The sequence below is a fragment of the Arachis hypogaea genome, chromosome 13 (assembly GCF_003086295.3).
Source record: "Arachis hypogaea cultivar Tifrunner chromosome 13, arahy.Tifrunner.gnm2.J5K5, whole genome shotgun sequence".
Classification (NCBI taxonomy): domain Eukaryota; kingdom Viridiplantae; phylum Streptophyta; class Magnoliopsida; order Fabales; family Fabaceae; genus Arachis; species Arachis hypogaea.
The window spans coordinates 54,233,272-54,305,360 of NC_092048.1; the positions used below are offsets into that span (position 1 = coordinate 54,233,272).

At 34.9% G+C, this 72,089-nt stretch overlaps 3 protein-coding genes and 1 non-coding gene across 8 annotated transcripts; 2 read left to right on the forward strand and 2 right to left on the reverse strand.

Moving 5' to 3' along the window:
• Positions 1-4,366: 4,366 nt before the first annotated feature.
• LOC112738378 (pectinesterase inhibitor 3) lies at positions 4,367-27,814 on the reverse strand. Of its 5 annotated transcripts, XR_011869733.1 has the most exons (3): positions 26,749-27,814; positions 8,884-8,933; positions 5,300-5,571 (listed from the first exon to the last, which is right to left on the reverse strand). XR_011869733.1 is itself a non-coding variant. In XM_072211975.1 (2 exons), exon 1 carries the CDS (start codon positions 27,518-27,520, stop codon positions 26,765-26,767), a length of 756 nt encoding a protein of 251 aa, XP_072068076.1. In that variant the 5' UTR covers positions 27,521-27,814; the 3' UTR covers positions 4,367-4,981; positions 26,749-26,764. The 5 variants fall into 5 exon arrangements, 4 of the variants coding, with proteins under 4 accessions (XP_072068076.1, XP_025644593.1, XP_072068077.1 ...); XM_072211975.1 differs by lacking the exons at positions 5,300-5,571; positions 8,884-8,933 and adding an exon at positions 4,367-4,981; XM_025788808.3 differs by lacking the exon at positions 8,884-8,933.
• A 996-nt stretch (positions 27,815-28,810) lies between these two features.
• On the forward strand, positions 28,811-31,434 carry LOC140177609 (uncharacterized). The gene is made up of 5 exons (XM_072210742.1): positions 28,811-29,135; positions 29,517-29,598; positions 29,704-29,928; positions 30,136-30,509; positions 30,611-31,434. The coding sequence occupies exons 1-5, from the start codon at positions 28,811-28,813 to the stop codon at positions 31,432-31,434; spliced, it is 1,830 nt and encodes a 609-aa protein (XP_072066843.1).
• Positions 31,435-32,316: 882 nt separating this feature from the next.
• LOC112735924 (serine/threonine-protein phosphatase 7 long form homolog) lies at positions 32,317-35,052 on the reverse strand. Its single transcript, XM_025785349.3, has 5 exons — positions 34,975-35,052; positions 33,141-33,856; positions 32,966-33,056; positions 32,693-32,846; positions 32,317-32,474 (listed from the first exon to the last, which is right to left on the reverse strand). Exons 1-5 carry the CDS (start codon positions 35,050-35,052, stop codon positions 32,317-32,319), a joined length of 1,197 nt encoding a protein of 398 aa, XP_025641134.2.
• A 10,677-nt stretch (positions 35,053-45,729) lies between these two features.
• Positions 45,730-45,838, forward strand: LOC112738688 (small nucleolar RNA R71). The gene has a single exon (XR_003169634.1). It is a non-coding gene; the product is annotated as a small nucleolar RNA R71 (small nucleolar RNA).
• The last annotated feature ends 26,251 nt before the right edge of the window (positions 45,839-72,089 follow it).

Genomic DNA, 72,089 nt, shown 5'->3' on the forward strand with positions numbered 1-72,089 from the left:
GGGATATCCTCACCCCTCACCCTTATCTGGTGATAACCGGATCGCAAATCAATCTTAGAGAAAACCCCAGCTCCTTGTAACTGATCCATGAGATCATCAATCCTCGGCAATGGGTACTTATTCTTTATGGTGACCTTGTTCAGCTGCCTGTAATCCACACAGAGTCGCATACTTCCATCTTTCTTCTTTACCAGTAACACTGGAGCTCCCCACGGGGAAACACTTGGTCGGATAAAGTTCTTACCCAACAATTTCCTCTAACTGAGACTTTAGCTCGGCCATCTCTAACGGTGACATCCTATAAGGAGCACTTGAGATTGGTCCCGCCCCAGGCACCAATTCAATAGCAAACTCGACTCTCGGTTAGGTGGAAATTCCTCAATATCATCGGGAAACACTTCCGGAAACTCACACACTACCGGAATCTGATCCAACCTTTGATCATCACCCGAAACACCCGCGGTTAACAACAGGATACCCTGACATTCGGTTCCAGAACAGTTCACCATCATTGAATTCAAGTAATAATTATTCACCACAACCGGCCCTTCTGTATCCTCTGGCATAAAGTACACCAACTTGGTAGAACAATCAAGCAGGACATGGTTTTCGGATAACCAGTCCAATCCCAAGATAAGATCAAGACCGATCATCGGTAAGCAGATTAGATTATGGACAAAATCACGCTGCTTGAACCTAAACGAAACTTTCGGGCATCCTAGTCTAGTTACCATAGCTTCATGGGTAGCATTATACACTTTTAAGTCGTAACCTATAACCTAAGGTTACGATCTTCAACCCTAACTCATGGGCTTTCTCAAACGCAACGAATGAATGCGATGCTCCCGAATCAAATAAAGCATTTAAAGTTTGACCAGCCATTTCACAGTTACCTCGAATGAGTGTCTCGGATCCCTCTGCACCCACAGCTGAGGTGGTGAACACCCGACCCGTCTGTTGTGCTTTCCCAGCACCTTGCTTTTGCTTCTCTGGACAACTTGCGGCTTTATGCCCCGCCTTTCCGCAATTGTAGCACAAACCCCATCCGGCCTTGCATGGTACTCCCGGATGGTGACTCCCACACCTAGTACAAGCTTGTTCATTCTGAGGTTGCTTCCCAAACTTCTTCCCTTGGAAATTGTTGTTGTTGTTGGGCCTCCTGAAAGAGCTCCCCCTCTTGAAAGACGGACCTCTAGGTGCAAAGCCCTTCCCTCGGTTCTGTGGAAATGAACCTTTGTGACTCCCTTTCTCAGCGGTTGCCCTTTTCACACACTCCTCAGCAACCCTACACTTGTTCACTAATTCGGAGAAAGTCTTAATCTCCATTGGTCCTACTGAACTGAAGATATCACTCCGGAGTCCTCCTTCATACTTAACACACTTCCATTCCTCATATTCCACCGGAGTCCCTTGGCACATACGAGAGAACCTGAACAGCTCCTCAAACTTGTCAGTATACTCTGATATGGACATAGTACCCTGCTTCAGCTGTAACAATTCAAGTTCCTTAGCCGTCCTAGCAGAAGTCGGAAAGTACTTCTTATAGAACTCTTCTTGAAAGACATTCCAGGTGATATAGTCATCACCCTGCTGCAGAAGACGTCGGATGCCTTGCCACCAATGCGACGCCTCACCGGTGATAGAATAAAGCATATTTCTCCCAAATTCTTCTTCACTCATGATCTTCAAAATCAAGGGATAATTGATACCCAACAGATCCGCTCAAGTGATAATCTGGCATATTTATTTACAAAGTCACTCCCAAAATCCTTCTTTGAAAGATTGGTACATGAGATTGGGATGCGCCGATTTCGGGACATTAAATGATGTCGGCAAGAGGGGGAGACTGTACTCTTTTTTCCTTGGTCAGGTTTTTTCCCATTGGATTTTTCTTGATAAGGTTTTTAATGAGGCAGTCCCTATTACTAAAGGATGTTGTACTCTTTTTCCTTCACTAAAGTTTTTTCCCACTGGGTTTTTCTTTAGTAAGATTTTAACGAGGCAATAATTCTAAATGGTCATCCAAGGAGGAGTGTTGTGATAAGATAGCCTGAGGTGGATGCCCATTTTCCACAAGGCTCATGTTTCCAAAGAGAATCTTATTTAATGTAGTTTGAAAAACTACTATCATATATGCCTATAAATAGAGGCTTATGTCTCTGATGATAACACACAATCAATAAAACAATTCTCTCTCTCTTTTACGTTGCAATACTTCTCTCACTCTCTTTATACTTCTTTATATTATATTTGTTACATCTTTTTTATTTATTTATTTAATTATTTTATAACAGTTTACAATTTACAAAGCCAACTTAGCACTCATTCATCTAATCCAATAGACATGAATTGCAAATATAAGAAATTTCGGAACAAATTCTCTTATAAAAAATTTTACCATACGGATGTAAAGAGGGCCACTAATTTCGAATATTCTCATGGGTGTTTAAAGAACCAGGATTAGGTTTCCTCGCCATATGCGAAGTGCGAACCATCTATTTCGTACATAAGAAAATTTGTGATCCACTCATTTAGACGTATCTTTTTTCCCTAATAATTGTGGCCTCTAACTCACTAAGTAGGACCATGGTCCACTGAGATTATACGGTTGGTTTTGTCTGCGGCCACCAGATGCGGACGTCTTGCGTTGCCCATGCTAAAACTATGTCAAGGGTTAAACCCCTTTTTCATAGTTATTCTATTTATTTATTTGTTTTTTTTTTTTATAATTTTTTAAGATTTAAATTTTCTTTTTAGTAATATTTTAAATCAGTTTTCAAATTTGTATTAGACCTTTTTAGTCTCTAATAAATTTTAACTACCAAATTAATTTTTAACATTTTATTTTATTTTATTACGCAAATCAGTCATACATCAAATTCTGTTAAAAATTTAGGTAAGTTAATATCCACCTATTTAATAAAATAGTCTTTATATATTTTTATATAAAATAGTTTATGTACACTAAAAATAAGTCACCAAATTATTTATTAGATATTATTGTATATTTATACATATTAATTTATATATTTTTATAATTAAATTATTAATTCCAGAATAATCTAATCTGTTATAGTAGAATATCAAACTTGCAATATACGAATAATCAAACTTGTTTACAATAGCATAATAAAAAATTTATGAGATGCCAAATATGTACTTATATACGCATCGGTTAATTAGTAATGGTTTTTTATATATATTTAACATGGTTGATTTTTGAAATTTTCAAATTAATCATTCCAAGTAAATGAACAAATTGTTGTAAAGATTGATTTCTCTATGAAATAAAATTTGAAGGGCCATTTTGGTAAATAAAATTTGTTAAAAATTAAAGTGTTGTCTACAAAAATGTTGTCGGAGACAAATTTAAAGTAAGGTAAATTATTATTTTAGTCTCCTAATATTTAGGTAACTCCTAATTTTAAGCTTTATATATTTCAGATTGAATTTTGGGAATTAGCAATGAGAAATATAATTTAAATTTTTCATTAGTTTTTATCTAATAATTTGCTCAAGTGTTTTAAATTACTAGGGAACCTTTTTTTTCTAAGTTATAAAGCCAAATTGATTAAATTAAGACTTAAGAAGTACTGTATTATATATTTAGTCATAATCTCAGAACGAGCTTTTGAAATGTCAATCTACCTCAAAAATGGAAGACGCATAGATGAAATGAATCTCAAAATGGTGCTATATGCAAAACGGATAGTTTTGGCTCTAAATATTTATGAGTAGTGTAATCAATAAATCAACTATTTGAAATATTTCCCTCCCCACTATATACACAATGTAGTGAAGATAAAGGGATTTTCAACGCTAACATGACTCTCTCATGTTATATATATATATGAGTAAAAGAAACCTTAAAAGAGATAATGAAGTTATGTTAAATTAGATTTTAGATTTTCATTCTTTCACTTTATAATTCTCTTATATTAGAAGAGTACTCTTAGTTATTTGTAATATAGGTTAATACTTGTATATCATACAATAGATTATCAAACACTCTTTGAGAAGTTCAATTCTTGCATTTGGTAATATCTTAAAACTAGATCTCTAATCTTTGTATGTGTATCTTATACACAAACCTCAATGCTTATTGTACCTTCATCCAGTAGTAATCAAACTTAGTCTGAGAAACGTTGAGATAAGAATATTTTAAATTTTAGATTCAATAGTAATTTGGTCATTGCTTAGCCTGAAAAAAAAAAAAAAACTTAGGAAAAAAGTATTTACGGTTCTTATATTCATGGAATCTGTGTCAAGATTTAGCCTAAGAAGATTTGACGAAATCATTTTTTGTTATTATAAGACTATTTTATATCGAAATTGCAACTATGGTTAAAAATTGAATTTAGGCAAGTAACATCTAAACCAGTATATATAATTGAGTATTATATCTTTTCAAGAGTAAATATCCATAGTCGTCTCTGAGATTTGCGTAAATACTCAATGTAATCTTTAAGATCCCGATTTCTCCATTTTAGTCCTCCAGATAGAGCTCCGAGTACTCAAAGTGGTTCCTAGGCATATTTCTGGTGATGAGTCATCACTGGAGCGCTGATGTGGCCTTTGTTTGCCACGCTGGAGGGGTCCAACAGCTATCTGAGCTGGCCAATTTTCAATTTGTACCCACATTGGTCCCTCCTTTTATATTTAACCCTAAATCCCCAAATTTTTGTAAACTTCACCTCTTCTTCTTGTTCATCACACTCTCCTCATTCTTCTATCGGGGGCTATTACTCATGTCGATGATGGGTGGGAGTAGCACTGCAGGTGAAAGCTCTGTTCGTTTCCCTAAGATCAAGAGCCTCAAAAGTACCAATTTGCTCAAGTTTCTTGTCAATTGTAACGTCCACTTTACTAATGTAGAAAGCAGCAGAACTTTAAACCTTGAGAGATCAGTCATCTCAGAAGCTTCAAGACCATCCAAGTAAGCATCGATTACTGTTTCGTCTTGAGCGAGACAAAATATAAGCTGTTAAAAAATACACAAAAATAATGAGCATATTATTGCTTCTGTAAGCCGCAAGGATAAAATTTTGGTGATGTAACACCCTACCATACAGAGTCTTATGCTTAAGTCATAATTCAGAGATGGCAAGGTATTACGACCTCTAAAACAAAAATTTAGTACGTATAGTAGTATGAATAATTGATTATAACTAGGAGCCTTTGTAGAAAAAGGGGTAAACAAAAACCGTAACTCGAACGCGCAACACTCCGATCGATAACGTAACGAGCAAAGGATAAGCTAACGCAAGGTCATATATATAAAGAGTGTCAAAAACGGGAATATCAAGACTCAAAATCCGGCTGCGAAGATAACCGGTCCGAGCATAATAATATATACATATAATAAAATAAGGAAACCCCAAAGGGACACAAATACATACAACCTATTCTCCAAAATCCCCTCTAGAAGGAGTCATCACAGTTTGTATTATTTAATGGAGATAAAAGTATCTAAACAAGATATATAAACCAAAACAGAGTCCCAAGAACAAAGGATCTTCGCTAATCCAGAAGTCTCCAGCATGCCTCAACGAGAAGCCTCGCGTCCTGCATCTGAAAACCACAAAATCCGCATGGGTGAGAACCAGAGGTCCCCAGCACGGTAACAGCTTCCACATATATAATACATAATAATAGAGGAAAGCCAAAGGCAATCCTAGAACTTCCTCCAGATAATATCAAAGCTTATAAACAAGCTAAACCATATAAGGGTATATGACTAAAGATTCTTCAGTCTAACTAATACTTCCCTTTCCAATTCCTTCAAACCTCCCAACCACCAGCAGGAGTATATTATAGCAAACACAGTTATATCAGACAAAGAATATACAAATAGGAGCAGTTAAGACATTTAGACAATTAGCAAGTAATATGCAGTCAAATAGGCAATCTCAAACAATTCACATAGTATGCATATGATGAATGCCTGTCCCTAGTGGCTGATGATATCATCTGTTGGTTATAGAGCCAACCCGACAAGTCCTGGTAGCTAACCATTGGACTGTCCCTCTGTCGCGCATCCCCAACTCGAGTTATACTCGTTATAAACTTGATCATAAACATGATCCATATCCATCACCCTCACTGGTGAATATTTCGGGGGCGAGCTCATCCGGGTCTTTCACAGTGCCCGGCCACACTTACGACATAGGGTCAACAGAGTCTCGAGCCTCCACCTGGAGCACGTGGTGGCTAGCCACTGCTTCCTCCCAGGGATCTCGTGCCTCTGATAGTGGAAGTGCAAATCTCAGTTATCAATAATTCAGCATAAACATGCATGAATTCTCATCCATGGATCAACATCCATATCAGCCATCCGGCTCACGGTTCAGTCCAGAACTAGCCAATATTCATATTATACACAGCCTTTCCGGCTCACGGTTAAATCCATAACCAGCCGTTTCATTAACAATTATAGCCTTTCGGCCCATGGCTTAACAAGCACTTCCACCACCATCCTCCGCATCTCACATAATCATCTTGATCCTCATTGATCATTCATTTTTCCCTTGCTTCACTCGCAAGTTACCTCATTCACTAGCCCCTTTTTAATAGCTAGGCATGTCATAATGATTTAAGACATAAATGGTGAGATCGGAGGCTTAGAAGTATGAGATTTGGCTTTTAAAACTCAAAAATCAACTTTGGGATGAAAACAGGGCCACGCGTACGCGCACTCCACGCGCACGCGTGGATGGCCTCAAAAACTCATCGACGCGCAAGCGTCATGCACGCTAACGCGTGGATTAAAGATTTGCCAATCGACGCGCACGCGCCAACCACGCGTACGCGTGGGTGTTCTCGTGCCCTAGGCACAACACTGGCACAGTTCTGGCATAACTCTCTGGAAAATGGCTGGGCATTGGGTGCAGCACAATCGGCACGCCCGCGCACATCACGCGCACGCGTGGATGGCGCTTTCTGGAAGATCGGCGCGTACGCGCCAGGTGCGCCCACGCGCAAGGGGTCATTCTGCTAAAAATTTTCTAAGTTAAAAGCTGCAGAATTCACAGATTTAAACCCCAATCTTCCAACGGACATAACTTCCTCATTTTAAATCGTTTTTCACCCGTTCTTTGAACGGCATGGACATCCCGGATCCAATTTCATTTCTAAACAGATTTGGTACAAAACGGAGATCTGTAGTCCAAGTTATGTCCCGCCAAAGTGTGCCCAAAAACCATTTTTTCATACAAAACCACAAAGTGCCAATTTCAAAACAAGCCATTTCCAACTCTTTTCAAAACCAATCAAAACATGCCAAGTTCATCCCTTTTCTTTGAAATCAATCAAAATATATCAAATTCAACATCAAGCCTCCTCAACTCACACATTGACACACATTACCACAAATTACCAAAATCACTATCTCATCATTTTACCCCACTTCACCCAAGTGGCTCAAACTCAAACACATTGACATATCATATACTATTCCTCATGCCAATTCTCAACAACACCAATTCCAATAAATTATTATTGTACACAATCAACATCATACTCACCATCAACATGGTTCAACCCACAATTCAACCATAACCAATCATCAAGTATATATCACAACATGCATATTTCTCATACATCATACCACTAAGGCCTTAATAATCATCATCACATATATGACCACATCATATATCTCAATCATTCAACAACATCAACAATTCAATGCCTATCTTAGGGCCTCTAGCCTAAGTATTTCCTACCACATTACATATTAGATACGGGAAACCGAAAACCATACCTTAGCCGATTTTCCCAAGCTCCCCCGGAGCACTTCCAAACCACTTATCCACAAGCTCTCAAGGCCTCAACACCTCCAAGAACAGATTTTTCACCACCAAACCCTTTCCAAGCTTTTCAAAGTCACCAATCAAGCTCCAATATTCACATATACACAACCTAAGCCACAACCATCATACCCATACACAACATCTCAAAACCCAAACATCATAGAACAACAAAATCACACTAGGGTTGAGAATCTTACCACACCCAAGGTCCAAGGAGACAAGATTAACCTTCTCCTTCAAGAGAGTTGGGTCCTATAACATCAAAGAACCCAAAATCTCAACATTTTACCCATGAAACTCGAAAATAAGGGCTGGAATTTCGAACAGAAACACGTGGCTTACCTCAAGATTAGTTGTATGGGTTTTGTAGAGCTCTCCGCGGTGAATGCATGGCCGCAAACGGAGCGGCAATCGGAGCTCTAGATCAAAAGTTATGGTGGTTTGAAGATCAAGTGAGAGAAAGAACTTGAGAGAGTGTTCTTCCTCCCCTCTCTTCAATTTCAGCGTGTTTGAGTGTGTTGTGAGGAGAGAGAGTGCTGAAAACTAGGGTTTTGGTTTAGTTATGTTGGGCCAAGGGCCCACTTTGGGTCCGGTTGGCCCGGTTTGGCCCGTTCGGTCCAATCTTGGTCCGAATTCTATAAAATTGGTACCGAAATTCTCGTCTCAATTTCCTCTATCATATTAAGCCATAAAAATATCATTTTTGGCTTTCTAGAATAAATTCTCATATATGGGTTAATTAGCCGTTAATTAACCGGGTCTTACAGGTGACATCATAATGCGCATAACAACTTGTAGTAACATTTAAACTTATTACACTTTGAATTACGTTTCTAACAGTCAACGAATTTCTGTATCACAAGTCTGAATCTTTTTTCTCAATATAGAAGATCAAAATAATGAGTTCAACAATTTGATTCAATAGAATTTACCCAAAATTTTTTTATCTAGAGTTTATACCTTTGGCTTAATCACAAGAGATAAAGTAGATAAAAAAGTATATCACAACCTACTTCAAATCTATATTCTATGCAAAACATTATGTATTGAAAATCAAGTACATAAGAAAACTTACCTCAACTGTTCACTGTAAGCATTTGATAAAGTTATGGCTCTTTCAAAATTCTGCCAAGTAAGAAGATTGTAAAGGAATTAAATGCAATACACAAAAGAAGTTTGCTGTTAAGATGAAGATGAAGATAAATCATAAAGTACCGCAGGGTTGCTAGTAACACCCCTGATTCCAGCAGCAACGAATGGAGGAAGCAAATCAGAAATTTTGATACAGGGTAAGCAATTTTCTTAACAAAATTAAATTTGATAGCTAAATTAAATTCAAAGCATCTGAAATTTTGTAGTGATCTAGTTGGAACCGGACGAGAATGCCAACCAAGAGCAGAAGATCAGGGCCGCCAGAATAGTGCGGTTGTGAAGGCAATGAAGGTGTCTGAAATTGTTCATAGAAGAAGTTGTATTGTTGGGTCGATGGATAGTCTGTATGAGAAGGTACAAGTGTTAAGCAAAGAATGACGGGGATGTGGGAGATTATGGGCCAAAGCTGTGATCCTTCATTTTACATCGTTTGCCCAGAAAAGGACTTCCCCAGATGTTGAGTTGTATTAGAGAGGCAGGCAGTTTTTTTCCTTCCATATTCTTCAACTTGGGACAATCAGCAATGGCTAAATGTTGGAGGGAGGTGAGGTGAGGTGAGGAGAGTGCGATGAACAAGAAGAAGAGATGAAGTTTACGAGAATTTAGGGATATATGGTTAGATATAAAGGGAGGGACCAATGTGGGTACAAATTGAAAATTGGACCCTCCAGCGTGGCAAACAGAGGCCACGTCAGTGCTCCGGTGATGACTCATCACCAGAAATATGCCCAGGGACCACTTTGAGTACTCAGAACTCTATCTGGAGGACTAAAATGGAAAAATCGGGTTCTTGAGTATTACATTGAGTATTTACACGAATCTCAGGGACGATTATGAGTATTTACTCATCTTTTCAATCATATCTATTTTACCTTTTTTCATTCAAGTTGTTTCAACGCCTTAGAAATTGTTATTCCCAAAGCTAAGTGGACTGACAATCACAAGGCTAAGGTCTAATTGAATTCTAAAGCAAAATACATTATATGATCCACATACTATCAATAAATTTTAGCATGACAAGATCATATCTTATGGTTTTGCACAAGAAATTTGGGACAAATTTAAGATGCTTCATCATAAAGGTACTAAAGAACTCAAAAAAACTAAAATCAATTTCTTGGTTAGCATATATGAATACTTTAAGATGAAAGAAGGAGAAAGCAGATGTGACATGTTAACAAGATTTACGAGTATTATTAACTCAGCGAAAATTAGTAGAGTATTCAATTTGAGTCTTGCTTAAAAAGATTAGTAAAATATTTAAGGTTCTTAGATTGAGTTGTGATTCAATCTGAATTATTTTGTAGTTATAAAAAAATTTATAAAAATAATATCATTTGTACTCTTATTCTAACGGTAAAAAGTCTTGAGTATTTTTGAAAATTAAATGTAGGCATTTGAACCAAATCAGTATATATACGTTAGTGTATATTTCTTCTTAACATTTGACTCTTTATATTTCTTACTTGAAACTTGTTTTAAGTTAATAAGTGTTCAATTATGTTTTATTAGTAAATTCTACAAAATTAGCGAATAATTACTTAATAAATTAAATTTTAATAAAATAAATTAGAAACGTAAATTTTATAGCAAAATGGGATAGAACAAATTAAAATAATAATTTTGACACTAATTTCAAAAAATTTGATCCAAAATTAGGTCGAATGGGCCGAACTGATCGAACTGGGCTCATATTGGGCCCATGGCCCAACCCAATGGCCATTAAAATGAAAAGAGCTGAAGCTCTTATCCCTTCCTCAAAGGAAAGCACGCTGGACTTGGCAAAAAAGGGGGGAGAGTTACGGTGAGAAGAGGAGGAGGAAAACCTAATCACCTCCAATCTTCAATTGCTTATATCTTTCAATCCGAAAGTCTGATTGATGAGCCGTCAGCGGCCACGCATTCGTCTTAGAGTTTTTTAATAACCCATATAACCAAGTTACTGGTAAGCCTCACCTTCATTCCGAGCTGTTCATTCTTTAATTTCGAAATTCTTGGACTTTGGTGTTGAAATTTTGTGTAATTTTAGTGTTTAGGATCAAATTAACTTGGTGGACTTGCCGAGTCTTGTCCCAACTTCCCATTGGTAAGGTGAGAATCTTAGAACTCTAGTTAATTTTCTAATTTTGTGTATTGGGTATTGAATTTGGGTGTATATATGTTCTATATATATATATATTAGGTGTGTATATATATATGTTGGAGCTTGAATTGTAAGCTTTGGAACTTGGTGGAGGTTGAGTGCTTTTGTTGGGTGACTTTGGACCTTTTTGGGTGCCTTGGTGGTGTCTCAAAAATACGTGGAAATCGGTCAAGTTATGATTTAGGTTTCACGTATTTAATATATAATGTTCTGTGAAAATTTAGGTTAGATGACCATAGGATAGGTTGAAATGCATGAGTATGTTAAATGATTAATGTTCATGGTGATATTATTATTATTGGTTGAATAGTTGCTGGATATTGTTGGTTACTATGACATTATGTTGTTGGGTGATGGGTTGATGATTGTGATGTGAATATGTAGAAAAGGGGTGGCGATATATTGATGATTCTGTTGATATTGTCGAGAAATTATGCATATGGTTGTATTTGTTAACTTGTGGTGGTTGTGGTATTGTGATTAGTATGTTGGGGAGATGAATTCTTATGTATGGAATGCTGAGGTTGAGTTGGTTTTAAATGAAAATGGAGGTTTTGAGATTTTGTGAGAAATTGATTTTTGGCTGAACTTCGGTGAGCCATAACTTGGCTTCCGGACCCCCAAATGATTTCAAACTTATTTCAAATGAAAATTGGGTCGATGAAGTTTACGCCGTTCGAAGGACATATGAAAAATGTTTTAAAATGAAAAAGTTATGTGCGTCAGAAGTTTGGGGTTTAAAATGAGCATTCTGCAGGTTTCAAACTTAGTTAAAAATTTTGATAAAACGTACACCCACGCGTACGCGTGGCCGACGCGTACGCATGACCTGGGATTTTTGTGTACGCAAATCTCCCTTATGTGACCAGTTGATTTTGCCTGGTTTGCATGCGTACGCGAGGATGGCTATGCGTACGCGTCTTGGCCCAAATGCGTACCCATGCATATGCGTGGTCCAAAAGCGTATAAAATATCCGTTCATCAGATGCGTGACTCCTGTTTTCAACAAATGAGATTTTTGTGTTTTTAAACATGATTTTTAAACCTCTAAACCTCTATTTTTACTCTTTTAGCCCTAGATCTTAGTAATATGTCTAGTAGTGAGATGGAGCTAGGAATAGGTAGTAACTTAGAGATGAAGAAAGTTTGAGAAGTGGTGTTTTAGGTATGAGGAGGTAAGATACATATGTATATTTATATATATAAACTATTTGAATTATGAAACTGGCTAATGAAAGGAATAAATGTTGCATCTCAGCACTCTTTCTTGAAAGTGCGACCTCAGGAGATGGTGGAAGGTGAGGATCCCCTTCTTTGTTCCTCCTGGTATTGTAAAATCGCCCCCAAGGAGATGGTGGGAGGTTAGGATCCCCTCCTTTGTTCCTCCTGGGCATATGAGAACGTACCTCCTGGATAGACGCAAGGGTTGTGGTTTCACCCCACTTGTCCAGGTTGGTTAGTATAGAGGCTCCTCGAGTAGACGCAAGGGTTGTGGTTTCTCCCCCACTTGCTTCGGGTTATGATAAACTATGCATAAAGATGCAAACATATGTTGTATACAGTGATTTTACAGCCATAATGAAATGATTATCTGAGATACGAGTTTCCCTAGGAAAGTACGTGGCTTGCCACCACGTGTTCCAGGTTGAGACTCGATACTCTGTTGACCCTACGTCGTAAGTGTGACCGGGCACTTAGAAATTCCTGGGAAGGTTAACCCCATTTGAGTAAAGCTATATATATATATTTATGAATTATGAATGAAAGAGAAAAAGCTATGCATAGACTCGTAGGGATGCGCGACGGGGGACAGTCCATGGTTTAGCAAACCGGACTTGTCGAGTTGGCTTGATAACCGACAGATGAGCCTCATCAGGCATAGGACAGGCATGCATCATGTGCATTTTGTTTGCTTTGCTTGCTATGTCTTATTTGGAAATGCCCAATTGAATATATTATGTTAACTGTTATATTTGCTACTTGCACTACTTGTTTCCTATCTATGTTTGCAATTGTCTGTTTGTCTGTCTTTGCAAAATCACCGGAGATGGAGAAACGGAGGAAAGGGAGAAAGGTTTAGAGTTGAGATTAAGTTTAAGCTAGGTTTAGGATTCCCTAGATGACCACCCTTTTTATGGTTTCTGTTTAGTACTTTAAGCTTTATAATCTAAGTGTCGGCGTTCTAGGATTACCTCTGGCATTCCCAAGACCTTATATCTTATATGCGTGGCACCTTTACCATGCTGAGAACCTCCAGGTCTCATTCCATACTCCTTATGTATATATGTTTTACTTTTGCTCCTCATATAGGTTTATAGAGAACTAGGACTATTTTTTATGTATTTTGGGTTATGGATTATTTATATATATGTATGTAACTATTCTCTGGCCAGCCTTAGCTTCGTAGGCTGAGTTCGGAGCTTGATATTTGTATTCTTGACCCTCTATTCCTACTTTCTGTTTAATTATGCCTTTGAACCTTAGTTTCTTTACACACAAGTAATCTCTTTCCTGAGTGTTGCGCTTTTAATTTTGCGATTTTGTTTTACCTATTCTTCAAGACTCCTAGTATACTACATTCCTTCGACTATTATATGCATTTATATTTTTATTTTAGAGGTCGTAGTGCCTCGCCACCTCTGTTTTACATCCTAGGTGTAAAGCTCTGTGTGGTAGGGTGTTACATTATGGTATCAGAGCAGTTCGTTCCTGTAGAGCCTGAGGAACGGACTGACTATGTTTCTGGGCATACTCTAGGTGTCTGTAGATGCTAATTAGGATATCTGATTGATATATATGGCATGAATGTTCATGAGCATGCATTTGGGACTTTGAAATACTAGACTTGCGATATTGAGACTGATCACCTTGATATCACTTGTTTGGTGTGAACAGGAACCAAATGGCGTCTCGTGGGTGCGGTCGTGGGTGTAATCCAGATCGAGAGAGGAGAGGTAATGAGATAACTATACCGGTAGGAAGTTTGACCAATTTCGTAACCGCGATGACAAGTGCTGCTGCTGCCATTGGTGTTGTTGCTGTTGCAACCAGTCGAGTGATGGATAGGATGCAAACGAAAGATAGAATTGGCAACGACGGTGGTAATGAAGAGGAAGGCGGAAATAATTTTCCGAAGGCGATGGTACCAGTGGAAGTTGTGAATCCTCCGGAACTAGTTAACGCGGGTCAAGCAATGGGGTAGAGTTCAAGATAGACTGTGGTGGCAGAAAGTGACTGTCGGGAACCTTTCCTAAAGAAAAAGGGAAAGAAGATTACAGCAAGGAGCCAAAGTTTCAAGAGGGGTCGTTTTGTCACTTTCCGTTCTCAATGCTGGAACAATGACCGAAGGAACGACACCCGTCCAGATCCGAATTCAGAAGGGCAAACTAGTACTCAACTGGAAGACTTAAGGTGCCCAAGATGCAAGAAGTACCATCCAAACAGACTGCAGGGCCGGACTAGGTGTATGTTACAAGTGCAGGAAGCCAGGGCATATAGCTCGAGATTGTCCACACAGGAAACGCTGGGATGCAGTTGAATCTGATTCTCAGACCTGAGGTAATCACGAACTAGCGGTTGAATTTCTAACTTTCTTGCATATCATTAATATGTGATATTCATTCGTAATGCATGACAAGCGTTGATAATCGTAAAGTCCAAGTCGATGATTAGTCGAAAACTATCAGTTGTTGAGACGGAGCAATATTTAGTTAACTTAAAGGAGTGGTTAAACTCTTGAAGGTTAAGGATCAAAGTGACGTAGCGGAAGCAGGTTGGACTATATCTAAGGAATCAGGAGTGTTGAGGGCTACGCGGAGTTATTGTTTGAAATCCAGTGATGGTAAAACTTCGAGGAAGAGGAATAAAGCGAATTCAACCTTTAGTTGTTAATTGTTAAGAGGCGAGTGAAGATGAGACCAAATTTCTACTATGAGAAAGTTTTCCAGACAACTCTTGAAGGTGTACCAAAATTTTCATCTCAGAGAGAAAGTGAGTTTGTGATAGATTTGTGCCGAAAACCGGATAAGTGTTGATTGCACCACAAGCGAAGACACCATTATAACCAGTAGAACTTAGGATTGAGTTGAAGGGAGTACTAGAAGAGGGAATTGTCTGACCAACTATTTCTCAGTGGGAAGCGCCGGTTATGCCGAAGAAGAAGAAAGAGAACGGTAGGAAGCCTTATACAGAGAGAGTGTGCCAACGAATCTTTGCGACTCAATCTAATCTTTCTTTTGAAACCTGCGTTGAAACTCTATCCGGAGTTCTTCTTAAATGACTTGATCATCTTTCCAGTTTTATTCCTTACGCACATGAATTTTGATTCTACCAGGATGAGCCTGAACTTGTCTTGGTATACTCACGTATTCCTTGAATATTGGAAGTTCGCTGTGAGTGGAATTGCTCTTATTCGCAAACCGTGTTCTTCAAAATCAGCTGAGACTTCTTTTACTTTATATGCTCTGTTCTTTCTACCGAAGGTCTTTGTTTTGAATTCTTTTCTTGAGATGCACCTTTGTTCTTCTTCTTGTGCATTCTATTATTTCGGTACAACTCTATTTGACCGTATACAAGATTTCCCTTCTGATTTCTCACGCACACCGTTCGTATTGTTCATTCGTCTTTCAAGCTTAATGTCTTTTTGAAAATCAACTTGAGCATATTTTAGTATCGCGTGTGAATCCTAGGTGTAACCATCAAGGCATTGATTCCTTAAGGAAAAATTCTTGGACACAAAAATGAGCCTGTGACATTATTAGGAATCTTAGAGCCTTAATTTTTGTTGATCGTATTGCTTGTGATTAAGTAGACGCAATAGAATGCACCGTCTATATGGATGCCTGAATGCTAAGAGAGCTTTTGAATCTCAAGAGAAGGATTAATCTCTGTGCCAATAGTCATAATACCCGAACTTAATTAACTATCTTTGAATTATTGCGATGTATTATTAAAGAGGTTTAGGATGCGTGCGAATACAACATCGTGAAGTGGTGACGGACGCCCTGAGCAAGAAGTTTCTGAAGAATTCTTGGATATAAATTTCGGAGGAAAGAATGCTAGGTAAGTTAGAACTCTAAATTGGATATTGAGGGTGTAGCAAAAGGAGTCAAACTAAATTTATTGCAGTCTTAGAATGCGACAAAGACAAGATACAGGAAGCGTAAGAAGGTGATAGAGAGCTACTGAGGATGTCAAAGTCTCGTAAACAAAAGAAAAATCAAGAAGAGATCGAGAGAAACAAAGAATGAGATTGGGAGGAATGAATAAACGGATTCGAAAGTATAAGAAGAGATTAGTATGCCTAATGCAGAAAGTGATAACGTAAACTATTGTCCGAAGCCATCAAGAACGGATTTCGATTCAACCAAGGATTGCTAAAATGTATCCCAATTTTGATAAGACTGAGGGGCCTGAAGTGATGGATAATGTGGTGACGCATGTGAGTGAACATCTGACACGTTCAAAGATAAGCAACGAGTATCAAAAGTCATCCGAAATGTGGTAACCATGGAAGGGTTCACAATGAAAGTACAAAGGGATTGCTAATGATTGTGAAAGGGGTTATTGAGGACCAGGATAGGAAGTAATGCTGTTAGGTGATCGTGGGTCAGTTAATCCAAATCCATTCCACCCATTAAAGCAAACTGTTTATTGGAGATATTAAACGAGACTATACATCAGGAAGTAGATAAGGCTTCACGGTGTGCTAAAAGCCTATGTGCTGATATGAAACTGGAGCATCAGACATCTTAGTATTAGTTCCCGAATTTGATAATCAATACCAATCACATATTTCATGTCTCAGTTTCAAGAATACACTTTTGATGCTAATCACATATTAGAACCTAAACCGGTTAAACTAAGAAAGGACCTAACACTTCAAGTAACTTCAATCAGAATTACTAATATAATACCAATGCTAAGTAGCTACGCAGAGGATGAGTTTTGTTAGTAGAGGATGCTGAGAGTGGAGCTGAAATCGAGGAACACACTTGGAAACTCAAACCAGATATGCGGGAGGACTACCCACACTTCTTTTTAGGTAACTGGATTTGAATTTTGAGGGCAAAATTTTTAATTAGGTGGGTAGGATGTAAACCCGCAAAATTAGCGAATAATTAGTTAATAAATAAAATTTTAATAAAATAAATTAAAAACATAAATTTTATAGCAAAATAGGATAGAGTAAATTAAAATAAGAATTTTGACACTAATTTCAAAGAATTTAACCCAAAATTGGGCCAAATGGGCCGAACTGGTCAAACCGGGCTCATATTGGGCCCATGGCCCAACCTAATGCCCATTAAAATGAAAAGAGCTGAAGCTCTTGTCCCTTCCCTCAAAGGGAAGCACACTGGACTTGGCAAAAAAGGGGGGAGAGTTACAGTGAGAAGAGGAGGAGGAAAACCTAATCACCTCCAATCTTCAATTGCTTATATCTTTCAATCCGGAACTCCGATTGATGAGCCGTCAGCAGCCACGCGTTCATCTTAGAGTTTTCTACCAAACTCATATAATCAAGTTACTATTAAGCCTCACCTTCGTTCCCATCTGTTCATTCTATAATTTCAAAATTCTAGGACTTTGGTGTTGGGATTTTGTGTAATTTCGGTGTTTAGGATCAAATTAACTTGGTAAACTTGCCGAGTCTTGTCCCAACTTTCCATTGATAAGGTGAGAATCTTAGAACTCTAGTTAAATCTCTAATTTTGTGTATTGGGTGTTGAATTTGGGTGTATATGTGTTGTATATATGTATTAGGTGTGTATATGTATATGTTGGAGCTTGAATTGTAAGCTTTGGAGCTTGGTGGAGGTTGAGTGCTTTTGTTGGGTGACTTTGGATCTTTTTGGGTGCCTTGGTGGTGTCTCAAAAATATGTAGAAATCGGCCAAGGTATGGTTTAGGTTTCACGTATTTAATATATAATGTTCTGTGAAAACTTAGGCTAGATGACCATAGGATAGGTTGAAATGCATGAGTATGTTGAATGATTAATGTTCATGGTGATATTGTTATTATTGGTTGAATAGTTTCTGGATGTTGTTGGTTACTCTGAAATTATGTTGTTGGGTGATGGGTTGATGATTGTGATGTGAATATGTACAAAGGGGTGGCCATATATTGATGATTTTGTTGATATTGTCAAGAAATTATGCATATGGTTGTATTTGTTAACTTGTGGTGGTTGTGGTATTGTGATTAGTATGTTGGGAGGTGAGTTCTTATGTATGGAATGCTGAGGTTGAGTTGGTTTTAAATAAAAATGGAGGTTTTGAGATTTTGTGAAAAACTGATTTTTGGCTGAACTTCGGTGAGTCATAACTTGGCTTCCGGACCCCCAAATGATTTCAAACTTATTTCAAATGAAAATTGGATCCGTGAAGTTTACGTCGTTTGAAGAACAAATGAAAAATATTTTAAAATAAAAAAGTTATGCACGTCAGAAGTTTGGGGTTTAAAATGAGCATTCTGCAAGTTTCAAACTTAGTTAAAAATTTTGATAAAACGTACGCGCACGCATACGCATGGCCGACGTGTACGCGTGACCTGGGATTTTTGCATACGCGAATCTCTCTTACGCGACCAGTCGATTCTGCCTGGTTTGCATGCGTATGTGAGGATGGCTATGCGTACGCGTGGTCCACGCGTATGCTGGTGCACGGATTCCCACACTCCGTACAACTGAACCAACAAGTGCACTAGATCGTCCAAGTAATACCTGAGGTCAGTCATGGTCGATCCCACAAGGATTTTCAGCTTGAATCAAGCTGTGGTTATCTTGTAGATCTTAGTCAGGCGGATAGAAAAGTTATTTGTTTGTTTAAAGCGCATAAAAGTAAAATAAATAAAACGTTACTCAGTGATGGTGAATGTAATGATAAGAAGATGGTTAAGGTCTCGGAGATGCTTTATTCTTCTGGATTACTCCGGTTTCACTGTCTACTACAACTATGAATGATTTTTTTTATGGCAGGCTGTATGTGATTTGGTTATGGTTGAATTGGCTTTGGTTTGTGAGTTTTGAGAACTAGGAGTTGGCATAATTTGGTAAAAATACAATTTTAATCAACTTTGGCAGGTTATAACTTGGCTTTTGGAGTTTGAAATTGAGTGAACTTTATTTCAAATTAAAGATGGTTGTGAGAGCTTTAAATCGGTATAAAGATGAGAGAAATTGGAGTTTTGTAGAGAAAGTTATGAACGTCGGAAGTTAGGTATAAAAAAATGAACTCTGTAATGTTACAGAAAACCAGAAATTCTGGTTTGTGTGCCTATGCACAATATCGTATGCATGCACAGACCAGAGTGTGTGTTGAGACTCGTGCATACGCAGGAGGGGGTGTGTACGCATACTATGATGCGTACGCACGATGCCCTATTTTTGTACTAAAATCCTATTTTTAACTGTTTAGCCTTCCCGGCAAGCTTGTAAACCTCTGTGCATTAGGTGAACTAAAAGAGTATTTTCTATTATGAGACCTAATGAATTGATATGAAAGATGATGGTGAATGGTTATGATTATGATCATGAATGAAGTGAAATATGATTGATGGTGAGATTGAAGTGATATGGTGGTATGGAGGGAATGAGCTTAAATTGAAATTGAGAATTATAAAAGTTTGGCCTGTTAGCCTATAAGCGGTTAATTAGAAAAGTGATTTCATGAGATTGAATGGAATGTGCAAAACGATGATTATGAGTATAATATTCCGAGAATGAATGGAATGTGTACAATAGTAACTGTGAATATGATGAAGGTTTCTGGCCTGATGAGGATGGTGGTATAATCCCGCTTGCTCAGTGCGTAAACTATTGTGCAGGGATGGTGGTTTTATCCCGCCTGTAGTGAGGACAGAGGTTCTATCCCGCTCACATACTAATGAATTGTTTAGTAAGGACAGAGGTGTGATCCCGCTTACAGATTGATTTGGGTAGCAAGGACAGATAGTGAGAAACTTTAAAAGCTACAGAATTCAGATTTTTCTACCGAATTTTAAAACACATAACTTTTTTGTTTTAAAATATTTTTTGGCTGTTCTTCAAACGTCTTAAAGCTCCCAGACCCAAATTTTATTTAAATTAAACTTATCAAAAACAAAGGTCCAGAGGTCAAGCTATGCCTCGTCAAAATTTATCGAAACCAAAATTTTGTCAAAACATACAAGGTTCTCTAGTTTTCCAAAATCTCAAACCAAACCAAACCCAAACATACCAATTCCCAATCTTACACTTCATGCACCTTACCAAATCATCTCACATCACTACCAACATATCCAACTCAATTCCAACACCTTTACTATTCACAATCAATCTCTATAATCATCATCATCATTACACAAATCAATTCCAAATCGACTCATTTCTACATATTCCCAACTACAATTTGTAAATCATGTTGCTTGTATGCGAAGTTTGTATTCGTAGGTTTTGATGAATGACAAACCAACAAACGACATGAAAGACAAACCAACAAACAACTTGAATGAATAAGCATGTTGAAAGATCAACCAACATTCAACGTTGAGGAATGAAGAGTTGAAAGCAACACAACAACAACAAGAAACTCAAGTCCACAACATTTGAAGACAAGTATAGTGTCTTAGGACTTAGGTAACTTCTTGTTAAGAACCAATTGCTAAATCTCTCAACACACACTCACAAAATGTTTTGATGCACATCTTGCAATTCGATGCTAGCCAAATGGTTTAAAAACTTGTTTTCAAAGGTACAAAAGCATAGGAATTGACTCCAACAAGTTTGAGATCAATCCTAAGTATTTTGAAGTGATTTTAAGCCATTCTTTAAGGTTTGCATTGATGCACACTCATCTTGCATCGATGCAAAGCATGCGACGACTTGTTGCATCGATGCAAAGATGTTTGCATCGATGCAACCTAGCTGAAAATTCAAATTTCAGCTTCAAAGACACATTTGCATCGATGCAAAGTGTTATGCATCGATGCAAATGATTCAAAAATATAAAAAACGGCTAGTTTTGACAAAACGGCTCCATCCCATTAACTCCCCAACGTTTCTAAGGTTTGGGGAGTCTATAAATAGATGGATTGAAGCCTTATTTCACACACGTGAGTATTTGCAAACTATCTTGTTCATATTCTTTCATTCTACACATTTTTAAGGTGTTATAATACACAATTTGAGAGAGCAATATCAATTGGTTCAATAGTGCTAAAATTGTAATCATACACTCTTCTAGAGAGTACTCATTTCGTCTCAACAATTCTTTGAGAATTGTTTTCTTGTACACTTTGTAAATTGGAGTGTGATCTCCAAGGTTGAGTCAAGAGTTATAAACACTATAGTCGGTGAGGATACCAAAGAAGTATACTAAGTACTCAAGGCAAATCTTAGAGAAGGTATCTCTAAGTGGAGTAGGTTAGTATACGAGTGGTGATCATATACCGTGAGGTGTTAGAAACTAAGGACTCGGATTGTAAAAGGTTTTGCGCGAGCACCTTGAAGCTTGGCAATAGTGGAACTTCTCAATAGCGATTGAGAAAGAAAGTGGACGTAGGACAAGGATTGTGCTGAACCACTCTAAATAGCGTTTGCATCTCTCCAAACTCATCTCTTCAATATTATTGTCTTTTACCTTTGAGCAAATAAATTGTGATCGAAAAGTAGCTTCGTAAGTACTTAAGGAATAGCTTAAGTCCGATTGGTGAAAAGCTTGATCAATTTATTTGAGTTGGTGTCTATTGGAAAGTAAAAGCTCCTTATAAATGCTTAGCAATTGAGTTAAGCTCTTGGAAAAATACTAGTACAATAACACTTTTGTATATTGTCTTTAACTTTCGCAAAAAGATTCATTGTTGTTGCAATACTCAATTCACCCCCCTCTTGAGTAATTGTGCATAGGTTCTACACAATTCCGTCAATGTTCAATCCCACAACACCTAGCCATTATTCATCAATTTCACCATCGTCAAAACCCTTAATTCACATCATTTATCAACAACATTCAATAATCATCATTGGTTACCAACAACATCATTTTACATCATCAATCATTAATATCATCATCAATTAACAATAATCATCAACAACCAATATCAATTCAATCCTATCCTAAGATCCACTAGCCTAAGTTTCATGAAACATTACATATTATCTAAAGAAAACCAAAATCATGCCTTGGCAGATTCCCAAAATGCACAAAACACCAAAAGCAACCCTCCAAGATCAACACTGCTATAGCCGCCGAGGTTCGATCCAAAAGACAAAACCAACTCCAATAATCATAAATTCCAATTCACCATCATGCAATATACCAAAATCAATCCTAGGATTCACAAAAATACTAAACCACAAGGGTTTCGAAGAGACTTACCTTACCCAATGGTATTAGAGAGAAAAATCCAATAATATTCCAATGCTAGATCACCGCTAAACAACCAAAATAAAAAAATCTATTCAAAAACAATACCTAAAAATGCAAAACTATTAGGGCAGGGATCTGGAGTATGGATTTCAAGTTCTTATCTATTTTTTTAGCTAGAAATGACGAGCTCGACAAGAGCTTCGCGTGACTGCAAACAGTACGCAAATCGAAGCACTGTAGCTTAAGTTATGAGCGAAACAAGGTGGAAGTAAATAGTAACAATCCCTTTCTCCTCTCTTCTTGTCTCACCCCCCCCCCTTTCTCTTTTTTGGGTAGAAATGAGCTGAAAGCTCATAAAAAGTGTATATATATGTTGGACCTTGGGCCCAACTTGGGTCCGGTCCAATCTGTTAGTATTTTAAGTTCGTTTGGTCTAATTTCGGGCCAAAACCTTTAAAATTAGTGTCCGGTTTTTAATTCTAAATGTTTTTCTAATTTTTTTCTACTGTTTTATTTTCTCTCACGCAGTACCAGACAGACTTAAGCCGGTACTGCCGGCTAATTTACCGGTACGCATTTTTACGCAATTTTTCGCAAAAAATTATATTTTCCCACTCGAAAAAATTCACTAAATCCAAATCTCACCTTTAAATTTTCTAATTAACATTTCACAATTTTTGAACCTATTTTAAATAATTAAATTATTATTTTATTTTATCTAAGTGGTTAGTTTAATTCCGATTCTTACAAAGGGAGCCTCAAATCAAAGGAAATATCAAAGAAAAGTTGCTAAAACTCCTCTTATTTTCTTTTCAATTCATTTTAAAATATTTGTCATCAAGAGGGAGATTATTGAGTTTGAAGAATTAAAACAATTTAAGATGATGACGAAATATTATTTGGTTAAAATCAAATTGTTTGTATGATTCATTTTGTTTAATGTGCAGAAAAAATTGAAATAAAACTGATCCAAGAATTACTGGACCATATGAAAGAAAGCATATGAAAGAAAGCATTTAGCCCAAGAACATAAACAAGCCCAAACGGTGATCTATATCCAAACTCATTCTCTTGGTGCAAGTTAAAGAAATTGAATTTTATCTCATTTGAACCAATTCACTTCAAACTACTGAAACCAAAAATCTCTCTTCTCTCTCTTCTATTTTCTTTTACATCACAACACACGAACTCTCTGAAGAAAGAAAAAGAAAATTCTAAAGGTAGGGTAAAATCCAAGATAAAAAAAAGGAGGTTTTCAATTTCAAGAAAGAAGAGAAGGTCAAAGATGCTATAGCAAAAAGGCAAAATCAAATCAGAAGGACAATCACAAAAAGCATTTCTACAATTGTGCTTTAGTGAAGCTCGATGAAGAAATCCCATCTTTGCAAGCACAAAAGAAGAAAATTGAAGAAATAAAAAATGATGAAGCTCTGCTGTGAATCAATGCTCAAGAATATGACTAGGAACCAAAGCAAGAATACACGGTTCAAATTCAAGAGGCAAGATGAAAAAGGTTGAAAGAAAAGATTGAAGGTATGGTTGCATGTTTGATTCAGTCACTGCTTCTATGCTCTATCTCCTCTATCACGTCGCTGCCACTACTGATTTTTGGAGAAGAAGTCAAACAAGGTGCTAAAGCAAGTTCTAGATCTAGGAAGCTTCACTCCTCTATTAAATGAGTAAACGGCTAAGGATTGGAACAAGGAGTGAGAGCAATACGTTTGGGTTCCTATAGCTCACTGAGCTATTTATTCTTTTCCTTCATGGTTTTTGTTGAATATTCTATTATTTCAGTCTAGTCTTTTTGTGTTTCAATGGTTAAAAGCAAAATAGTGAGGTTTGTAAGTAAAAGCCATTGCGTGAAAAAAGGCAGAGTTAGACTTGGAGAAAAGAGCCATAAGTTTATTCCAGAAATTCTTTGTAAGTTGGGAATTTCCTTACAAGTTGGGTTAGCACTTTGCTGTTGAAAAGTTAGGGTGAGTTCCTAGTCAAGTTTAGTTTGGGTTAGAAATTGGATTTGTCCTATATAGGATTTGTTAGAATCCTAGGGAGAATTTGTGAATGTAATTCTATTGAAAGATAGTGAAATTTCGTCACTGTTGTGATAGAGACAAGATGTAGCAACATTACACTTAGTAGCTAAACCAGAATACATCTGTGTGTCATTATCTTTTCTGTTCTCTGTTTCTGGTTCTGCATCGTAGAAAACAAAACTGAAGTATCTCTTGATTCTTCTATTTAGTAACACTTCTTCATAATACACCTTGTATATGACTCTGTTTTGGCTCCTACCACATCAAGAGACAAAACCATAGTCTTTTCTGTTTTCTACTCAAAGTATCTCAATTGAACTCAACATAAATAAAAATAAAATAAAAAAGGAGGTCAAGATTTAACTCACTTCTCTTAGCCACTAATAATTATCAGAAAATAATTTTTACTTTAATAATTACCATATATCAATCTATAAAATAATGACCCAACGACTTTTGATTTTTATAACTTTTTATTAATGTATTATATTTTTTTTTAAACTCAATTATAAATAAAAATAAAATAATAAATTAGTTGTCACCTTAGCAAAAGAGTGACATTTAGGTAATTAATTTTAAAAGAATGACATTTTGATAATAAGTTTCGAAAAAAGTACACCCTAGTAAAAAAGCCATTTTTTATAATACTATTTCACACAGATTGTTTTTGTATTATATTGTTTAGTAATATCCTAAATCAATTCTAAAAAAATTTTTAGTCAGATAATTTAGTACTCAACAAATTTTAATAATTAAATTAGTTTCTAATCTTTTATTTTTGTTAGACAAATTAATTTGTATGTTAAATTTTGCTAAACATTTAGACATTATTCTCTAAAATTTTTTAGAATTCTCACATTAATCCTTCTAAACGGATAAATAATTTGATGTAAAGATTAATTTGTCTAATTTAATGTAACTTTAGACACTGATTTAATAATAAAAATTTATTAAAAATTAAATTGTTTGACTAAAAAAATTTTTAAAATTAATTTAAAATATTATTTTATATTTTTATAAATATATTAAAAATTTAATAATATTATTAAAATAAAAATAAACAATATATTATCCAAATTATATCAAATTGTTAACAGAGAACTAATATACTACTTGTTTTAAATTATATATATATAAATAGAGTACAGTAAAACAATTATCTAACTCATATATTTTCTTTTCCTGAATTATACTTTTATTAAATGGTAAAAATAAAGAAATCCTTCCGTATTTTGTGTTTCAATTTCAAATCATGAATTGTAAGTTGTAACACTCCTTATAATTTATTAGGATTATCTATCAGTCCTTTAGATCTGACTGTTTAAGTTTATAGGTTAAATGGATTAACCTGTTTAAACTCATTTTAATTTTGGATTATAATTTTTTAATTCGAACCATTTATAATCAGTCTAATAAGTTAAATAAGTTGAATATTTATTTTTTAATTTTATTTTTTAAAAGATATTTTAATAAAAATATTATTATCTTAAATAAATAATATTTTTTAGTTAACGAATTAAATTTTTGAGTCAAATTGAGACGAATATCAACTAAAAATATAACTTTTTAAAAAATATATAAATAAAATAAACAGAATATTTGTTTAGTTTACAAACTAACCCGTTTAATTCATTATTTTTTTTGGATCAATTAAACTTAATCCAAAATTTAAATAAAATTAATTTTAAAGACAGAATTCATTTGTTTAAATGAGTAGACGGACTAATATATAAGTTTAACCCATTTTAATAGCCTACAAATTATATCACGTGGCCACTGTCATCTCGCTGAGCGGGATAAAGCTGACCCTAGACAGTTTCTCACAAACAGCAAAAAGTGATATGCATCACATTCGAGTTAATCTTAAAATTGTCCCACATACTTGAATTACACTTAAATTTTACCCATATAAAAATTAATTTCTAAATACTTTATTCTATTATAATCTTGAAATCGAGTAATTAAAATAATAGTATATGTCAACAATTATATTTTACAACTATATCCAATAATACACTAAAACTGAAGTAAATAGTTTATTTTTCAAAAATATTCAATACACTCATCCATTAACTCTTTTTAGTATACTTGTTTGGATATAATTATTGAGAAATATCAAATAATCAATATTTTACTTTTATTTATATTTAAATCCATACTAACTAATTTTTCGATTTTTGTAGAAGAAGTGTTAATCCTCTTACATTTTACATAATTATTGGATGTACTTGTCAACATTTCATTTTTTAAATAAAAAAAAGTTACCCATTCATTCTTCTAGTTAAGCACAAGCAGGATGCTCAACGCAGTCATTGAAATGGGTGCCACGTGGCGAAGAACGATGCTTATTAGGCTTCCCGGGCCAAGTTTCACCAACAAGGTTAATCATGTACAAAGCATTGCTCGTGACCCTTGCCACGTCAGTCACCCTCCGCTTCACGCTCCTCCTCAGCTTCTTGTCACGGTCGTTGCCTCCACTGCCTCTATCGCCGCCGTTGCTTACGTCTCCAAAGCCATCGAGGCATGAGTCGCCGTTACTGAGGGCAGCACTCACCCAAGTCTGTGCGTTACTCATCTGCCACCGAAACGTCGCCGTTTCGAGGTGCTGGAGCTCCTCAAGGCTCCTCTTCAGCTCGTCAACCGAGTCCGCCATCTGCTCGATGCAGTCACTCAGCGCCGCTCGCTGCCTCTTGGACTTCGAGCTCAATGGGCCTGTATTTGGGCCTGGGCCTGGGCCTACCAGTGGTGATTGGAGAGTCTTGAGGTGTCTGCAGGCTCGTCGGGCGTGGGCCAGGCTCACCCTGAGAGCGGCCCGGGCCACGTCTAAGGGGGAGTTGGCAGGCCCAGCGTAGTTTGAGAGTGTTCTGAGGCAGATGCTCGGGTACCTTGTGTGAACGCATGATGAACGGACCAGGGCTTGCGCGTTGTTGCTGCGGTTGTTTTTTGACGGTGGTGATGCGGTGGAGAAGACGAAAAATGTTGGGGATGAGAACAACAGCAGGAAAGTGAAAATAGTGCGCCTGAGTTGTGTCTGCATTTTTTCTCCCTCTGTTTTTGGTTGTAGATCTGAAAGAAGAAAAAGAAGCTGTGAAGTGTGTGTGGGAAGAACTACGAAGTGAAAGAGAAGTGAGTTGTGTTGTGTGAGTGAAAGTGAACTACTACACTGGTGGGGATTTATTTAGTGCAATAAATGAAAATGGTTGTTTAATGTAGTTGTTATGGTAGGGGCAATGTGAGTAGGTTTTTAGGGTTGCTTCTGTATAGTAGCCTTCAGCCTAGGACTAGTAGGGCAAGTTTAGGGATGTGGACCAACGTAGTAAACATAACACTTTCCACCAAGTATGGAGATTGAACTTTGCTCAAGATAACTACTTCCTCAAATTTTTGTTTGCTAGTGTGTTAAGATAATATATTACTTCCATCTCTAACTATATAAATTTTTGTTTAAGATTTTATCCAAATCATTCAATTTTCCTTTTTTTTTTTATATGTTTAGAAAGGGCTCAATTTTTTCGAAATGAAGCCTGTATGTGAGTTTTGCATGGATATGGAGTTAAGGTGGGTTAGACATGTATGTGGGGCAGAGTTTTGGCAGCTTTTGGGAGTGGAACTCGGACGGTCCGAGTTCTGTGTTTTTGAAGTTTCTAAACTGGGAGACGCACGGTCCGATTTGTGGTGGAGAGGGAAAGTGTGTTGTTGCAGATGAATCGGACCCTGCGAGATGGCTGGGGTGGAAGAGAAGACGCACGGTCCGAGTTGCGTGTAGCGGATGGAGTCGGACCGTCCGTTTTGGCTAAGGATGGTAGAACCGGTTCACGAAAACGCATGGTCCGATTTGGTTGTTGAATATATTTTTGAATGAAGTTAACCAAGTCGGACGTTCCGAGTTGAGTATAGAGTCTATATAAAAGTGTGCAACGAGTTAGTGTTAGGTTATCCCTCTTCTTCTCCTTCTTATGCGCCGCTTCCTCCTCTGTTTCGTTCTTCTGGAAATATTTCATGGTTGTTCAAAATCAAAGAAGTGTGTAGTTAGTGTTATGTTTTTTTTTTGTGAGTAGGAGAAATGAGTGATAGAGTACTAATAAAGGTGTATTATTTTGGTCAAATTTTATTACAAACATCTGAAGGGGTAAAATTTATTTGTGAAAATCCAATAGATGTTGTTATTCCTTTTATCATTTCCTTTGAAGAACTCAAAGGTTTGATCTGTGAAAAGATTGATTCTGAGAGGGCAAAAAAAATATCCTGTGTTCTATACAGATATCCCGTATCGGTATTTGGTGGGTTTGTCCAATTTCAAACAAGATATGTGACGGACGAAGCGAGCATGCAGGAGATGTTTTCAATGTATATTGAAAACCGGGCGCAGATCTCGTTTATCGAGTTGTATGTTGAGTTTGAACAATCTGAGGCAGACCGAAACATTCTACGGGAAGATTATAATAGTGACAGTGAAGAAGAGTTCGAAAGCAACTACGAATGTGTTGGTGCAGATGGAGATGAAGATCATGGTGAGGGAAATATGGATCCAGATGTGACAGAGGTGGCAGATGCACTCGCAAACGATATGCCGTTTGGGGAGCCTTCATTCATGCGAGTTCTGGACTTGGAAGCCATGCATGTTCCGGAGTTTCCGGAATATATGACTGCAGGTACGTTAATATTTAAATTATTGTCTTTTTTATTTATTTATTGAATTATTTATGAATGAATTATTATTTATTACCCATTATTTAAGCATGCGTTGATGTCATGTATGTGTTAGACATTGAACCGGTTGACCTGATCCTATGTAAAAAAAAATTTAAAAATAGTAGGAAGTTAAAAAAATAAAAGTCAACATATGTGTTAAGTAATGTTTGAAACATATCACGTTATTTTAAACGAATATAGAACATAGAATTTAATATTTTATTATTATTTACGTTAGGGTCTGATTTATGTCATACTTGATGCAGTTAATATTGATTTAGTATGGTTTTGAAATATATATGTATTTATTGAAATTTTTCCCATGCTTGTTGTCCTGGCAGAAGTTCCTATTGTCGCAGATGGTGAATTTGCTGTTGGGATGGAGTTTAGTTCCCGGGAAGCTGTTATTAAGGCAATAAAAGAGTATACCATACGACGAAGCGTAGATTACCGGGTGTATGAGTCTGAGCCTTTGACATTTTATGCCAAGTGTACACAGTATGGGTCAGGGTGTGATTGGCTTATCAGGGTTAGTCTGATCAGCAGGAAGTATTGTTGGGTTATAAGGAGGTATAATGGTAGTCACACTTGTACCAGAGCCACCATTTCACAGGATCATGCGAAGCTGGACTCCATCACAATTGCAGAAGCAATAAAGCCATTGGTTGAGGCTGATCCCTCCTTAAAGGTAAAGTCCGTTATAGCAGAAGTGCAATCGAAGTTTAACTATACTATTAGCTATCGGAAAGCATGGTTGGCTAAGCAAAGGGCAGTAGAAAAAATATTTGGAGGTTGGGAGGCATCATACGAAGCGTTGCCTATATGGTTTCAGGCCATGTGTCATAAGGAGCCATCAGCTGTTGTCCATTTTGAGACTATGCCTGCATACCAAGGCGATGACTTGGTTGGTCATATTCGGGTACTGCATAGAGTATTTTGGAGTTATTACCCCTGTATCAGGGCATTCAGACATTGTAAGCCAGTTGTCCAGGTGGATGGGACTCACTTGTACGGAAAGTATAAGGGTTGTCTCCTAGTCGCAGTCTCACAGGATGGCAACAACAACATCGTTCCAATTGCGTTTGCTATTGTCGAGGGAGAGACTTCTGATGCGTGGCACTTTTTCCTTAGTAACTTGCGTCAACATGTTGTCACTCGGGATGGTGTGGGACTGATATCCGACCGACACGAATCCATCAATGCAGCTGTGGAACGGAGTAACGGAGCATGGTCACCTCCTAGAGCTTTTCATATGTTCTGCATCAGGCATATAGAGTCGAATTTTCTGCGGAAATTCAAGGCACCGTACCTCCAAAAATTGGTCGTCAACATTGGTAATAATTTACTACATTTAAGTAACTTATTAACAGTAGTTAAATATTAATATTTGTTTTCGACTTTTATGATTTTTATTTTTTTTTTTGGTTTCCTCTAGGATATTCCAGGACGGTGCGGGAGTATGAAGTGCGTTACCAGCGATTACAGGAACGGGGGGAAGCGTATACCAACTGGTTAAACCGAATTCCTCGCGAACAGTACGCATTGGCGTTTGATGGTGGATACCGATGGGGTCACATGACAACGAATCTAGTGGAATGCATCAATTCAGTGTTGAAGGGTGCACGCAATCTTCCTATTACTGCTCTTGTCAAGGCAACATTCTACAGGCTAAACGAGCTTTTCACCAGAAAAAGAGCAGAGGCAGAAGCGCGGATTAATGCTGGCCATGTGTTCTCCGAAGTCGTGACCTCGAAGTTGCATGCAAACCAACTTGCATCAAGAAACATACAGGTCAGTTGCTTTGACCGGCAGAATGAGGTCTTCGAGGTGCGTGAGATGCCAAGCGGACTGGAGTTTGCAGTCGATCTACGCGCCCTTCGATGTGATTGTGGTGAGTTCCAGGTGGACCGGATCCCCTGCAGGCATGTGTTCGCATGTTGCGCAAACCAGCGACTGGATTGGAAGCTATATGTGCATGATGTGTATAAGATGGACCAAGTTCGGCGGGTGTACCGAGCAAGATTTAGGCCACTAGGTAACCCGACGACGTGGCCTGCGTACAACGGTCCTCGCTACGTACCGAATCCGTATCTGAGACGTGTCTCGAAAGGGCGCCCCAGGATGACGCGTTTCTTGAATGAGATGGACACGCAAATGTTACGTCGTCCTAGGCGATGTACGCTATGTGGAGCTGAGGGACACAGTCGTAGTAGATGCCGTCAGTCAGCTGGTAGAACTGCCGACGGAGATGCTCAGTAGGTTCACATTGTGGTAGGTGTAGAACGTCACTATTATGTCATGGGTTGTCATTTTGATAGAACTTGACCTGATATGTGGAACATTATGTAATGTTTTTCTGATGTTTTTATGTTAAAACGGTTTATGTATTGTAATGTTTTCCTTGTAGAACGGGCCGGTCTAAGTGCACAGGTCTTCCAACTAAACCGGCCGGTCCGGTTCAACCGGATTTTATGAATGACCCGGCCGATCCGGTTCAATCTGATTTTCTGAAAGAACCGGCCGGTCCGCTTCAATCTGATTTTTTGAATGAATTTGCCTTTCCGGTGCAATCTGATTGTATAAATGAACCGGCCGGTCCGGTCCAATTGGGTTGTATAAATGAACCGGCCGGTCCGGTTCAATCTATTTTTCGAAATGAACCGTCCAGTCCGGTGCAATCTGATTTTATGAATGAAACGGCCTGTCCGGTTCAAGCTGATTTTATGAATGAACCGGCCGGTTCGGTTCACTCTGATTGTATAAATGAACCGGCCGGTCCGGTTCAATCTGTTTTTCGTAATGAACCGGCCTGGCCTGTGTAATCTGATTTTATGATTGAACCGGCCTTTCCGGTGCAATCTGAATGTATAAATGAACCGGCAGGTTCCGGTCCAATCTGATTGTATGATTGAACAACAATAATGCGTACATATACAACACCTGTACCTTACTGCGTACTCAAGGTTAGCAATACCTGAATAGTGTCCGTAGTGCATAAATACTCTAAACATACAACATAAATGTAGTGCGTACATACTCTAAACATACAACATAAATGTAGTGCGTACATACTCTAAACATACTACATAAATACAACATGGTCCACGTGATTACTACTTAAATAAATAAGTTACAAGACAACTACTTTCTCATGGCCCACTTCACATCCTTGACTAAATTCTTGCATTTCTTGGCCGCCTTTTTGAAGACAGATGGAGTGTAGCGACTAGCACTGCGACGTGGTGGATCAATCCTCAGATTGTAACCTTTGGAGGTTTCATCCGGAGTGCGTGCATGACCTGTATAGAAATTATAAAAAATAATTAAATTATGCGCAGCAGGTAATCACAGCAAGACATAAACCACATAAGATTTACTAAAAGTAAAAAATAGATGCCAGTTATGAACATAAAATAAAAAAGTAATGGAACATGTAAAGTAGAATACAAAACATAATACCATCATTACGAGATTCTTCATCCTCGTCAAACTCCTCTAGGTAGTCCCTGAACCAAACCAAACTGTCGCCTAAATCTATCGGTAGCATGCCACTCGACACATTCAAATGATACCAACGGAACTGTAGCACTCCAAACCACCGACTGCATGTAGATTTCAGGAGGAATGATGTTCGGATCCACCCGATCCACAGCATAAGCAACCCAAACAAACTGGAAAAAATAAAGGAACCTCAACATAACTGTCCACAAAGCCAATTACAAAGACAATGCTGTATAATTATGTCTTAGACCCTAAACATAAAACTAATACTACTTTCATTGAAACATACCTGCCCTTCCTGAAGTTCATCAAATGACTTCCTAAAGTGAGCTAACTTCAAGTATCTAAATCGTCGGTCACCACGCTCCCAGTTCCGCCACCTATTATGATATATTCAATTACCTCAGCTACCATTAAATGAATCATAAATATCAACATACGGGTACATTCTAACAAATTATTACCTGTTTGCTAGTGGAAAACTTCGAGGTTCCCTAGGTAGCGGCGATAGGTATGGCATCCTGATCCAAGCCCAACAGAGTAGAAGTGTTAGTGGACCATCTATTTCCTTGCAGTTAAAACGGGATGCACGGCATAATGCCCTGTAGAGATGTGCCAGGCATGCCGCTCCCCAACTATACTGACCAATACTACCAAAATCACGTAGCAAGGGTAGAAATTTCCAATGCACTCCTGCCCCAGACTTATCCCCAAACAAGATCGTCCCGATCAACAACATAATATGGCACCTCACATACCTCTGTATACTGATATCATCAATCAACTGTAAATTTTCTTTTAAATCACGCAGCCAGGTAAGTTTTATGCAACTAGATCTACAGTCAGACATACGCGGTGCAACTCCAAATTGAAGCAAACACTCCGCCTCCAACGCTTCATAACTGCTCATTGTCATCCCTGTGACCGGAAGACCATCTGTGGGAAGACCAAGAATCATAGCTACATCTTCAAGTGTCACAGCACATTCACCAATGGGAAGGTGGAACGTATGTGTCTCTGGGTGCCAACGTTCAATTAGAGCATTTACCAATGCTTTCTGACACTGCACTATCCCAATCTGAGATGCATGATAGAACCCGGTAATTCGCAGATGATCCTCCACCCTTTCGTTGTACCGATCCGGAGGAAGTGGATGGTTACATGTCAACATTCTTGATTTCTACAAAAAAACATAACAAATTACTAATCAAATTATTAAGAATTGCTAACTTACCATCATAAATTTATTGACTGAATCCTTATACAACTAATTCTCGTAACTTCTAAATTTAACTAGTTAATCCTCAAAAGTATTCATAACTGCTAATGAAACTCATTACAAATACATATATTCCTAATCATAAATCTCAACAATATTTACAACATCCACAATAATATCGAACATTAATTAATTAGTCTTTTGTTAAAAATTTTTTCCCCTGCAATACAAAATATTAATAAATCTGTATATGCCATCATTCATATTCTAACAACGCTAATAATTAACTTGCTAATAATAATTACTACAATTAAAATTATTTAAATTTTCCCATAAAGAAATATCTAACATGGCTTAATTAAAAAAACCTTTCTAATCAACTCAGCATTAACACTTTACCACAATAATAATAACATCTAACCAAAATCGATAACAGTTACACTTAATTTCTTAAAAACACATTCAAATAACATTGGCTTACAAATAATAATTACACTACAATTAAATAAACTTATTAAAAATTTACATTATGTTCTACTTACTACTACAGCCAAAAACACAAAACTAAAGAACAACAACAACATAACCATAACAAATTTTCTTATCATGATATATATAATTAATAATCTGTAAAAAAATATTTAAATAGAACCTAACAAATATTTAAAAATTAGTCATAACCATTCTATTTATATTCTACAACTACATATCTCTAACAACTACATAATCATAACAAATTTTCTAATCATGATTTATATAATTATTAATCTGTAAAATAATTTTAAAGAAATCTAACAAACAATGAAAAATAAGTCATACTCATTCCATTTATGTTTTTCAAATGCATGTCTAACAACAATATAATCATAAAAAAAATTTTAATCATCATAAATATAATTATTAATCTGTTCAAAATATTTTAAAATAATCTAACTAATACTAATAAATTAGTCATAATCATTCTATTTATATTCTTCAACTGTGTATCTAACAACAATCATAATATTGAAATTTTATATTTTAATAATTATAACTATAAAAAAATTAAAAAACTCAAAAAAATTTCAAAAAATACTTACATAATCAGGATCACTGAGATAGTGAATAATATGAAGCTCAGATCGATCAACATCTTTAATTTTTGATTTTTTCCCCATTAATGTTGCTCCTCCACCATGCAAAGTTCAGAGAAATGAAGAAGAAGGCTTTGAGGGAGAAAGGTTGGTGGGAGTGAAGTGGGGATTCGGATGGTAGGAGAGCAGGTTTTCTTCTTTCTACGCTTATGATGCCCACCGATTAGGGACTCAACGGGGAAGCGCCGCGTGTCCATACCAGCAATGGACTCGGACCGTTCGACAACTCAAATCGAAATCGGACGGTCCGTGAAGCACGCCATCTCGGAGGGTCCGAGTCCCTCACCATCGTCATCCCAATACACTGGACTCGGACCGTGCGTTTTGTGGCTTGAACTCGGAGGGTCCGAGTCCCATTCCCCTGACACCACAACCAGGTTACACACCAGCCACCCCCATATCCTTTGAATACACCAGCAACGGTACAATATGGAAATTAAAAAGCGTTTAGAAAGAAGGCTAATTTTTTTTAGTTATGGAGAACCATGATATGTTATGTCTAATTATAAAGAAGTGGCGTATTTTTAATAAATATGAAGATGATTTTTTTTAAATTAAAATTTATAAATCAGAGACTTAAATTTGTTTGAGATATAAAATTTAAGGGTCAATTTGTGTTCAAGCAAAAAATAGAGCCTCAAATTTGTGAGCGAAAATAAATTTTGTTCGTTGTAAAGTAAATTAGAGAGTTCGATTGGTACATCTAAAAATTTTTTTTAACACAAACACAAATGTAAAGATTAAATTTGTATATTTAAAAAATTTTAAAATAAAAAAACCAAATTTAATTCTCAGATTTGTATGTTTTAAAAAAAAAATTAAAAGTTAGATTTATAGTATCTACAAAAAAAAATACTAAATTTTTATATTGTTAAAAAATACTACTAGAATCACAACGCTAAAATTAAAAAAAGCATAGAAAAAAACAAAAGTTGAAAAATTAGATTCAAATTCGTATATAAATTTTAAACATGTTCATTTTAGTTGTTAGCTAATAAAATTGTTACATGTATAGTTAACCATTACTATTGTGGTAACATAATGATTAACCTTTACAATTTGATATCTTAAATGACTTTATTTAGTCTCTAAATGGACTAAATTTAACAAATAAAATATCCCAATTTAATTTATTGAGGAATCAAATTAAATCTCATATATCTTTAATATAATCTTAGAGATACATACTTAGGAGAACAATTTAGACATTAAAGACAAAGGAGATAATAGAGATTTTACATTTTTGAAAAATTCTATAATTTTTATCACTAGAATACGTAAAAAAAAAATTAAAAAGAATTTTGGTTCACATTAGGGCTAATTTGTTAAAAAAAATTTAAATATTTTTTATGAGACAATTTGAATACTTTTTAGATGAAGAAAATTTTGTAAATTATTTTATACACGTTTTTTTAAGTGTATACAAGTGAAGTAAGTGATTTGTTTTACTTGTTGCATGAAGAAATTGAAAAATTTAACCTAAGGTAACTCTTAGTATTAGTTCTTTCAATTTTATTCCTTTGTTCCATGTTGTTAAGAATAGATCCTTTGAAAGTCTAGTAGAAAAACTCTTTCGATACCTAGATTACTAAAAACAAATTTTTTATATAGATCTAGTAGGTAAACCTTTATCTTTTTTATTGTCTTCGTTATGTCTTTGTTACTATTTTTATTTTATATCATTTGATATCAATTACAGGTCATAGGTAAATTTTAATTTATCTACACGTTCTAGGATTTATGTTTAGTTTTTTTGTTTAATCTATTGTTTTTGCAATTTTACCTTAAAGTCATATTAAAAAAAATTCACAAAAAAAGAAAGAAAAAATCACAAAAAAAAAGACAGAAAAAAATTACAAAATATAAAAAAACATAAAAAAACATTCAGATTTGTTTCACATTATTTTGAAATTGGAATTTCTCTGTTTCTCTTAAACTTAGAAAAATGTCAATTCTTATTTTGTTACTTTTGTCAAATAATCTGAATTTTCTTGTCAAAGTTTTTATTATTATATTATAATTATCATTAAGAGTGGTAAGTTTAAAAGAGGAAAAAAGCTACAAACTGAGTGCAAATATGAGTCTCCTAATTCGAGTAATACGCATGAGAAAAGTATTGTGTGATATTTTCTTTTTGTAAGTTCTTCAATAGCATAAAAAATAAAAGAATGTTACAATTGATAAAGGAGTGGTCATATATCCAAAACTGATGTTCAAAGTCCTCCACAAAAAATTCAAAGGATTCATTAGCAGTTTGATGACATAGATTGGGATTGGTCCATTACTTTTTGTTAGAAAAACTCATTTTTGAGAGTCTGTTCACAATCAATCTAAGTAGTCCGATGGGGATACTTCATCCAACTCCAGACGGTATAGACAATGGAAAGATGCTGATAGTGACATCAATGTTATCAAAATACGTATTCCAACTTTTAAAAACATAGTTGATCCTGAGGCTTACATAGAATGGGAAAGAAAAATGGAGCTAATTTTTGCTTGTCACAATTATTTCGAGGTGAAGAATGTGAGGTTGACAGTTGTAGAATTTTCAGATTATGCTCTTGTTTGGTAGAATGTGTTAGAGAAAACTATAATATGGTTTGAAAAAACACAAATTAACTCTTGGGAGAAGATAAAAAAAGGTTATGTGGCAGTGGTTCGTGCCATCTTACTACTATAAGGAGCTACTTCAATGGCTCTAAAGATTGTACCAGGACTCTAAGTCTGTAGAAGAATATCATAAGGAGATAGAGATGTTACTAACTAAGGCTAATATTGAGAAAGATTCCGAAGCTACTTTGAACATTTCTTATGTGGATTAAATAGAGACATTACAAATGTTATTGAACTTCACCAGTATGTGCAAGTGGAGATTTGGTGAATATGGCTATAAAGGTGGAAAGGCAGCAAAGAGGGATGGGGATGAGAGCTTCACCCAACTCTAATTCTAGGTGGGATTCTATGGGAGCTAAGTTCGGGGAGAAGAGCGACTTCAAGGCTCCAAATTCAAAAGAAAGGAGCACAGACCAACAGAGGAAGAAGAGTGTAACACCCTATCACGCTAAGCTTTACCCTATAGTCGTAAAGCAAAGGCGATAAAATATCATGACAGGTCTAAAGCTCATAACATAATATATAATCAATGAGTATTAAGACTAGAAGCCCGATGAAAGAAATAGAAGATCAAAGAAGAACTCAAAAATACAAAACGCGAAGCGTTCACACACGATAGCTATATATATATATATAAAATAACCAAAAGGGAACTAGCCGTAGCCCAGGAGTTTATGTTGACTAATTAAACAAGATACAACATAATTTTTGATAAAACCAGATACATCCTGTCTCTCAAAGTTTAAACTTCTAAGGCATCAAAGTACAGTAATCAAAAGGTAAGAGGTACTATAACAAAATAAACAAAAGATAAAACTCGAGCCATCCTCCGCTCTGTCACCATTCACCAATTCACCGAGGTGGGTTGCGACCTACATATGAAAAATAACAACATATGATTCTCAGTGTGGTAATAGTGTCCAATAGATAAGATATAAGGTTCCGGGAAGCCAGAGACAATCCTAAAACTTCACAATGCATAATATTTCAACTTATAACACGTCTTAAAATCCATAAAAGGTCAGCTAACTTAAGGGATCTTTACTCTAAGAATCACTGCTGTCCCACAGCCAGCGCCAACCTATCCTACATGTGATCACATTGCCACTGTCTACCGAACCTCCTCAATCCCAGTATAAAATATAAGTAAATGCAACCAAATAACAGACAAGGTTACATGTACAGAAGATAACACAAGTAGCATTTAGGCATGTTATACAATTAGGCAGAAAGCAAATAAACAATCTAAATAATCATATAAGAATGCAAATGATGAATGCCTACCCTACTGGCCATGAGCTCCCATGTCGGTTACATTGTCAGAACCCGACACGTCCGGTAGATAACCCGGATATCGTCTCTCTGTTTCACTTTCATACTCTTGGGATATAGTGTCTGCCACACTCTAGGGATATAGTGTCCACCACACTCTTGGGATATAGTATCCGCCACACTCTTGGGATATAGTGCTCCCTCACTCTTGGGATATAATGCTCGTCACACTCTTGGGATACAGTGCCTGACACACTCTTGGGGTATAGTGCCTGACACACTACACCCACAGAGAGAGAACCACGAACAAGCGAGATTTCACGATTTCACTCAAATTCATCCCCTATCTCACTTTACTTCATTCTTAGTAGTAATCATCATCAACCATCACCATCTGTCAATATCATTGTTACCCTTATCATACCTCAAACCCACAACCTCGACAAGTGGGATTAACCACCGTCCTTGCCAAATGCATCACAACTTATCAACAACAATGCATCATAATCTGCTACTCATCTAAGCTATCACCCTTCATATTCAATAGGTTCACCAACCTCAATCTTTCACAAATCGTAATTAGCTTTCCTATTCTCACTTTACCATTAACATGCCACTCTACCAATCCACTCTAATTATTCTATCTACAGTACGTTACAAACCTAAGTCATCGTCTCTAAACTTATAACAGAAAATAGCCCCTTTTAATTCTCCCAAAGCATTCTCGCTTGCCCAAAGCCTAAACACTAGCTAGGGGATCTTAAATAAGAATTATGGAAGTTTAGAAGGCTAGAGGAATGTTTAAAATCACAAAAAAATAATTTCTACAAAACATGGTGGTCATGCGTACGCATGCCACCCCTCGTGGACACATGATGTGAAAAACAACATTGTCGCGTACACGAGTATAAAGGACAATAACGTTTGCTCACACACGCGTGCCACCTGCCGCATACGCGAGTGTTCAAAATCGTCATTTTCTCATACATGAGAGTATTAGGAAGAGCGTTGAACTCGCGTATGCATGACATTCCCGCGTACACACAAATGCAAATTTTTCCTAAAAGTTGTTTTATTGCAGAATTCACATTTTTACACCAAACTTCAAATGCGCATGGAGTGGACTATTATACATTGCTGAAAAGCTCTAGATGTTAGCTTTCCATAGCCGTTAAGAACGCTCTATTTGGACTTCTGTAACTCCAGAAAAGCTCTTTCGAGTGCAAGGAGGTTAGATCCTAACAGCATCTGTAGCACTTTCTCTGTCTCTGAATCAGACTTTTGCTCCAACTCCTCAATTTCAGCCAGAAAATACCTGAAATTGCATAAAAACACACAAACTCAAAGTAGAATCCAAAAATATGAATTTTGCACTAAAACCTATGAAAACATAATAAAACTTAAACAAAACATACTAAAAGCTATATGAAAATGATGCCAAAAAGTGTATAAAATATTCGCTCATCACAACATCAAACTTAAACTGTTGCTTGTCCCCAAGCAACTAAAAACAAAAAAGGATAAAAAGAAGAGTAAGATACAATAAATCTCAGAGTTTTCAATGAATCTCAGTTTCAATTAGATGAGCGGGACTTAGTAGCTTTTTGCTTCTGAATAATTTTGGCATCTCATTATCCATTGAAACTCAGAAGTGTTGGCCTCTTTAGGAACTTAGAATCCATATGATATTATTGACTCTCCTAGTTTAGTTCTTTTTTATTCTTGAACATAGCTTTTTAGAGTCTTGGTCGTGGCCCTAAGCACTTTGTTTTCCAGTATTACCACCGGATACATAAATACCACAGACACTTAACTGGGTGAACCCTTTCGGATTGTGATTCAGCTTTGCTATAATCTCGAGATAGAGGTATCCAGATTTTTTAAGCACACTCTTTTTGCTTTGGATCACAACTTTAACTACTCAGTCTCAAGCTTTTCACTTGACACCTTCACACCACAAGCATATAGTTAAGGACACTTTTTTATTGAAGTGCTTAGGCCAAGATTTTGTTTCTTCTAGGCCCTCCTAACCATTGATGCTCAAAGTCTTGGATCCTTTTACCTTTGCCTTTTGGTTTAAAGGGTTATTGGCTTTTTACTCTTGCCTTTTGGTTTAAAGAGCTATTAACTTTTTCTGCTTTTCATTCTCTTTTTCTTTTCTTTTCTTTTTTTCGCATGCATATACTATTTTTTTCTTTTGCAAATATGCTTTTTCTTTTTCTTTTTGCTGCTTTTTCTTGCTTCAAGAATCAATTTATTTGGATTTTTCAGATTACCAATAATACTTTTCTTTTTTCATCATTCTTTCAAGAGCCAACATTCTTAATTCCAACTTCAATTATACATTGTTCATTCATACATTTAGAAAATAAAAGCAATGCCACCACATCAAAATAATTGACTTTTTTTTTATTATAGAACTCGAAATTCATGTATCTCTCAATTTTTTTCAAATAAAATTTTCTTTTAAGTAAGGTGAGAGATATATGGAACATTTCATAACTTTAAGACATAGATAAAAATGATCATGCAATAAGAACAAGAGAATAGACAATAAAACATAACAGAAAATAGAAAAATATCATAAGAGAAGGGGGTTAAGAGAACAAATCCACCTTAGTGATGGTGGCTGCTACTCCTCCTTGAGGATCCAATGTAGTGCTTGGTCTCTTCAATGTCACGCCCTTGTCTCTGTTGTTCTTCCCTCATAGCCCTTTGATCTTCTCATATTTCATTGAGGATGGTGGAATGCTCTTGATGCTCCATCCTCAAATGCTCCATATTAATGTTCAATTCTCCAAGAGAATTATGCAATTGGTTTCAATAGCCTTGAGGAGGAAATTGCACCCCTTGAGGTATCTCAGGGATTTCTTGCTGAGGCGGTTGCACAGGCTCACGTGCATGCTCTCTAGTTTGCTCCATCCTCTTCTTAGTGACGGACTTGTCCTCCTCAATGAAGATGTCTCCTTTTATGACAATTCCAGCTGAATTGCATAGGTGACAAATGAGATGAGGGAATACCAACCTTGCTTGGGTGGAAGACTTCTCAGCTATCCTGTATAGTTCTTGAGGGATCACCTCATGTACTTCCACCTTACATCCAATTATGATGCAATAAATTATGATGGCTCTATCAATGGTCACTTCTGACCGATTGCTAGTAGGAATGATGGAGCGTTGGATGAATTCCAACCATCCTCTAGCTACGTGCTTGAGGTCAAGCCTTCTTAGTTGAATGGGCTTGCCTTGGGAATCCCTTTTCTACTGTGCTCCTTCAACACAGATGTTTGAGAGCATTTGATCCAATCTTTGATCAAAGTTGACTCTTCTAGTATAAGGATATGGGTCTCCTTGCATCAAAGTCAAGTTGAACGCCAACCTCACACTTTTCGAACTAAAGTCCAAGATTCTTCCTCGGACCATGGTGCTCCGATTCTTGGGATTTGGGTTCACACTAATGTCATGGTTTTTCGTGACCCATGCATTTGTATAAAACTCTTGCACCATTAAGATCCCAACCTCTTGGATGGGATTGGTTAGGACTTTCCAATCTCTTCTTCGGATCTCTCTTCGGATTTTTGGATACTCATTCTTCTTAAGCCTAAAAGGGACCTCAAGGATCACCTTCTTCTCTGCCACTACTTCATAGAAGTGGTCATGGTGGGCTTTAGTGATGAATCTCTCCATCTTTCAAGATTCAGAGGTGGCGGCTATGGCCTTTCCGTTCCTCTTTTTAGAGGGTTCTCCAACCTTGGGTGCCATAAGTGGTAATGGAAAGCAAAAAAGAAACACTTTTCCCACACCAAACTTAAAATCTTTGCTCGTCCTCGAGCAAAAATGAATAAAAGAGAAGAATGGAGTAGAAGAAGAAGAAAATAGAAGGAGATGGAGGGAGAAAGCGATTCGGCCAAAGGGGGCTTTAGAGTGTATGAAGTGTGCGTATGAAGGGTTAGTAAAAGGGGGTATTTATAGGAGTGGGCTAGGTTAGAGTTCGGTCATGGGTGGGTTAAATGGAAGGGAATTTAATTTTGAAGTGGGTGGCGGTTGGTGGAATTTATGATGGTTTTGGAAAAGTGATATGGATGTGATTGGACTAGGGTTTATAGGGAAGAGTGTATGGGAAAGTGTGAAAGCAAGAGGGAAGAAGTGGGGTAGGTAAAGATGTTGTGGGACCCATTGATCTTGAGAGGCTAGAGAATTCAGATTCCCTATCTTCTGCATGGACGTTGAACACCCAGCACTATGCTCTTGGCTGGCGTTCAATGCCAGCTTTGCTGCTATTTGGGGTGTTGAATGCCCAGGCTATGCCCATATCTGGCATTCAACACCAGCAAGACTGCCAATTTGGGTGTTGAATGCCCAGCCAATGCTCCCTGGCTGGCATTCAACACCAGAAAGTTTGTCATTTTGGGCGTTGAACTCCCAACCAGTGCTCCCTGGCTGGCATTCAACGCCAGCAAAACACTCCATCCAGAGTGTTCTATTTTCATTGTTGAACCTTTCTGTCTCTGTTCTGACTGCTGCACATGATCATGAACCTGAAGAAATAATTTAAAGAAAATAAATTCAAAGAAAAAACATAAATAATAACTATGGTTGGGTTGCTTCCCAACAAGCGCTTCTTTAACGTCATTAGCTTGATGGTTAGCTCCTTACAGAGAATGAAATGGGCTCAGAATTTTGCCCCTTACAGTGAACTTTCTACCTATCTTCTTATGGATGAGCTCCACATGCTCTAGAGACAGGACACGACTCACTGTATGTGGTATGATTGGCTTCTTAGTGAAGACAACTCTCATGCCAGGTACGAGGCCTTCAGTGTGGACTTTCTTGTCCCTCTAGCCTTTAGGTACTTTCTTCTTAGTACCTTTGTCTTCAGTGCTTGTTGATGGCTGCCCAACACCAAACTTAGAATTGATGTTTGGTGGCTTAGTAAAGCTCTGCACTAAAAGAGATGATTGGAACACTAAGTGTTGCACATTTATCTCTGTATTTTCAGAGGGAGAGTTGGGGTGAGGCATCTTGAACAAGATGTGATCCTCCCCAAGTTGTAAAATCAGTTCTCCCTTAGCTACATCAATGATAGCATTGGCAGTGGCTAGAAAAGGTCTTCCAAGGATGATGGATTCATCCTCATCTTCCCCAGTATCTAAGATAATAGAGTTACAGGGATGTAAAGGTTTTCAACCTTCACCAAGACACACTCTACTAAGCCATATGCTTTCTTCATTGACTTGTCTGCCATCTCTAGTGAGATGTTTGTAGCTTGTACCTCAAATATTCCCAACTTCTCCATTATAGAGAGTGCCATGAGGTTTATGCTTGACCCTAGGTCACACAGAGCCTTCTCAAAGGTCATGGTGCCTATGGTGCAAGGGATTAGGAAGCGTCCGGGATCCGGAAGCTTCTGAGGTAGCTTCTACTGAACCAAGGCATTAAGTTCTTTGGTAAGCACTGGAGGTTCTTCCTCCAAAGGTTTTGTACCAAACATCTTGGCATTCATCTTCATGAGAGCTCCTAGGTACCGAGTAACTTGCTTTTCCCTAGTGTCCTCATCCTCATCCGAGGATGAGTAGTCATCAGAACTCATGCATTACAGGAGTGCATGTAAGGGTACCTCTATGGTGTCTATATGAGCCTTGGATTCCTTTAATTCTTGGATAAAAATTTCTGCAGTAGATGCTGAACACTCAGTAGGTTTGCCATTACTGGCGTTCAACGCCAGTTCTGGTGGTTCTTTGGGCATCCCTTCACTGGCATTCAACGCCAATTTCTTTGTCAAGTTGGGCGTTGAACGCCCAGCCAGTGCTCCCTGGCTGGCGTTCAACGACAGATTCCCTGCCTGTTTGGGCGTTGAACGCCCAGTGAGAGCTTCCTCATTGGCGTTCAACGCCAGCTTTGATGCCTGTTTGGGTGTTGAATGCCCAGTGAGGTATTCCTGACTGGCGTTCAATGCCAGCTTATGTGCCAGCTTGGGCGTTGAACGCCCAGTGAGGTCTTCCTCAGTGGCATTCAATGCCATATTAGTTTCTCCAGATTCGGCCTCATCCTCTATGGTGATGGCCTTGCACTCTTCTCTTGGGTTTACTTTAGTGTTACTAGGAAGAGTGTTAGAAGGAGTCTCAGGGATTCTCTTGCTCAGTTGACCAACTTGTACCTCCAAATTTCTGATGGAGGACATTGTTTCAGTTATGAAACTGTGAGTGGTCTTAGAGAGGTTGGAGACTATAGTGACTAAGTTAGAAAGGCTCTGCTTAGGGATCTCCATATTCCCTTGAGAATATGGGAATGGTGGTCTGTTGTTGAACCTGTTTTGGTTCTTCCCACCTTGATTGTTGTTGAAGCCTTGCTGAGGCTTTTGTTGATCCTTCCATGAAAGGTTAGGATGATTTCTCCATGAGGGATTGTGGGTATTTTCATAGGGTTCTACCATGTAATTCACCTCCTCCATGGTGGGTTGATCAGGATCATAAGCTTCTATTTCAGAGGAAGCTTCTTGAGTGCTGTCAGTTGCAGCTTGCATTCCAGTAAAATGTTGAGATATCATATTTACCTACTGGGTCAAGATCTTGTTCTGAGCCAATATGGCATTCAGAGTGTCAACTTCAATAATTCCTTTCTTCTGAGGGTCCCCACTGTTAATAGAATTTCTCTCAGAGGTGTACATGAATTGGTTGTTTACAACCATCTCAATGAGTTCTCTTGCCTCTTCAGGCGTTTTTTTCAAGTAGAGTGATCCACCTGCAGCACTGTCTAATGATATTTTGGACATCTCAGACAGACCATCATAGAAGATACCTAGGATAGACCATTTTGAGAGCATGTCAGGAGGACACCTCCTGATTAGTTGCTTGTATCTTTCCCAAGCTTCATAGAAGGATTCACCTTCTTTTTGTCTGAAGGTTTGAACATCCACTCTGATTTTGCTCATCTTTTGAGGAGGAAAGAATTTGGCCAAGAAAGCATTGATCAATTTCTCTCAAGATCCTAGGCTCTCTTTAGGTTGAGAATCCAACCATATCTTAGCTCTGTCTCTAACAGCAAAGGGAAAGAGCATAAGTCTGTAGACCTCAGAATCCACTCCATTGGTCTTGACAGTGTCACAGATTTGCAAGAATTTCGACAGGAATTGATGTGGATCTTTCAGTGGAAGTTCATGGAACTTGAAATTCTGTTGCAGAAGAGAGACTAACTGAGGCTTAAGCTCAAAGTTGTTAGCTCCAATGGCAAGTATAGAGATACTGCTGCCATAAAAATCAGAGGTAGGCATGGTGAAAGCACCAAGAACCTTTCTTGCCTCTCCTTCATGATTAGGCTTGGCTGCCATGTTGTCAGCTTCTTGTTCAAAATTTTTTGAGAGGTTTCTTCCGGAGTGTTGTACTTTAGCTTGTCGAAAACGCCTCTTTAGAGTTTTCTCAGGTTCAGGATCAGAATCAAAGAGAAGTTCTTTGTCTCTGTTCTTGGTCATAAACAAGAAGAAAGAATACAAGAAGAGAAGAAGAAAAAGATTCTCTATGCCAGAGTATAAAGGTCCTTTGTTAGAAGGAGATAGATCAAGAAGAGAAGAAAAGAATATATCCTTTAATAAAGGTAATTTCGAGAATTAATAGAGAAAGAAAGTGAGATATTTTCAAAAATAGAGAAGGCAAAAGAGAAGAAGTTTTCGAAAAAAAGAGAGAGAAAGTAGTTAAGAGATTTTGAAAAAGAAGAGAAAAAATAAAATAGAAAGAGAATAAGATAAAGCATGTAACTAATTAATAATAAAAGAGAGAATAGAATTAAAATATTTTTATTTTTATTTTATTTATTAATTAAATTAGAAAATAGAATCTACTTAATTAAAAAAATTTGAAAATTAAATGATGAATTTCGAAAATAGAAGAGAGAGAAGTAGATGAGAATTTTTGAAAATAGGAGAGAGAAGAATTAGTTAGGAAGTTTTGAAAAAGAAGAAAGAGAAAACAACTAACTAATTAAGAAAGATTTGAAAACAAGATAAGATAGAATATTAGAAAATATTTGAATTTAAAATTTAAAATTTGAAAAGATAAGATAGAAGTTAAAAAGATTTGAAAAAGATTTGATTTTGAAAATTGAAATTAGAAAAGATAAGATAGGAATTTGAAAAGATTTGAAAAAGATTTGAAAGAGATAAGATTTTGAAATTTGAAATTCGAAATTTTAAAATTTGAATTTTGAAATTGAATTTTTAAAATTTGAATTTGAAATAAGACAAGATAAGATTTTTTGAATTTTAAAGAAAGATAGAAAGATAAGATAGTATTTTGAAAGAGATATGATTTTTAAAAATTAAATCTTGACTTGACTAACAAGAAAACACTTAATTTAAAATTTTTTAAATCAAATAGCAATAATTTCGAAAATTGTAGTTAAAGATAAGAAAAGATATTTTATTGTTTTGATTTTTGAATTTAATGAAGAAAGAGAAAAACAACTAAATGACACAAAACTTAAAATTTTTAGATCTAAGACACCTAGAATTCGAAAATTGCAAAGAAAAACACAAAGAGGCACCAAACTAAAAAATTTTAAGATCAAAATAAAAAGAAAAACAAGAACACTTTGAAGATCAAGATGAACACCAAGAACAAAACTTAAGGAATTTCAAAGAAAACAAGAACATGCAAAGGACACCAAACTTAAAGATTGACACAAGACTCAAACAAAAGACACTTTTTTTTTGAAAATTTTTGGAAAAATACTCAAGAAATTTGAAAAAGACTCAAACAAAAGCAAAGATTAAAGAAAAGAAAAGGTTTTTGAAAATTTTTTTATTTTTTTATTTTTTCGAAAAAAAGTAAGAAAATAAAAGACTCTAACAAAATTAAAGACAATACCTAATCTAAGCAACAAGATAATCCGTTAGTTGTCAAAACTCGAACAATCCCCGATAACGGCGCCACAAACTTGGTGCGCGGAATTACACTTCGCACAACTGAACCAGCAAGTGCACTGGATAGTCCAAGTAATACCTGAGTGAGTTAGGGTCGATCCCACGAGGATTGTGATTTGAAGCAAGTTATGGTTATCTTGTAGATCTTAGTCAAGCGGATAGAAAAGTTGTTTGTTTGTTAAAAAGTGCATAAAAAGAAAATAAATAAAACGTTACTTAGTTGATGGTAAAAGTAATGATAAGAAGATGGTTAAGGCTTAGAGATGCTTTGTTCTTCTGGATCAATCTGGTCTTATTATCTTCTTCAACTGTGAGTGATTTCTTCTATGGCAGGCTGTATGTGATCAACGCCTTTCTTGAGAGGTTGCCAATACTCCTCCAGATCTGAACCCCAGGGTTAGTGCGGATCCAGTCTGATTGAGGGTTAAGCTCCTGTAGTCCATTCTGCTTAGTGATCTTACTCAAAACGCCACAAACAAGGTCGAATCTTCTGGATCAGAGAATGCTGCGCCTTTGGTTCTAGCCTCTACCACAAAGACTCTAATCTCCCCATACCTCGGCTGAACTGGTGTCTCGAGAAGTCTCCAACGAAGTCATGGATTAGCCATCTAAGAGATGTATAATCAAGCTAGTGGTTCATCATTGTCCGATGAAAGACTCACTCTGAACCCATGTAGAATAAGATAACCTTATGCCAGTTCAACGCATTCATAAGGATGAAGAACGAAGATACATCTTAGAATAGAGAATCAGACACGAATTGAAATAGAACAATAGTACTTTATTAATCCATAAAACTCAGCAAAGCTCCTCCCCTCAACCTAGGAGGTTTTGAAACTCATATTGATAGAAAATACAATGACAAACATGTAAAGTGTCAAAAGGTCTCCAAGATCTCCTAAAATATGTAAAAGTTCTCAAATAAATATTAAGCTAATGACTAAGAATTACATAAGAAGGGTAAGACAGTCTTTTAGTGCTAAAATCCACTTCTGGGGCCCACTTGGTGAGTGTTTGAGCTAAGATTGATTGAGATCCACATGCTAGGAGGCCTCTAGGGCATTGAACACTGGCTAGGGGGTCTTTTATGGGCGTTGGATGCTGGTCTCTTCTCCCTTGGGCGTTGGACGCCAGAACAGGGTAGGAATTTGGCATTGAATGCCAGTTTTGGGCCTTCAATTCTGAAGCAAAGTATCAACTATTATATATTACTAGAAAGCTCTGGATGTTAGCTTTCCATAGCCGTTGAGAATGCTTCATTTGGACTTCTGTAGCTCCAGGAAAGCTCTTTCGAGTGCAAGAAGGTCAGATCCTAACAGCATCTGCAACACTTTCTCTGTCTCTGAATCAGACTTTTGCTCCATCTCCTCAATTTCTGCCAGAAAATACCTGAAATTGCATAAAAATACCAAAACTCAAAGTAGAATCCAAAAATGTGAATTTTGCACTAAGACCTATGAAAACTTAATAAAACTTAAACAAAACATACTAAAAACTATATGAAAATGATGCCAAAAAGCATATAAAATATCTGTTCATCAGTCCACACCTATTTTCCCTTATCATTTCCTTGGTAGTGGTCTTCCTCTCGATAATCATTTTGGCCATGTGGGTATTGTGGTGCACAGCTACTCCTCTTGAAGCCTTGACCCCTCAATGCGAAATCCCTGTCATGGTCCTTCTCGTAGAATTTCTGACGACCATCCTTTGTCATTAAGGCCTCCCTTGAGCACTCTTCTACAATCCTACTCTTGTTCACTAGCTCAGAGAACCTTCTAATCTCCAACGGAGCCACAGCAATCATGATGTTCTCCTTGAGCTCTCCTTGGTACTTAATGCATTTTTAGCTTTCATAGGACTCAGGGGTACCCTGACACACCCTTGAAAACCTACAGAGCTCCTCGAGCTTGCTGGTGTATTCAGCTACAGACATGAATCCCTTGCTTTAACTGCATGAGCTACAACTGCCTGGCCCCCTCACTGACTTTGGAAAATACTTCTTGTAGAAAGCAGTTTGAAACAACGTCCACGAAATATCCACATTCTATTGCTGTAGCAATCAACACTCTCCTTGCCATAAATGTTGAGCTTCTCCCTCCGGTTGGTATGCTGCAAACTCCTTGCCGCAAACTCCATGAATTGATTATCCGGAACATGCTGAGTTTTTAACATACGGTCCATAGCTTGGAACCAATTGTCTACTTCAGTAGGATTTGTTGATCTCTTAAAATTTGGTAGGTTAACTTTCAGAAAAGCAACTAACGTCATCGGGACTCCATCTCCCAAATTATTCCCAGTTCCTTTGTCATTTACAGCTGGTTGTCCTATCCTTTCCATAGCTTGAGTCTTTGCAGTAGCACTCGCTTGCATTGAGTTAGCTAGGTCAGTCATCGCCGTTATAAATTCAGTGTGGTTATAAGCTGGCAAATTATCCTCACCCTCTCTTTGAGTATGTGACCGACCTTGTCCACAAGTTGCCATTTGGGGTCCTATCCACACCAAATAATTGATATCAAGGTGATTAGCCTCAATACCTCAAGCTTGGTGCTTCAATTATCCCAAAAAGGTACTCACAAACAAGCATGCTATGCATATCAAGCAGATATCCTAAATAACATGGAAGGAAAACAACCCAGAGTATGCAATGAAGTATAATCGGTCCACCCCTCAGGCTCACGAGAACGAACCGCTCTGATACCATAATGTAATACCCTATCACGCTTAGCTTTACCCTATAGCTATAAAACAAAGGCGATAAAAAGCATCACGACAAGTCTAAAAGATCATAACATAATATATAATCAAGGAGTATTAAGACTAGAAGCCTAATGAAAGAAATAGAAGATCAAAGAAGAACTCAGGAGTACAAAACGCGAAGCGTTCACACACAATAGCTAAAGCACGTTGGCATGAAAAGAACGAAATATATAAAACCTTGCACAAGGCTCCAAGATATACAAGGCAATTTATATAAGATAAACAAGGTATATATATGTACAATAACCAAAAGGGAACTAGCCGCAGCCCGCAGAGTTTAGGCCGACTAGTTAAACAAGATACAATAGAGTTTTTGATAAAAATATATACATCTTGTCTCAAAAAGTTTAAACCTCTAAGGTATCAAAGTATAGTAATCAAAAGGTGAGAGCTACTATAACAAAATACACAAAAGATAAAACTCCAGCCATCCTCCACTCTGTCACCATCTGCCAACTTACTGAGGTAGGTTGCAACTTACATTTGAAAAACAACAACAATATATGGTATGAGAACCGGGGTTTTCAGTATAGTAACAATGCCCAATAGATAAGATATAAGGTTCCGGAAAGCCAAAGGCAATCCTAGAACTTTACAAGCATAATATTTCAACTTATAACGTCTTAAAACCCATAAAAGGTTACCTAACTTAAGGGATCTCTACTCTAACAATCACCGCTGTCCCACAGCTTATGCCAACCTATCCTACATGTAACTCCATCGCCACTGCCTACCAAGCTTCCTCAATTCCATTAGAAAACACAAGTAAATGCAAGCAAATAACAGACAAGTAGGTTACATGTACAACAGATAACACAAGTAGCATTTAGGCATGTTATACAATTAGGCAAAAAGCAAATAAACAATCCAAACAATCACATAAGAATGCATATGATGAATTCCTGCCCTATTGGCCATGAGCTCACGTGTCGGTTACGTTTCCAGAACCCAAAACATCTGATAGCTAACCCAGATATCGTCTCTCTGTTTTACTTCGACTCTCTTGGGATATAGTATCTGCCACACTCTTAGGATATAGTGCCCGACATATTACACTCACAGAGAGGGAACTACAAACAAGCGGGATTTCACCACCATCCTTACTCGGGTTTTAACCACAAGTCAAACTGTAAGTGTGATAATACTACCGTCTTTGCCAAACACAATTCAATCCCACATTCTAAACTAAATTCCCTATTTCACTTAAATTCATCACCAATTTCACTTTTCTTCATTCTTAGTAGTAATCATCATCGACCATCATCATCTCTCAATATCATTGTTACCCTTATCATGCCTCAAAGCCACAACCTCGACAAGTGGGATTAACCACCGTCCTTGCCAGGTACATCACAACTTATCAACAACAATGCATCATAATCTGCTACTCATATAAGCTATCACCCTTCATATTCAATAGGCTCACCAACCTCAATCTTTCACAAATTGTCATTAGCTTTCATATTCTCACTTTACCATCAACATGCCACTCCACCAATCCACTCTAATTATTCCATCCACAGTACGTTACGAACCTAAGTCACCGTCTCTAAACTCATAACAGAAAATACCCTTTTTTAATTCTCCCAAAGCATTCTCACTCGTTCCAAAGCCTAAACACTAGCTAGGGGATCTTAAATAAGCATTACGGAGGTTTAAAAGGCTAGAGGAATGTTTAAAAACACAAAAATATAACTTTTACAAAATAGGGTGGTGATGCGTACGCATGCCATCCTTCGCGTATGCATGATGTTAAAAACGACAATGTCGCATGCACGAGTATAAAGGACAGCAACGTTTGCTCACGCATGCGTGCCACCTGCCGCATACACGAGTGTTCAAAATTATCATTTTTACGTACACGAGAATATTGGATAGAGCGATAAACTCGCATATGCATGACATCTCCATGCGCACAAATGCAAATTTTTCCTAAAAGCTGTTTTGCTGTAGAATTTGGATTTTTACACCAAATTTCAAACGCGTACAACTTTTTTGTTAAAAATTATTTTTCTTCTATTCTTCGAATGGCATAAACTACACGGACCCAATTTTCATTCAAATTAAGTTTCACAAAATTTGAGAATCTGGGAACGAAGTTATGGCCGGTGAAATTTGGTTTAAATGTTTGTACTAAATTTGCCAAAATCTTCTAGTTCCAAAACTCTCTAACCAAAACACAATTTTACCATACCAATATCAATACTATATACTTCTACATATTATCAAATACTTTTTAATCATTTTCCAACCATCCAAATCTAATTTACCTTGCATCTCACACAAATCACCCTTATCCTTCATTACCAACAATTTTCACATTTCCACACATCAATCATAATCAAAATCAGAATTTATCATCAATCATCATCAAAATCTATAATTATCATTATTTCATAGCTTCACAACATAATTTATTCATATAACTCGTATCCATGCTCAACCATAACCCATTTCCAATCTTCAACAATAATAAATCATACACACAATTCACACTTATATTAGGGCTACTAGCCTAAGTTTCACACAATATTACATATTATCTAGCGAAAACCAAAACCATATCTTGGCCGATTCCCTCCAAGCACAAAATACCACAAAACCTCTTCCTTAAAAGCATCCAAGCCTCCAAACCAAATCAACAAAGCTCAGCCACCAAAAGCTCAAATTGCCAATTCAACTCCAAACCAACATGAATTTCAAGCTAGTTCATACAAATTATCACAATCAATACTAGAGTTCACAAATTTAATAAACTACAAGGGTTCAGAGTTTTCTTACCTTATTCATCGATGATTGGGGCAAAACCCAACAATAACCCAATGCTAGATAACACCTAAACAACCAAAATCACAAAATTTTCTCAATAACTAAACCCAAAATCAAGAAAATGTATAAAGGGAAGAACTGGGCAAGAAATACAAAGTTTCATACCACTTTGTTTAGTTAGAATCGAAGAGCTTGATGAGAGTTTTGCATGGCCAAAAATGGCACGCCAATCGGAGCTCCAAAAAGAAAAACTATGGTTGATAGAAGAAGGTAATGAATAGTAAACCTTTCTCTTCTCTCCTTCACTATCTCAGTGCCCCTTTTCTTTCTTTGGTGGTGAAATAAGGCTAAATGTCTCATTATAAGGTTTATATATGTTGGGCTTGGTTGAGTTTTGGTTCGTTTTGGCTCAATCTCGGGCCAAAACCTTTAAAATAGGAGTCCAGTTTTCTATCCTAAATAGTTTTAACTTCTCTAAATATAAAATTCAACTTCTTAAATTTATTCACTCATTAATTAATTCTTCTCGCTCACAATGCCGGACCAATTTAAGCCGGTACGTGCTCTTTCGCGGTAAATTAGATTTTTATACTAAATTCTATTTTCTCCGTTAAATTTTTTAATCTAATATTTTACTATTTCTAACCTATTATGAACAATTATATTATTATTTTATTTTATCTTAATTAAGCAGTAAATTAAATTTTCGATTCTTACAAACAGCTCATCTAATTCAACATCTAATTATTCTTCAAGGCATAGAGACATTACATGCTTTAAATGTAGATTAGGCCATTATGCTTTAGATTGCACAAATAAAAGGACAATGGTCATAAAAGAGAATGATGTGTTCTTAAAATCAGTAGATGAATACTCATATGAGTGTGAAGACTTGCCACATTTAGAAGATGCTATGGATGATGAAGATATAATTGACTATGTTGTTAATGTAGAGACTCTTGTTATTAGGCGAATTTTATAAAAACCAAACAGAAACCAGTGGATCATACCAAACAAAAAATCGCCGGATTTTTCAAAATTAGGCCAAATCTGTGTAATTCTCATAATCATCCTCAACACTGTCCATAAAAAAATTCCCCCAAGAAAAAGAACATAACTCAGTCTCAAATAATACAGAAAATACAGTGAAAAGGAAGAGAAAAATGAAATAAGAAGAGAAGAAAAGCGGAGTAGAAGGAGGAGGAGGAAGGCGGCAATGACAGGTCCGATCTGGAACGGTGCGACAACATGGTGGATCCGAACGGCACAGGAATGTAGTAATGTACGGTTTTAGAATTGCATAGCGCGACGATCTCAGTTTTGGAATGACGCTGCACAACGAAGGTGGTGCTAGATGGCGAAGGTTGTGACCACATTTTTGAAAACCAGACTGGTCATCGAACCACTCTAGTAACTGGTTCACTAGTTTACTAATCTAATCGATTCAATTATGGTCCAATCAAAACAACCGTTTTATAAGAAATAATAAATAAATTATAAATAAACACTCTAAAACCTAATTATAGGAGGAATGACTCTGGCTTTCTTTTTTGGATCACCTTCAACCACTTTCTTATTAGATGGTAGTTGACTCGAAATATGTTGTTCTTTTTGCGCTATTACTTTATCAATTGCATCCTCTATCTCATCAACACCCTCTTCACTAAAGCTCACTTTTCTTTTTCTTTTGTTGTTTTGAATTTCTTTCAATAAGTTTTTCATCTATTTTCTATATCATACAGAACTTTAGGATATTTTTTAAGATCTCCAGTTATCTTTGATGCCAAGTGTTTCTTCATTCTGTGAATTCTGCCTCCTCCAAAACTTTGTAGACAAAATAAGCATTAATATTGTAGCTTTCCATTCACTACTTGTAAAGAAACATATTTTCAAGCCGGATCTATTTTTTTTCCGTATATTTGAAGAAGCTTGTGACTGACTATCATTAGAATTAGAAGCATTAAGATTAGCCACATCATTCCAAATGGAAGGATTAGAAGCCAAATTATTAGCCACTGAAGTATTATTATTAGCAAATACTTCTTGGTTGATATTGTTATCCATAACTGAAATCAATAAATCATCAACACAGTCACAATCTAAGTACAATAAAATCACAAAATAGCAAAAAATAATGCAACAAGTCAACAACAAATCACTAATCAATAATCACAAGACATTCAATAATCAATAATTAGTAAATTAAAATAATAAAATCACAATACATAAAATAGCAACATGATAGAACCAAAGCTAATCAATAATCACAATTCACAACACATTCAATAATCAATAATCAATAATCAGTAAATTAAAATAATAAAATTACAATACAGTGATACACAAAACAGTAGCATAGCAAAACCAACGCTAATCAATAAGTAATTGTTCACCAAAAATTAAAAACACAACCACAAGCTTTGAACCACAAAGAATAAAAAAGTACAAATAAAAAAATGAAAAACAAGTGAGGAACAAGCGACCAAGCTACTGACCTTCGAAGACGATGCCGACAGACCGTTGATTGAAGGACGACGCCGACCAGACAACGATGAGAAGATGCAGACAACGACGATTAGATGAAGAAGACAGAAGGGCTGAGAGCTCGCAGAAGAAGAGAGCATGGGATGGAGACTTGGGACAGTCACTACTAGAAAAAGGGCTTTTTCGGACAAAAATTTCAAACAAAATTTATTCCGTCTGAATGACTTTTTCATTTCGGACAAATTTGAGACAAATGTTGAACAATTTTTGGTGGAGACATTGGAATAATATATTCTGTCCTAAATTTGTCTAAATTTTGTCCCAAATTTTGGCGCCAAATTTTTTCTGGATGGCGCCAAAATTTTCATACAGATTAGCAACACATTTTGGACAAAAACTATAATTCGTCCATATTCCATCTGAATATGCGCTATAACTTCAGACGAATTTGGGACGAATTTTGAAAAATGTTAATTTTATCCCAAATTTGTCTATAATTAGTCTTAAATGCTTTTACTATAGCTAACATTTCGAAGTAGCTAAATTTTTTCCCACAAATTTGGGACGAAAATAATATTATTTGTAAATTCTATTTAAAAGTGCATCAGTTTTTAAACGAATTTCAAATATTTGTTGAAAAATTTTAACATTTAGTATAAAAATATTATTTATATTTTAAATTAGTCTATTATTTTTTAATTTATTTTTTTAATTATTTACGTTATAATAATTTAAAATTTAATTTTGTAACAAATTTAAGAAAAAGTGTATCTAAAAGAATCACATATATAAAATTTTAAAAATAAATTATATCCAATCTTCTAAAAAAATATTACAAATAATAAATAATAATAAAAAAATCACGTAAAATAAAAAAATCATATACTTTTACATATAAGATTAAGGTATATTGAAAATTAAAAAAAAAATACAAATGAATACATTTTATAGTGCACTTTATCATACTATTCAGTTTGATCTTCGTCCTCATTGTTCTCGTCCTCGTCTTCATCTTCATCCTCATCCTCATCTTCATTCTCGTCCTCGTCCTCGTCCTCATCTCCAAGTGTCTCATCATCAACATCATCATCATCATCATCATCATCATCATATCTTGTACTATTGGTATCCAATAAATCAATAATAGTGTCAATATCATTTGAGATATGATTGTTAGATTGATTTGTGGCATCTTCTTGATATAAAAAATAAAATTAATTTCAAATATTAATTTTATTAAATATTTATCTTTTCAGATTATTATATAACAAAGATTTAAGAACATAATTTAATTTAAATATTTTAAAACTATTATTAGATATAATTTTTTTAAAATACCTATCTTTTAGATATCAATATTCTACTCTATAACTTATTGAATATATTTTTGTTGTAATTTTATTTTTTTTAATTTGATATTAAAAATTAGATATAATTTTAATTTTAAAAAATTTGCTATACATAGTTATTTCAATGCCACTTATTAAATTTCACTTTGCGCCAACAATAAAAATTTTATCAAAACCGCCTTATAGTTCAGGGGATTAGTTTTTGAGTGCCTTCTCCCAGTCCCTCGTATTATAGCTATTTAGGTTATCTTGTCAAAAATCAAACCTTGTTTCAGAACTTTCTTTTGGTTTCACTGTTTCCTTGTTAGTTCTTCATCTCCTTCTCCCTCCTTCTGCGTGCTCTGCCTCCGGACTGTGGTTGTCGCTCGTGCTTTGCGCTCCTTCTGCGTGCTCTGCCTCTGTCTGTGTGTTGTCACTCGTGCTCTGCCTCCTGTCTCTGGTCTCAGACATCCACCACTCCAACCTCCAATCTCGCACCTCAAACCACCTCCACCATCATCAATCACACTCCCACGTACCAGCCTTCACTTGCGAACAACCGCTCCGCCTCCTGCATGTGTTTGCCTCCGCCGGTCTCAGAACCTGCGCCCCTGCCAGCCTCAGACACCACCCCTTCGCTTGATTGTTCGTGCCTCTTCTTCTTTTTGTGCGTCTTCTGCAAGGTTCTAATTTTTGTGAGTAGTATTTCTTTCTCAGCTTTGTTCATTGATAATTTCCTTTCTTCATTGTTAATTTGATTGTTAAGGGAAGCTTTATGTTAGATATAAAACATTAGATATTTTCGTTGAACATATAAAATTGTATTGGTAGGGCTGTAGTTTTGATATGTTTGCATAACATGTTGCCTTAGAGATAAGAAATGCAATTGAAAACAGAACTGAGATAGATGACTCTATACAGTTCACTAAGTGGAAAGAAAAGAACATTTATAAAATGCCTTTGAGTGGCGAACATAAGCAAAACAATACTGATTTCAAAATTCAAGATTCAAACAGTCAACAAGACAATTATAGGTAGGTTAATTAATGCCTCCTTGTTAATGCTATAAACACTTTGACCAATCACAATGTGTATATGTAGGATGCATAGTAAATAAATACAAGAAAACATTAATTTTATGAAGATGGGTAACTATAGGATCTTTATCAGACCTATCCTTTGACTCCTCAATCCCACTAGGGCTAGTAAAATCTTCTAATTGTGATATTCGTGGCTTCTTTGAACATGAACTATTATTACTCCTGTTGGCTTTTGCTGATTTTCGTTGTAATGGTACACCTTCTAGTCTTGCACTATCTACAGGACAACTTTTGCCAATAACACCGGACAGATTCTTGGATAACTCCTCACCCTTGATGAGAGAAGGAAACTAAGCATTGGTTTTCATACTTATAACATATGGTGTGACAACACTGGCTGGATAAAATCATGTAACAACCAGTATGTTAAAAGGTTAATAGGACTCAAATTAATAGGTTATACCAAAAATATATTATAATACCATCTGATTAGTTTCTCTTTATTTTTCTTAACATCTAAAATTAAGTTTTAAAAAAAGGTATAAGAATAACAAACATCTAAAACGATTAATATTAAAAATAAAAAAAAGTGTGCTTCAATGCATCGGCTTTAGTATGTGTTTCATTACTCACCCGGGGAGGTACGGTGCTCTAACCTTGCAGCTTTGGGCCATTGCTATTACCAATAGTAAGGAAAATACCACTACAACACTAATGTTTTTCGCAAAAGCCATAGATTTGTGTCTATCAAAGAATATAATAAATCTAGCTTTTGTTAAAATGGCTTTTATCATATATAACCTTTTGATTGTATCCTTTGTATGGCTTCTTTTTAGGAAAGCAGGAGTCAGTAACAAGCTACACGCACACATATTTTAGTGAAGACTACGGCATAATCATGCATTCTAATAAAGAAATGAGTAAAAAGGTATTTATGACTGGAATTTTATTGCAAAAACACCTAGCGTTTTATTATGTGATTATTTGATGTAATTGACTTTGGTTTTTTACTATGAATTATAATTGTTGTTGGCATTATTGTGATTATAGTTTAATGGTTGGATTTACTTTGAGTATGTCTGTGTTGCGATTATTGTTTTGGTTGAATTGAGTGCTTGTAAATGAATCATGTTGCTGCCTTGTTAGAATTGGTAATGAAAAACTAGGAGAAAATTATTGAGTTAGAATGATATTACTAAGTGTGTGTTTGGATTAGAGTTGATCAAACTTGAGTTTGAATGGAAGTGATTTTGTACCATCAAGTTTTAGATAGAAGTGAGTTTGTGCCAGTATGATTTATGTTTGGCAATTCTATACTAAAATTGATTTTGATAGAATGAAATTGTTTGGATCATATTAGTTAAAATCACTTTTAGATAGATAATTAGTTAATTACTAAAAAAATATAATATTAAATTATAATATTATTTTTTAGTATATTTAATTTTTTTATACTTCTTTTAGTATATTTTTTTATATAATATTATTTATAAAATTCTATTTTAGTTTGTTATAATTTTTTTAATAAAAATTAATATTTATTATATAAAATAATATATTTTAGTACCTTTTATGAGTACTCTCAGTAATCTTATTTTGTTTATTGTTTTGTATTCTAATTTTTTACTAATTATGTTTTTATTATTATTTATGATTTATTTTTTATTTAATTTATTGAAAAAAACTAAAAATTGAAAAAAATTTAAAATATTTGAAATCACTTGAAACAAATATGAAAATTCTTTTGGAAAAAACCAATAATGATCATCTAAGGTGAACTCATGTTGAAGTGAACGCAGAAGCAACAATTTTTTGCTTCCAGTAAACGCGCTTTTAAGCTGCAAAATCACTTCTGCATTTAGAGGAGAAAGATTGCCAAACATAAAAAGCAGCGTTCAAAGAACTTCAACGCACTTTTATCCTCTCAAACGGGTTTGCCAAACACACCCTAAGTAGTAACATGAATAGTGATCAATTAATTTCTAGTATTTTCTGTTTCCACCTTTCACACAATCTGCTCCTTTCACAAATATAGTATTATCCTTGCTATGAACTTCTTAAAATGCTCATGTGTACATATATATTAGTAGTTTAGTACTAAAACATAGTAGCACTTTATTTTACATCCTCATTGATTATTTTGGCAGCTAAGTATTATTTTACATTGTTATTTTTTTAATTCTTTCGATGATGTACATGTTACTGAAATTTAAATGCAATGTCTTACTAATCTTATAAATCTTTTGTTGTTTTAGATGTCAGGTTCTAAAAAAAATAAAAAACACTTGTCAATTAAAGTACAAAAATCTGTTAATAAGGAGGTGATTAGTGCACACAAAACTAAGCTTTCACACCCTAAACCTACAAAATTATGAGCTCCAGTTCCTTCACATGTATCTAAAAAGCCTTCAGCATTACCACCCTCTTCTTCGCAGCCACCACAAAACTTCAAGAGAAATTTACTATCTTTCCATGCCGATCATACACCATCACCATCACCATCACCAACTGAATCACCATACTGTTCACCTATCCAACCTCAATCATTTGATAATGCTCCTAATAATGAACGAAATTTACATCATGCTCACTCATCGGATGAAAATCATCAAGATGAATATCTTACTCAAGAAGGTGAACCTGTCACTCAAGAAGGGCTCTTGAAAATAGTGCCTTTTGGCAATGAGTAAGTACAACAACCACTTTTGTGTTTTAACGTTCTCTCTATATTGTTTTTATTGTGAATACATGTGTAATTACTCATTATTTGAACTTCTTATAGGTTTAATCCATGTACTGCTGTTCGTCATGTAACAAATGCCATTAAAAGCAAATTTTCAGAATTCTGCCCTTCCTGGGGACATGCCAGTGAGCAAATGTGAGACTTGTGGTTTACTGAATTTAAGGTAAGTATTTATTATCATTTTTTTTTGTTATTTTGATATTATACATAGTGGGTAATTCAATGTATATGTTTGTTTTATTTTATAGAAAAATTGTATGTGGGAACCTCAACACAATGCAAGAATTCGTCAAATTTTTGAGATTAAAGGGAGTGCTCGATTAAGATCGTTGATGAATCAGGAGAGAAGCAATTATTCAAAAGACCCTAACCATGTACCAAAATATATTCCTGAACCCCTTTGGCGTCAACTATTACATTATTTTGCTACAGATTCGAAATTTAAGAACTGGTCAGCAGCAAATACTGTGAATCGAGCATCAAATGCTGGAAGTTCCATGCATACTGGTGGTTCCATATCTATGGGTGAACATGCACGCAGAATGGTAAGATAAAAATAGTTTTTTTTAGTCTTGTTCTTATTATGTGCAATGTTTTCTTATTCTTTTTTCTTTCCTATCGATTAAAACTGTTATATTATAGGAGAAAGCTACGGGAGTAAAACCTTCTCTAGAAGAGGTTTATACTAAATGCCACACCAAAAAAGACAAAAGTTGGATTGATGAAAGATCTGAGAAAATCATTGTATGTGATGCTAATTTGTTCTTCTTTTTATTTTTTTTAAATGCTAATTTTCACTATATGTTAGTATTTGTTCATGACATATTTAGTTGCGATTAACATGAATTGATTTTGTAGGGTGAATTCAAAAAGCGAAAGACAGAACTTTCTCAAGTAGCTTTATCCTTGGATAATGAGCGAGATGTTGAGGCATCTAAGGAAGGCCTAGATATACCATATGATTATACTGTTTGGAACGAAGTTGTGACAAGGGGAAAAAAGAAAGCTGCTTTTGGTTTAGGTTCTTTTGGTTTAGATCTCTCTTCAAAGTTGGATTCCAGAAATTGTTCAGAGACATCCAAAGACAATCTAAATATTGAGCAAGAACTTCACATGTGGAAAGAAAAGGCAAAGGAGCAAGAAATTATCAATGAAGAGCAAAAGGTTAAGTTGAAAGATGCTGAGCACAAGTTAAAAGATCAAGGACGTCAACTAAAAGTTCAACAGAAAAGAATTGGTTCTACTGAAAAGACAATTCATGCTTTGTATAAAAAGTTGAATCTCCCACTTCCTTCAACCTTGTCTGATCCTGCGGAAGATGAGCTCGGGACAGGCTCTAGTGATGATAACATGAGTGATTGATATTTGAAGTATATATTTTTTCTGATTTAGATTAAGGAATTTTTAGGTGAATTAGTTAGTACATTTTATTTTATTCATGATATTTGACATTTTTAAAGGCTTTCTTTGTTTTAGTTTAAGTATTTATTTCTTATTTTAGTTTGATTATATTTATGGACAAAAGTATTTTAATAATAAATAATTTTTTAACTCTTTTATGGTAATTAACTTTTTCATGATTTTATTATGTGTTTAGAATTTGGATGATGTAATATGAAAAAAATGATTATGATGGTCTTAATATAAAAAGCAAATCGAATACAATTTATTTTCTAAAATATTTATCTATTAAATAGCAAATTATTTTGTATGAAAATTATTTGAAATATTATATTAAATTTGTAGAAAAATTGTGCGAAAATAATTTTTTATTTTGTATGAAATTTGTTTCAAATACGTAAATTCTTTTAAATTAAATTTGTCTGAAATTTAATTGAAAAGAAATATTTAATTTGTCTAAAATTTGTTCGAAAAAAATTTGTTATATTTGACTAAATTCGTTAGAAATTTGTCTGAAATAAAGTATATTTTTGTTTGAAATTTGTCTAAAAATTAATATTTTTATGTTTGAAATTTGTCTGAAATACGTTGTTTTTATGTTGGCTAATCTGTCTGAAATTCGTCTAAAATACATCATAATAATTAGAAATCTAGCAGATAAATGGCTATTCCTGTCACAAAATCGTCTGAAAAAAATTTCGGACGAAATTTCGGACAAAATTTAAATTAGCAACAAGGCTTTTTGGGACAAAAAAAATTCGTCCCAAATTTGTTTGAAAAAAAATTTGTCTGTAATTTGTTCGAAATTTATTTCAATTTCGTCTCAAAATTCGTCCGAAAAAACCCTATTTCTAGTAGTGAGTGGCTACACCGGCGGATGGTGGCTGAGCTTGAGGGACGGATGGTGGCAATGGATCGACGGACCGACGATGGCAATAGCTAGGGTTGGAGAAGGGGGAGTGATTCAATTATGTAGTTTGAGTGAGAGAGTGAGATGTGAAGACTTGGTTAGTATTGTATTTTTAATTTGTGTATTTTTAAAAGTTTATATTAGATTATATTTATATTTATGTGTATTAATTTATAGTTTTATATATCTTTTATTATAATTCAGTTATTTTGGTTAAACTACAATTGAACCAGTCGAACCTTTAAATAATTAAATCAACAATTAGAGTGGTTCAATAATTGATTCGATTTTCAAAATCTTGATTTTTGTGCAAAATAGAGTGATATGAAAAGTGTTAGTTTAGGTAAAAGAACATTGGTGTTAGTGAGATTTAGAGAGTCATTACTATTTAAAATTGAAACTTACCATAAACTACCTAGTGTCTTTAATTCACTTTTGTATGATTTTAGAGATGTTTTTTTAGATGAGATGCTATCACGTTTACCTCCATTAAGAGACATTAAACGCAAAATTGACCTTATTCCTGGAGTGAGCATTCCCAATTGACCAGCTTATAGAAACAACCCCAAAAAAATAAAGGAGTTACAAATACAAGAAGATGAGCTCTTGGCTAAAGGCTTTGTGAGAAAAAGTATGAGTTCTCGTGCTGTTTCAGTACTTTTAGTGCCCAAAAAGGATGAATCATGGATGATGTATGTTTACTGCAGAATTGTAAATAAGATTACAGTAAAGTATTGGTATCCTATTTCTAGATTTGATGATATGTTTGATGAATTGCATATATCTAGTATTTTTACTAAGATAGCTTTAAAGAGTGGTTATCATAAAAGAAAAAAAAAGAATGAAACTTGGTGATGAGTAAAAAATAGCTTTCAAAACTAAATATGAATTGTATGAGTAGTTAATTATACTATTTGGATTAACTATAATGCACCTAGTACTTTCACGTGATTAATGAATCATGTTTTGAGAGAGTTTTTGAAAAAATTTGTAGTTGTTTATTTTGATTATATAATTATTTATAATAAATATCTTGATAATCATGTTTTTCATGTTAGAGTTATTTTAGAGGTACTTAGAAAGAAAAAGTTGTATGATAACCTAAAGAAATGCTCATTTTATTTGAGTAGAGCGGTTTTCTTGATAAGTTCTAAGAGAATTGAGGAAGATAAAGAAAAGATGAAGGCAATTAAAAAATGTCCCACACCTAAGAGTTTTTTTATGTTAAAAGTTTTCATGGTGCGGTTGGTTTTTGTAAGTTTGTGAAAGATTTTTTCATTATTATTGTACCTTTAACCAAAATCATCAAGAAAAATGTACATTTTAAATAGAAAAAAGAATAAGAAATTGCTTTTAGCACTTTGAAAAATTTCTTGTATTTTGCAACCATTCTTGTTTTACTAGATTTTTTTAAGACTTTTAAAATAGAATGTGATGCCTCTAGCATTAGTATAGGTGCTGTTTTGATGTAAAAAAATGAGCAGTAATTTATTTCAGTGAGAAGTTGAATGGAGCTCGTCTCAAGTATTCAACTTATGATAAAAAAAATTATATACCTTGGTGAGAGCTTTAAAAGTTTGGAAATATTACTTGTTGCCTAAGAATTTGTGGTGCATACTGACAATAAATCTTTAAAGCACTTAAAAATCCAAGAAAAGTTTAATAACAGACATGTAAAGTAGGTAGAATTTCTTGAATCTTTTTAATATGTGATTGTCGATAAGGAAGGTATTGAGAATGTGGTTACTGACGCATTATTCAGGAGGTGTTCCTTAATCACTACCCTTACTTCTAAGTAGTTAGATTTTGAGGGTATAAATGATTTGTATGTAACTAATTCTGATTTTGTCTCTCTATATGTTATATATGAAAATGGAGCAAATAATAAATTCTATAAGCATGATGATTTTCTTTTTAGAGAACATAAGATTTGTGTGCCTACTTTAAAAAATTGCTTATTAATGAATCACATAGTCTAATGGATAACATTGCAGTTCAAAAGAATTTAGATGTTTTTACTGAGTATTTTTATTGGTCCCATATATATAGAAATGTTAAAAAAATTTGTTCTAGATTTGTTGCATATATGCAAGCTAATTTAAATTCTTACCACATAGGTTGCATATTCCTTTACTTATTCCTACTCATTCTTTTATTGATATTTCTATGAATTTTATGCTTGGATTATCTAGAACTAAGAAAGGTAAAGATAATATCTTTATTGTTGTGTATAGGTTTAGCAAAATGACACATTTTATTTCATGTTATAAAACTGATGCTGCCACACACATTGCTGATTTATTCTTTAAAGAAGTTGTTCGTTTGCATGGTGTCTTTAGGTCCATTGTATTTGACCATAATGTTGAATTTTTTAGCCATTTTCGGAGGGTCTTATGGGATAAGTTAGGAACTAAGTTTTTATATTTTACTACTTGTCACTTACAAACTAATGGACAAACTGAGATGGTTAATAAGACATTAGAAACATTATTCCTTATTGTGGTAGGTAAGAATTTAAAGACTTGGGAAGACTGCTTGTCATTTATTGAGTTTGCTTATAATCATTTTATGCATCTCTCAACTGGTTATTCTCTTTTCGAAATTGTATATGATTTTAACTCTAACTATTTTGGATTTAACGCCTTTACTTTTGAGTGATCTTGTTAATTTAGATGGAGAGAGCAACGCTGAAAAAGTTAAAGCAATACATGAGAATGCTTGTGATATGATTGAAAGGAAGAACAATACCATGATTGAAAGGGTAAATAAGGGTCGAAAGCATATAGTCTTTGAATCAAGAGATTAGGTTTAGAATCATTTGAGGAAGGAAATATTTTCTACTCAAACAAAGGAAGTCTAAACTTGATGCTAGAGGAGATGGTCCATTTCAAGTTCTAGAAAAAATCAATGATAATGCCTACAAGATTGATCCATCAGATGTGTATAATATTTCAACTACTTTCATATTTCTAATATTTCTTTTTTTGATGTGGATAGAGATTTGAGGACTAATCTTTTGAGGAAGAAGGAAATGATACATGCTCGGAAGGATAATATGAATATCTAAAGACAAAGGGGTAAAATAGAGATTTTACACTTCTAAAAGGTAGGGGTGACAGATGGTCTAGCCTGGCCCATCCCACCAAAAGCTCGCCAATTGACAGCCTAGCCGTCCCCACCCCACCTAACAGTAGATTGATGGGTTAGCGGGCTAAACCCGCCAAATCTCTCTCTCTCTCTCTCTCTCTCTCTCTCTCTCTCTCTCTCTCTCTCTCTCTCTCTCTCTCTCTCTCTCTCTCTCTCTCTCTCTCTCTCTCTCTCTCTCTCTCTCTCTCTCTCTCTCTCTCTCTCTCTCTCTCTCTCTCTCTCTCTCTCTCTCTCTCTCTCTATTATTAAACAATTAAATATTAAACATATAAAATTTCACAAACATTTCAATAAACTTATAATTTCTAAAGATATAAAAACAAATATAATTTCTAAATGGTTTAATTATCCTATTGGTCCCTATAATTTCACCAAATTTTTAATTAGGTCCATATATCTTTTTTTTTTCTTTTCAATTGAGTCCCTATACCATATTAGATTTGGTGACTAAGTATTTGTCATGACAAAAATGTTGAAATTGACAGAATATTCTGTTAAAATATACAAAATATTCAATCAAGTATTAGACATATTTGTTTGGTTTAACAGAATATTCCGTTAGTTCTAGCATTTTTGTCACGGCAGGGACTTAATTACAAAATCTGATATGACATAGGGAGTCAATCAAAAAGAAAAAAAATAGGGACCTAATTGAAAATTCAATAAAACTATAGGGACCGACAAAGTAATTCAAACCTTTCTAAATTCACAAATACTAAAATTTTAATAATTCTAAATATCTAATAAACATAGTCTCAACTAATTTTTAAAAAAAAAAATAATGAAACCAACATTATCCAAAGCAAAACAAACATTATTCAAAACATATAATTAAACATTGTCCAAGTCTCTAATCAATCACACATAGTCCAAATTATAACTTAAAGTAAAATAAACAAACATTCTAAATACAAACACAAAAGTAACATTTCAAATTTAATTATCATTATAAAGCCAAAAGCCCACCCACCGCACCGAAAGCCGCCAAAACCCATGGATAGGCGGTACGTATTAGGCGGGCTTTTTTATTATAGCGGTCTCAAATTTTTAGCCCGTTTTACCTTTTTTGGTGAGTTATGCAAACCGGTTCAACGAATTTTGGTCCGTTTTTCACCTCTACTAGAAGTTTCCATCACTAGAGGACGTAAAAAGAAGCTCAAGGAGAGCTTTGAAAAGTTGGCAGCCCTCATACTTGAAGAAATACATCAATTGTAAATCAAGGGAGAAAAGACAAGGTTCATTGAGCCAAGTTAGGACAACAAGAATCCCAAGAATTTTTTTTAAGTTTATTGGGAGGCACGACAAGCCTGGCATTAATTTTAAATTTATTTAGTCTATATTTCAATTTGATTTGTTGTTAAACTTTGTCAAAAGATTTGATTTGTTTAGTAGTATTTTGAGGAATTTAAAATTTAAATCAAATCTGAACTAATCTAATATGAACAAATTTGATTTAAATTGATTATCATATCTTTAAGAGTTTAAATTTAAATCAAATATGATCTGATCTAATAAATTTAAATATGATTTAAATTAATAGAATTAATTTTGAAGTCATATCTTTTATTTAATTTCAAATTTTATAGTTTTGTTCTAAGAAGATTTGGCATACATTAAGGTTAAACTGTTAGGAGCATATTTAAATATATTTTATGAGACAATTTGAATACTTTTTGGATGAATGAATTTTTGTATTTCCTTTATACACATTTTTTTATGTGTATAAGTGAGGTGAGTAATTTGTTTTACTTGTTATACGAAGAAATTGAAAGATCCAGTTTATGATAACTCTTAGTGTTAATTTTTTTAATTTCATCTCTTTAGTCTGAATTCTCAGCAAGCACAAATTTTTTAAAAGTCTAATAAAAAAATCCTTCAAATATCTTTCTTATTGTTTTCACTATGTTTTTTGCTGGTCGTTTTATTTCTTATCAATTAGTTGATTATTAATCGTTACAATGATAATTAACAATATACATAAGTATTTTGTTAATTAGATTGCTACAAAATGATTAATTTAATTCAATAATTACAAAATTAAAAGACTGAATTAAACACATTTAAAATTTAGAGGCTAAATTGATATATCAGATAAAATTTATTTAAGGGCCAATTTTTAAACCTTATCTCCATACATGGTTAGAAATTAGAATGAGGTTTTGGCAAGAACAAAAATTTTTATGAGGCTATAGGTGGCGTTTGTATGGGTTTAATTTATAGTATGCTAATTATGTCAGAGATTTGGATATGCCTAGTTTATAAGATGTACGTACAATAAAAAAGATTTTCTTTTTCTTTTTTTCTTTTTTGGGCAAATTTGCTGGTAAAAGATGAGAATTCATGTAACATTTTTTTGTTTACTCTGGTTCATTTAAGTGAAAAATGTGAAAGCTAAGAAAAGGAACCAATGAAAAGAAAGGGAACCGTGCAAGCCTGGCTGGAATTCAGTGGAAGTGGCCCAATGGGCACGTGAAACTGTACCTGCAGTGGGAGCCATGCATGCACGAATAGAAATATTTCTTTACCCAAACCTTCCTTCTTTCATTATTTCTTACTTTTCTTGTTTTCTTGAAATAAAAAAATGGCAAATTCTATAATTTTGGTGTCGAAATTGCTAAATTTTTATGGTAAATTTTAAATATTAAAAAATTATTTATTTTTATATTTTTTAATTTAAATATTAGTTTTATTTTTTTTAGTAAATTAAACAAATATAGATAGACACCATAGAATGCATTTAAAAAAATATTAATAATAAATAATAAATAATAAATATATATGAACAGAACGATAAGAAAGGAATCGTTGTTGAGCTTTCCATCCGAAATAATTGGGGGCAACTGTGGGATCTAGGAATTAAATGTAGATGGGGTTCTATATATATAATTAGCTATTATTTTCGTACTTTAAAGACATATTTTGAAAGTACAATAAAAACCTTTTAAATTTTAGATGTATTTAATATATTAAAAATATAAAAAATATTTTATATTAGAAGTTAATATCTTTAAAAATATTTGATAATAAAAAAATTAATAAAAAATAATTTAAAATTTATTTTTATTAACTTTTTTAATTACAACATACACATTTATTATTTTTCTTCTCACGCTTCTTATTTTTTTCACCCTAACAAATAATAATAATTGAATAAGATATGCATTAATTGTATTAATAGTAATAATTGAAATTACATTAATATTTATAATTTTACATAAATAATATCCATAATTACTACTTATAACATTCATATTTTTTATACATATAGTGTTTATAATTGATGAATTTTTACAAATTATCTAATTTTAAGATATGTATTTTTTAAATTATCTTACATGTGTGTTAATAGATTATAATGTCAAATTATTTTAATATTTTTTAGTTGATATTCATATAATCATATGTATATTTATGTATTGATTTTAATCTGATTAGTTAAATAATAATTACATCTAATAATTTATTTCATAATTTTCTTTCATATTTTATTTTTATTTTTTATTTTTAATATATAATCTATACAAAAATATGAGTTATATAGTAAAATTATTAAAATATTTTTAATTTAACATTCATAATTTTATATGTATAATATCCATAATCCATGGATTAAAATTGATTTAATTGAAATTGATTGGTTATTATTTTTTATTTTATTTTGCAAGTTATAAACCAACAACTTTTTTATGTTTCTGATTTTCAATAAATTGAGACTAACAAATGAAAATTTTGGATTTTTTTTATAAAATGTGTTGTAGTAATTTACAAATATTTTTTAGGGTTAATGATATAAAAATATAAAACTTTTATTTGAAATAAAGATGGTATATTTGTGGATGTAAAAAACTAATAATAAGGGAGAGATTTTGGAATTTAATTCTCATAAATTTGAATTGATTTTTAGTGTAATTAAATAAAAGAAAATATTTATAAAAAAATTAATGTGTCAATTAATTAAAAAGTAATCCCCACTCTTTTATAAGTAAAAATATTATTAGTATATATTTTTATTTATTATTTACGATTTTTGATTACGTAACATTACTCAATATTTTTAATAAAAGAATAATAATTAGTATTAATTCAAATACAAAACAAATACGAGAATTAAAGGTTGTGGGTAATAAAGGTCCGAACTCAATGATGCATGGATTGGTTGCACCCATGCAGAAAATTGGTCAGTTGCTGAAGCTTTTGATCATAGAAATTAATAATTGAGAAACTTGGTTGTTTCGCACCACCAGCTAGCTAGATAGCTCGGTGTTGTCGTTTTCTGATGATAACATTCATGATGTATATCAAATTATTTCTTTGTTCATCTGAATAATTTGATCTACTCTGTCCAATGTCCACCTGATGACTTTAATATCTGCGCAAGTTCAACGGAATCTATAATGAGAAGCCAATCATGCACACTTTGTGGTGAAATTTTGAAACAATTCACATAAATTTGAACGGAGTGAGTTGTGGCATAAATGGGTGGAAATAGGTCAGGTAAGACTAGACTTTACTCTTAACAGGTCTTGATTTATTATGTAGTTAATTAGTCTGAGATTGGCCTACAGTTTATTATAGGCTTTTTTTAAAGTACTAAGCTTGATCTGTTATTCAGTCTGGTCTAGCCTAAAATCTGTTAAAAGGCCTGTTAATTTTTTTTACAAAAATTAAAATATTATTTAAAAAAAATATTTTTTTAATACATATATTTATATGTAAAGTATCATATTTAATATTTATAAAAAATTTTAAACTTTAAAGTATTTAAAATATACAAAATTATTTATAATTAAATATAATAAATTTAAAATATCTCATAATTTTGTTAATAATAAAAAATTATTTATATATATATAATTATGTATTAAAAGGTCCAGGCAGGCCTGACAGGCAAAAGATCAGGCTAATTAGTGAGCTTGGACTTGGCCTATTAACATAATAAGACTTTTATAATAGCCTGAACCTGTGCCTATTTTATCACAGGTCAGGCCAGACCAGGCCAAACACAGGCCAGGCTGCAGGCTCCTGACAGGCCGTCTGGCCTTTTTCCACCCCTAGACATAATTGACTGAGATCGAGTATTTATTTGTTTTGGTGAGGATGTATCTTATTATTTTTTACTTGACTAAGAGTATTATCTATTTATTTATTAGTAACGTATTTAGTATAAATTAAAACAGAAAAGTTCTACGTCGATGTAATTTCTTCATTAAAGCTATCCAAGTAATATCTTTCAGACGCGCCTCCTCCACTCCCTCACTCGTTTGTCATACACGCGCCTCATATAACGTAAACCTCTTGCTGCGTGATAAACCTTTGCCCAACGTAAACCTTCTGCTGCAACCTAAACCTTATTTTCTTCTCGCGTTTTCCTTCTTCTTCGTCAACGTAATAAGCTTTGTCGTTCTCCTTTGTTCGCGTTTTCTTTATTGTTCTTTTTATTCTTCTCTATTTGCGTTCTTCATTATTGATCTGCAATGAATTCAACGTAATAAGCTCCATCGTTCTTCGATCTTTGAAAGAGTTTCTTCGATCTTCTTCGATCTTTGAAAGAGTATAGATGTCGGTTAGGATTTTCACACAAAATAATTTCGTTGATAGTATAGGTCCCAACCAACAAACAATACTCAATCAGAGTTTAATTTTTGGTTGTCACAAGTCCAACTCAATAAAAGTAACCGAGAGT

Excerpts from the sequence above, each read along its gene's own strand:
- LOC112738378 (XM_072211975.1), bottom strand. The coding sequence starts at position 27,520 with ATGCAGACACAACTCAGGCGCACTATTTTCACTTTCCTGCTGTTGTTC.
- LOC140177609 (XM_072210742.1), top strand. The coding sequence starts at position 28,811 with ATGCAGGAGATGTTTTCAATGTATATTGAAAACCGGGCGCAGATCTCG. Across the intron at positions 29,136-29,516 it reads TCCGGAATATATGACTGCAG|AAGTTCCTATTGTCGCAGAT; the intron begins GTACGTTAATAT and ends TTGTCCTGGCAG. Across the intron at positions 30,510-30,610 it reads AAAATTGGTCGTCAACATTG|GATATTCCAGGACGGTGCGG; the intron begins GTAATAATTTAC and ends GGTTTCCTCTAG.
- LOC112735924 (XM_025785349.3), bottom strand. The coding sequence starts at position 35,052 with ATGGGGAAAAAATCAAAAATTAAAGATGTTGATCGATCTGAGCTTCAT. Across the intron at positions 33,057-33,140 it reads AGTTTTCCACTAGCAAACAG|GTGGCGGAACTGGGAGCGTG; the intron begins GTAATAATTTGT and ends ATATCATAATAG. Across the intron at positions 32,847-32,965 it reads ATGAACTTCAGGAAGGGCAG|TTTGTTTGGGTTGCTTATGC; the intron begins GTATGTTTCAAT and ends TATTTTTTCCAG.